This window comes from Podarcis muralis, chromosome 5, assembly GCF_964188315.1.
Source record: "Podarcis muralis chromosome 5, rPodMur119.hap1.1, whole genome shotgun sequence".
NCBI lineage: Eukaryota > Metazoa > Chordata > Lepidosauria > Squamata > Lacertidae > Podarcis > Podarcis muralis.
In genome coordinates, this window is record NC_135659.1 from 28,916,954 (window position 1) to 28,989,042 (window position 72,089).

Below are 72,089 nucleotides of genomic sequence, written 5' to 3' on the forward strand. Positions count from 1 at the left end.
TGATTGCGATATTTCAGATATGACAGGCCTATAAGAACTGCTGCTGCGGCTACCACCCAGTCCTGCCACTCAACACCTGGCCCAGGGCGGGGCCTGATGGGCTCTATAAAAGACTGCTGCTGCTGCTGCTGGGCAGAGAGGTCTCCGTTTTGTTTTGTTTTTGTTCAAATTGCTGTTATTTTTTACCTATGTCATTTTAAACGGATATTAATGCTGTATTCTTAGTTTTAGATTTTGATTTATGTGGAAATTGTTTCCCATTTGGTTGTGTATTTTTTTGATGTGGTTTCTTTATTGTTTATGACTTTTGTAATTATGGAAATCTTGTTGTGCTGTAAGCTGCCTTGGGCATTGTTTTTTAAGTGTGGAAGGGCGGCATACAAATAAAAAATGATGATGATGATGATTATACATTTATGTATATAGAAGTGAGGTGTATGGGATTAGGGGAGGGATTGTACCTCTGGTGGTGGACAAGTCATGCTCCTTCTGGGGTGGTTTGTCCACCTTTGGTCCCCACTCTGCACTCAGCCCTCATCTGCAGCTCCTAGAAACTGTCAGCATGAGACAGCAGGGACACCCCACCAAATGGCTTTCATTGGCCGGCTAAACCAGGTGAGGGTAGCTGATGGGTCTCAAGTCCTCTTCGAGTTAGGGACTTCCCCTGCAGGCAAAGACAGGCTCCGGCAGATTGAGCGGAGGAGACCAATAGTAGGTCCAACAGTTAAAAATGATGTTGTAGAGGGAAGTGAGGGGCAGATGGGGCTCGTCAACTTAGTATGGTAGCCCATCTAGAAGGAAACCTCTGATCCTAAATCACAGCTGTCTTGTGGGACGTCTTTGCGGGAAGAGAAGGCTAAGGAGGAAACTCTTCACAAATCTGGAGTGGGGTCCCTAAGATGGCTGGATGGCGCCTTGCATGCCTCCTTCTGTCAACTCTTGCAGCCAAGTTGGTGCCAAACATATTGCTCCGATTTCCTTTAGACCACATCATTGAGGCTGAGAAGGGGGTCTTGTTGTCTGGGCAGCCCAGGATCACCATAAGCACTGCCCAGGCTTGCGTCCCAATCCTAAGGACATTACCAGGATTTCAAAGGTGGAATTGATATCTGGGGGGAATTTCCAAAAGGTGACCTGGATCTTCGGCAAGTCAATTGATAAATTTTGGGGTATTTTTGCAAAAGAAGCTCAACAATATCGGAGTCTTTCTAAAATCAGCTCAACAACTTTCAGGGTGTCCTTTTTGAAATATGGCAACCCTACAATCCTGATAGTTTCCCCCTACCCCTGAGCACGGAACTTACTCTTTAAGAGGATTATACAAATTCAGGAAGGATAAGGCTAGCAGTGGCTAGCAACCTCAATGGTTATGTTCTCCCTCTACTACAGGAGGCAATATTTTTTCTGAATAACAGTTGTTGGGGAATCACAACTAGGGAAAGCGCTGCGACTGCCCTTGGCTCCTGCTTGCAAGCTTCCCACAGCCATCTGGTCTGTCACTGTGAGAACTAGCAGTGCTGGAGCACAAGCTAGGTAGGTTACAGTTTGAGCCTCATATTGTGATAGAACTGTAGAGTCGGAAGAGACCACGAGGACCATCTAGTCCAATCCCCCGGAATGCCTTTTGCCCAATGTGGGGCTCACCCCCACAACCCTGATACTAAGGGTCTCAGGCTCTTCCGACTGAGCTGTTAGGAGGGGCCTCAATGCACAAAAAGCAAAACTAATTCTCACATTATACAGCAAATATATTAAACATACAGAAATACAGGCATCATTGCTCTGCTACAGCAAAAAGATGCTTAAGGGCTACTCCATTATTCTTGGCCCCATTTCTAAATCTGTGCCGAAACAGCTTTATTTATTATTTATTTATTTATTTATTTATATTATTATTATTACATGGGTGTAGGGGGGGAGGGGCAGGTGCCCCCCAATCAATAAAGATCAATACAAATCTGAGGTTCTGCCCCAACAAAAGCCTGCCCCCTTTAACAAAAATCCTGGCCCATCCTGCAATCCAAATTCCCTTAGGCCAGGTGTCCAGCAGCACCTGAGCCAGGTGAGCTCCCGTCTGGCCTCTCCAACTGGACGCCCTTGTGTACTCCTGGACCCCGATCTAGCATGGCCCTTCCCCGCATCCTCCCGGATGGCGCGTTCCGCGTCTCCCGGACGCGTGTGGGCGCCTGTGCGCGCGCGCCGGAGAGGCCACGTGTTCCGTCCGAGGCGTCCCATAGGAGGCGCCCGCCCGCCCACGCCGCGAACGTGTGAAGGGGGCCTTCCTTCGCTCGCTCGCGCGTCCACCCACCCACCCTCCCCGGGCGACCTACATTCTCGCGCAGCTGCCTTCAACCCCCGACGCCACCCCACCCTGCCGTCGCCGAGGAGGATGATGATGCTGCGTCGGGGCTCGGCGGCGAAGAGGTTAAGGCGGCCGCCTCCCCGTGCCCGCGCCCCTCCCTCCTCCTCTTCCCGCTCCACCACCATGTAGGCAAGCGGGCCCCCTTCCCCTTTTCGCATGGAGCAGCTTCCTTGACGTCAGACCTATGAATATTGCACGAAGAAGCCGGCTGGCGAGAGCGACGGCTGGCGGCAGCGCTCGATGTAGGCAAGGCGGGCCCTTCGCCGGAGGGGAGTGCGCCGGGCACGAGGAGGCGCTGATCGCCGCCGCCGCTTTGGAGAAGGAGGCCGCCCGGCGCCTGCTGGCCGACAGGGGAGCCGGAGGACTAGCGGCAGGCCGGCCGGCCAGCGCCGGTGGCGGCTTTGCCGGTGGCGGTGGCGCCGACGGCCAAGCGGGCTTCTTGCTGCTGCTGCCGCCCCGAGAGGAGGAGGTTGTGGGCTGCGCGCTGCTCCCGCACCGGGAGGTGGTCCCGGGGGGATGTGACATCAGCGCCGCCGCCAGGCAGTGGGGCAGGAGAGGGGGACGGCTGCCCGGCAGCGCCGCCGCCGCGGTCGCGCACTCGCTGCCGCCCGCTCCGGCTGCGCGTCTCCTGCCCGCGCCGTCCAGCATGTCTTCGAAAGAGAGGCAGAAGAGCAAAGTGGTCAAGGAGAGCGTCACGCTGTTGCCTTGTTTTTATTTCGTCGAGGTGAGTGGGGCAGACGATGGGGGGGGGCGCCATCCTCTCTTTTTTTGGTGGGGGTGGTGATGATGATGAGGGGGAGAGATGATGTAAGGGGGCAGGATCTGTCGCCTGCCCCACCTGGCACGCGCCAGGATCAGCTTCCCAAAAGCAAAGAGCAGTTGTGCATTAGTGGCGCGCACGTGTGTGTGTGTGTGTGTGTGTGTGTGTGTAAGGTTGAGGTGGGTTGCCTGTCAACATTTAGCATGTATGCTTTACATGGGTGGGGAGAGCCTGCTTGGCATTCCTGCCCAGAAACTGGATCTCCTCCTGATCTCATCTTTAATCAAGGACTGGTGGGAGGGAAGAGAGGCAATGTATTTCCCTTTGGATCACCTTAAAGAGCTGTTTCCTGAAAAGCAAAAAAAAATCAAAAAAAAAAAATCAGGATGATGCATCAGGAAGCATCGGTCTATAGGAGTGTAAACCTAGCTTGAAATTGGGGGAAGGGGCGAAACACATACACAGAGAGACTTCTTCCGCTGTTTGGGAGAAATCATTCCTTTAAAGATTGAAGGAGGGTTGCAAATGAAGGGGAGATCACTTCACGTGCTCAGGATCATTCCAATAGGAGAGCAAGGTTGGGGGGAGGAAGAGGGTTGTTCTACGCGTACATGTAGCGGGCATGCATTATTTGAGAAAATTAAAATTAAGGTTGGGAACAAACGTTTTTAGATTGCTAAACAATTGGTGTTGCATTATTGTTGGCATGCAATTTACATGGTGAACGTTCAGGTACATGGGAGGTGCTTGGATGGTTCCTGTTTCCATACGTGGTCCGAGGTGTGATGTGTGTGTTCGCAGAAGCAAAGCGGTTGTGTGAATGCATTTGCCTGCCACCCTTCCCCCACTGATGGCTTCAGAAGTGTTATGGCTGTTCTGTGTTGTACCTTGTTAGTGTTCCACCAGCACTCATTTTGGTTCTTTTCTGACAGCGTGATGTATAGGCACTTGTGAACTGCTTCTTTTGCAACTGGGGCACAAAAAGGAATTTCGTATTTGTACGTTTCGTTGATAGCTCAGGAAATGAGCAAGCGTATCCTTGGAAGACCTGAGGATATGCTGAGGAAAGAAGTGTTGGACTGAGTCCGTCTGTGTTTGCTTTAGAGATGATTGACAAGAAGACTCAGAAAAAGTTGTAGAAGTCAGTCGCCTCCCACCATCACCTGGAGAAAAGAAGCTCAGCCCAGCCCATCTAGACTCCCAGTGATGGGCTCTGTGTTGACATAATAGGAAGTCTCTGGTCCAGGATAGCCAGTAGCTGCTTCACAAAGCCTAGCTGTTGTGTCCCATTTGCAATAATCACATGGCATATAGCAAGGTTGGCTCGCCAAATATATTGTTGGACTCCAAATCCCATCGGCCCCAGCCAATATGGCCAGTGGTCAGGAATGATGGGACTTGTAGTCTAACAAATCTGAAGGTCCACAGATGTTCCACCTTAGTCATATAGAGTGGTTAAGTTTTAGATATCTGGAATTCAAGGACTGTAGAAATTATTACACTAAAGGTGTAAGGATGCAGAGACACTGAAAACTGATGCAGGCAAATGAGTGTTTTTAAAATGTTCCTTGGGTGCATTGTTTTATTGATCACTCAGAAAAGCATTTATTATTTTGTTACGGGAAATGCCCTATATACTGAAGCATAAATATATTCAGGGAAGAGTCTTCCTCAAGTTCTGAAAGGGGAAGGAGGGAATGTGTGAGTTATCCCATGTAAGAAAAGTTTTAGGGAAAAGTTTTAGGGAAAGAAAAGTCTTTCCCTAAATGCCCTCCACCTCCTTAGTCTCCATAAACAAGAAATAAAAATGGAGTCATTAGCATCTGTGCCAGAGTGCTCAGATGATATTAAATGTAGAAATCAGAAGCTTGGGGTCCTTGCTCCCTCCTGGGCACATAGAAGAGTGGGAGGAGATAGGATAATGGATGGAATGTTCTTCGTAGGCCCTTTCTGACTCTTGCAAAGTTTGACCTATATTGGGAGAGAGCAGCTATGACTTTGAAAGGTATGGTCCTTCTGACACCGTAGGGTAGAGTAAGGGCTGAAGCTCAGTGGTAAAACATCTGCTTTGCATTCAAAAGTTCCCAGGTTCAATTCCTAGCATCTTCAAGTAGGGCTGGATATGTCCCCAATCTGAAACCCTCGAGAGCATCTGCCAGTCAGTGTAGACAATGCTGAGGTAGCTGGACCAATCTAGATGGACCGACTTGGTATGAGTCTACTTCCTATATTTCTTTGAAAATGCTCCATTGTTGATAGGCGCTCAAAGGACAAGATGCTTAATTTTTGAATTACTAGATCACTGCTTCCACTTGGGCCTTCTTTCACTCAGTCACCTAAGCATCATCCATGGTCTTGGTTCAGTCCATAATGACAAAGTCAAGGGAGTCCAAGACTGGTTGGCTGCTTTGCCAAAGGAAAGTACTCAGAGGTTTCATATTAGTTTTGCTTAGGTAAGTGTAGCTGTTTCCTGATTTCAAACACAACACCCTCCGAAACAGGCTGCAGAGAGCTGAGCAACATTGATTAGAAGAATCTAATGAATATGTAGGGAATGGAATATTATTTATTTCATTGGAGCCACTTCGAGCCTGGCCTTTTCAAAATCAATCCCAAAGCAGGTTACAACAGGGAAAATTCATATTACATGCTCAACAATTAAAAATTTTTTAAAACACATCAAAAGCCATTACAACAAATCAGAATCAACTCTACTGACCAATTTAGCCAAATGCTTGTGTGAATAAATGTCTCTTTAAAGCAGATTTGGTGGACCTTTGACCCTCCAGGTGTTGCTTGAACTAAAACTTCCATCATCATTGGCCGTTGGTCCTGCTTGTTGTGGAGTTGTAGTTCAGCAACATCTGGAAGGTCAAAGGTCCACCACCGCTTTCGAAGGTGCCCACAGGCTGTCAGCATTGGTGCCAACTGAGTCTGTGAATGGAGGACATTCCATAATCAAGGTGGCGCGATTGAGAGCATCCTCTAACAGGTTTCTACATACCATTCATTGGCACATGTCACATTGTTAAGGGGGTGTCTCTGCAATGTCTTAAAGTCTGGGCTGGTGTATAGGGGAGTAACCGATCCAATGAGTATGTGGGCCCTAAGCCATGGAGGGCTTTAAATGTCAACCCAAGCACCTTTGAACTTGGCTCAGCAGCCGACTGGTAGCAAATGATGTCATTGCACTTCAAGCCCCCCACACGTGGCAGCAGGGGAATGGGAAGCATGATGGTGTCACGTTAATGCATTTTGTTTCTCTGTCCAGGGGAGGGAGGAGGATATGTGGGCTGGCTCTCTCCCTCTTAAATCAGAGAGTATGTGGAGGCCGCCATCGCTCCAGAAGAACCCACACAGAATCAGTCTAAAAATGGCTTTTAAAAGTCATCACTTCATTTTGTCGCCCAGGGAATAGCTCTCAGAATTGTATACAGTACAGGGAAACCAACCATTAAGACTTCACTGCACTGAACAATGAAAGAAATAAAACACACTGCTGGCTGTTATTTCTCCAAAGCCAGCAGGAGAGGGCAAGGCAGCCCAGGGGTGTGGAGAGTGGGAGGTAAAGAATAAAATGTAAACTTGCGTGGTTTTAGGTAGCCACAGACCATGAGGGCAACAGTGAAGAGCATGTAATAGAAATATACTTGCATGCAGAAGAGAGAACATTTTCTCGGGGGGGGGGGCGTTTGAGAAGGGGAATGTTACTCATTTTGGAATGTGGTGTGTTCAATGAGGATTCTCATGATTGGATTTCCATGGTCTGGATGGCTCCAGATTACATATCGCCCTCAGAACTGCACTGAGGTGATTTACAGTTCATGAAGTGTACAGTCTATCAGGGCTCTCACTCATGTGGACGATCTTTGAGTGCATAGGCCTCCCTCACAATAGCACCAAATGTGAGGTAAGCAGAGGGCATGGCCCAGGGTGACTATATACCCAACTTTACAAAGGACAGTCCTCTGTTTGATAGTGTCCTCTATTTGAGGGTCATCCAGTCCAGGGTTGCATTCACATTCAGAGTTGCATACATTTAAAGCACTATGATACCACTTTCAACAATCATGGCTTCCACTCAAAGAATTCTTGAGCCTCTGGTTTTAAAATGACCATAGAAAGAGAGAGCAAAAGCTTTGAAAATGCCCATCAACAAGTTTTTATCACTTGATCTGCAAACTAAGCAGGCAGACAAATCATCTCTGGTGTCTTCTCCACTACGGTTAGATGTGTCGCATTTCTGTTTCAGTTATAGTAAATATTACCGCATGAGAATCTTATGAAAATTGGTGTCCTCTTTTTGGATCAGACACACACTTGAGCCTAAGTCTGTTGCTACCACCCATCTTCACATTCTGTTTCTGAACTAATAATAATAATAATAATAATAATAATAATAATAATAATAATAATTTATTTATACCCCGCCCATCTGGCTGAGTTTCCCCAGCCACTCTGGGCGGCTCCCAATCAGTGTTAAAAACAGTACAGCGTTACATATTAAAAACTTCCCTGAACAGGGCTGCCTTAAGATGTCTTCTGAATGTCAGGTAATTATTTATCTTTTTGACATCTGATGGGAGGGCGTTCCACAGGGCGGGCGCCACTACCGAGAAGGCCCTCTGTCTGGTTCCCTGTAGCCTCACTTCTCGCAATGAGGGAACCGCCAGAAGGCCCTCGGCGCTGGATCTCACCACATACTGGTGGATGGGGTTTCCTGAGGACCTACAGACAGAAAGGATTTAGTAAACCTGAGTTATATGTGGAGCCCTTTTAAAAAAAGAAAGAAAAGGCAACTTTCAAAACTCATACATGAATATTACATCAAACATAACACATTTAAACATCAGGCAAGGCTTTGTGGATTTATCAGGGCAAACAAAGAACTGTTAGATGGAGGTAAGATTAATTTAGCAAAGCATAGCATCGTTTCAAGTGTGGGAAAAGGAGAGTGGCATTTTCTGCTTATCTGCTGGGAATCTTTTTGTACAAAGAAGGCATACATACAGTGATATGAGCCCCTGAGGTGGCTACCAGCTCGAGGAGAGCAAGGCCAAAGCAGGGAAATTAGACTTCTTTTCTTAAAGGTCATTGATTATTCCTAGAAAGCAAAAGCAAGCCAATCGTCCAGCCTGCCAGAGGTTGTTAACAGCCAGCGTCACAGCCAGGCAAGCACTAGAGGTGTTCACATGTGACATTCAATGATCGTATTATCTGTGACCCTGTGTACACCATACCTGAGCTGTGCAAAGCAACAGGTGTACACTCTTTCACACAAACACAGTGTAGAACTGGTGCTGTTCTGGGTGCCAAATAATACCACGTTTCTAAGAAATCCATCTTTTAGTGTGGCAGCACCTATACATTGGAACTTTCTTTCTGTTGACAACCTCAGTGTTTAAAGCTTAAATGGAGTTAGGCTTGTGTCCCAAAATCAGATGCAGAGAATCCTTAACCTCAAACAGAAAAGCCGGGCCTTCTGGCCCCCAGGGTCAGAAAATTAGGTGCTCTGGCAGAGATGTGAGTTGCTTGGTGAAAGATCCAAATAGGATGTTACAGTGGTACCTCAGGTTAAGAAGTTAATTCATTCTGGAGGTCCGTTCTTAACCTGAAACTGTTCTTAACCTGAGGTTCCACTTTAGCTAATGAGGCCTCCCACTGCTGCTGTGCGATTTCTGTTCTCATCCTGAAGCAAAGTTCTTAACCTGAGGTACTATTTCTGAGTTAGCCGAGTCTGTAACCTGAAGCGTCTGTAACCTGAAGCATCTGTAACCCAAGGTACCACTGTATTTGTAGATCCTACAAGGTATACAACACTTAAGTTGAATCCTGACCCCATTTAAGGCTTAAACACTGAGGTTGTCCTGGGAAAGGGGAAATAGAAATTTAGGAGACTTGCCAGTGTGATTATCCAGTGTCGCCACCCACATGGTCTTGACAACAAGGCTCAGAATAAATTCAAAGGGAAGGCAAAGATAAGGGGAGAGAAGTGTTGGGTTTATAATCATGGACAAAGGATAGCATAAATTGTCTGGAAGACACAACCCTTTGCCTCTGTGCGGCTCTTACAGTTGAGATGGTTTCAGAATTAATACAAAGGCAGACATGTTTGTGACATGAATTTAACTATGGATGGATTCAGCCCACCAGCTTTCGCTCATGTTATAATATTCTGAAGCTGCTACGTTTGGAAGCCTGTTGGGAGCTCACTTTTATAAGTCTGTCAAAAATGCAACCAACCCAAGGACCACCTCATTTTATTTTATTTTAAAGCCCAAGAACATGTGACTGGCTCAAAATGTGGTGCTGGAATCAGTTTGCCAGTACTGGGGAAACTGGTGCCTAGATATACGAATATACCTTCTATTGCTTTAGTATACCCATGAGTCAGTGGCATTTTTCATGGTATTCCCACGAACCTTGGCGGCAGGGGGAATACACACACACACAACTACTTGCCAGGTTGCTTGGGAGAAATGCCTCTGGCCTTCTGCTGGCAGTTTCATAGCTCTAGTGTGTCCTTGTTCCCAGAGGCAGCTAGCATATTGGCAGCCACTAGAGAAAGGGACTCAAATATATGGAACATATACATTTGGCCCCAATTCACTTTCAAACAAGATTTGAAAACTCATTTACTTCAAGCAGCCTTGAGCCGAGGTGTTGCACTGACCATTTCAAACCATTTACATTGTTGCTGGTTTTAAAGGAATGTTGTTTTTTTCCTTAATTGCTTACGTTGATTTTATATGAGAGTTGTCCTGGTGCATTCTGATGTCCACCACTGAGAAGAGATGATGGCCCATATATCCTCAGATATGGGCTAGAAACGAAAGCAAGTTCAGGACCATGTACAAGGACTTTAGTGTAGGTGCAGGATCATAGCTGGAAGTTGAGCGGCTGAAGTAGATGGAGAAAATTGTCCTGGATCTACTTGCAGAGCTTTGTAATCTGGGCTAGGTGGTCAAGATCAAATGCTGCAATTGGTCAGTCAAAGGCTCAGTGCAATTTTCTGCAGCCATTGACTTCTAGGGAACAGGATTTCAAGTTGCTAAGAGTTCTTTTCAGATCCCCCTGGTAGACCGGGGGTGGATCTCTCTTCTCAGGGCAATGAGAAGTTTTCATTTGCAGATCCTTCATTCATGGCCCTAACAAGTATAAATGGCTCGTGTGAGACATAAGTTGCTGCTGGATTCTCTCTGATGTTAGTCATTTTATTATATTGATTTTTGTTCTATTTATATTGTTTGTGTTACGAGGTTTGTAATGATGTATTTTTATGAATTGCCATATACCAAACCACCCTGGGAGCCTTCAGGTTTAAGGGAAGGATATTAAGTAATAAATAGACAAATGTTGTGCTTAGGATGAAATAAGAGCATAAGAATAGCCTGCTGGATCAGACCACTGGCTCTTATTTCATACTAAGCACAACATTTGATAACCCTCTCCTCCATGAACTGGTCTAATCCTTTTTTTTAAATGCTGCTGTTTTAATTGTTTAGTTTTACTGTAATGAGATGCTTCAGTTTTTATGTCTTGTTTGCAAAGTTGCCTTGGGAGGGCTTTGCCCTGCACACAGACAAACTGGTGACCTATATTACAGAGAGCCGGCCTTTATTTGACATGTCCAAGTCTAATCTAAGGACAGATAATCCTAAAAAGGGCTAGCAGGGACCTTAAATTTGTCCACCAGCGTTTAGCAACTGAGGTCACCTGGTCACACTCTTCCCCCATTATTGTAGTTTGTACTGTGTTTTGTTTTTCAAATCGTAGTAATTATTTCTAAATTTTGGATTTTTACTATCAAGCTCTCTCTCACCTGATCCATCCCTATGTTGAGATCATTTGCTCTTTCTGCCTCCGCAGCTGCACTTCTGCCTATGGTGCTGAACCAGCACTATGGTCCTTGTCCATGGTGCTGAATGAACTTGCTTTTGATTGCAGCCTAGGCTCATCTAGACTTCTCCTTGTCCTGCCTCTTTCCACTGGGATAACCCAATATTTACAGCTGAATTGGAGCAAACTTCTATCAGGTTTTCTGTGGATTGATGTTTGCTCCAATTCAACCCTAAAGAGCGGATTTTCCCAGTGAAAGCAATGGGGAAAGCGGAAAACCACTCAGACCCGTGCTTTCTAGGCAAGTGGAAGCTGCCTGTTTCAGAGCACTGGGCCTGTTATAATTAGTCATTAAATTTGTATAGCCAGAGGTTAACAGAAGTTAGGCTATTCCTTTCCCAAATTAGGGGCACAGCTGGGTCACCAGCCAAAAGTGATGGAAGGCAACTCTGTGCCACCTGAGCCTCAAGCAACCACAAAGGATCCAGGAATACTCCCAAGCTACATAACCACCACTTCAGAGGGAGGGTAACCGCCTCAAGAGCAGGCAACCTCCCATCTGTCCAGTCTAGGGAACCACCCACTAACAATGCCTCAATCTTATCTGGATTGAGCTTCCGTTTATTGGCTCCCATCAAGCCTGTTACCGAGGCAAGACAACGGTCTAACACATCCACTGCCACACCCACAGATATAAAGTGAACTGTGGGAGGGAACTGATTTTCTATATCTGATTTCAGTGGGGGTTTAGGCCCAGTTTTGGCACAGAAACTGCTTGGGTCACCCTATATAAGAGAGAGGCATGGGAAACGTAAGCTTGTTAATTCTCCTCAACCTCTTAGTGACTTTTGATACCATTGACCACGGTATCCTTCTGGAGAGGCTGTCTGAGTTGGGGGTAGGTGGCACTGCTTTGTGGATGCTCCAGTCCTCCTTGGATGGTGTCTCCCAGAGGGTGATGCTTGGGGAGTGCTTTTCAGCCCCATGGAGCTAATAATAATAATAATTTATTTATACCCCACCCTCCCCAGCCAGAGCCGGGCTCAGGGCAGCTAACACCAGTAAAATTACAGTAAAAACATAATAGGGGGGAAAGCCAATTTAAAATACAGGTTAAAATGCAATTTAAAATCAGCCTCATTTTAAAAGTAGCCCATAGATCAAAACCATAAGGGGAGGGAAAAATAAGGGTCAGATTGAGTCCAAACCAAGGGGTAGGTGGAGCAGCTCTGTCTTGCAGGCCCTGCAGAAAGATGTCAAGTCCCGCAGGGCCCTAGTCTCTTGTGACAGAGCGTTCCACCAAGTTGGGGCCAGTACTGAAAAGGCCCTGGCCCTAGTTGAGACCAATCTAACCCAACTTGGGACCTCCAAAGTGTTGTCATTTGTGGACCTTAAGGTCCTCTGCAGGGCATACCAGGAGAGGCAGTCCCATAGGAGTGGAGTTCTTCAGAGTTCAGTTTTATTCCCTATGCTATTTAACATCTGCATGAAACCGCTGAGCAGCGTTCAAAACTCCCATTGTTCTAGGTACATTTTGCGATGGGGAGTTTCATTAATGCATGCAGTTTCTGAGCTGTGGGCACAGTACTGAGCCCAAGATTTCAGTTTAAAACTGCCACTGCTGGAAGAAAAGGACGACCTTTTTCTGCCTCCTCACTTCCATCCACTCTCTGAAGACTGGAGAAGGGACCCTCATAAGAATATTAGGGGGGGGGGCAGGCAGGGGAAGTGTGGCTTTGTTTTTTGCAGTCTTCGGATGAGGACTAAGCCATGTGAAAAACAAACATAAGATTTTAGCTGCAGTTCATTCATTTTCAGCTTTGCATTCTTGTTATAAAAGGGCTCACCTAAACACTCCATTGTGGCGCCTATAACCTCGGTTTAATGTGCCACTCAGCTCCTAGCTTTCATATCTCAGTTTCTAACACTGCCGCTGAGTGGGGTCATCCGGAGTTTTGAGTACGTTGTCAGCAGTATGCTGATGACACACAGTTCTGCTTCTCCTGCACACCAGTGTGGACCAAGGAAATGTGCTCTCTGAAGGACATGAAGTAACTTAGTTGTGTACATTTTGCAGAAGGAAGACGATAGCTTTGTGTGTGTAGCAATGGATTACAGTGGGCCTGCCACTTAAATGAGGGTTCGGGTCCATGTATCCACATGCAAAGGCAAAATTGCATTAAGTCAGGAACCCCCAGAGCAGCACACCTGGTTCATAAACATCCCTACCTGTCTGGAGCTGGCCTTGCTCTCTGCGTTGCTTAGAGTTGGGAAGGAGGAATGATGTAACTGAGCAGAGTGGAGATCATCAGGATTCATAGTGAGGAACAGTTGGGCTAGGTGGGTTTAAGGTAATCTCCCATGTTGTGATCATAAAGTGGAAAAACATGTCACTCGTCAAAGAACAAGCTAAGTCAAATTGTGGTTGTCAGTACAATAGTACCGGTATTTAAAACAAACTGGCCTGTCCAACCGTGTATTGTTTAAGAAGCTGTACTAGCACGTTCTGCAATATATTCCTGGAGAATAAAAGCTGCATCGTCTGGAAAAAGTAGTAGCAGGATTTGGGAAACCCTCAACCTCGTGAAAATAGATTAACGTCTCACTTCACGAATTCCAAGGCTGAGTCATGGCAGCGAAAATAAATGTGTCTGGACTTATGCCCAACTCAGGCCATGCCCTGCCGCATCACTCTCTGTCTTGCAAACTGAGCCTCCAAGCCAGCTTCATTAAATTTACTGAGAAGCTTCCAATGAAATCAATGGGGAGTGAAGTACACCTAGCCTTGTGCAGGATTGTGACCAATGATTTTATACCCTTGGCCCGGAAACTCTCACTAGAGGGTCATGCAGTGCCTCTTGGCACTGGGATACAGTGGTACCTCGGGTTAAGTACTTAATTCGTTCCGGAGGTCTGTACGTAACCTGAAACTCTTAACGTGAAGCACCACTTTAGCTAATGGGGCCTCCTGCTGCTGCCACACTGCTGGAGCACAATTTCTGTTCTCATCCTGAAGCAAAGTTCTTAACCTGAAGCACTATTTCTGGGTTAGCAGAGTCTGTAACCTGAAGCGTATGTAACCCGAGGTACCACTGTACAGTCTTAGGACACCCCCACACTATAGATCTATATTGGCCAGTTTAATGGACATAACAAGAATTTTGGGGATCCTAGGTTACTCACGAGGCAAATGATTCTGTACCAGATCCCGGGGACCCTTCAGGGAACGATGGTTCGAAGGGTTCCTTGAGAAAAGGGAAATGCTATTCAACCATAAAGAAGATGCCTACGGGATCAGACCAAAGGCTAATCTAGCACAACGTCTTGATTCCTACAATGGGATGTCTCTTGGGAAGGCCACAAGCAGGGCATGATAGCAACTGTCCTCTCCTGCTGTGGTTCCACAGGAATTGGGATTCAGAGTTATTCTATCCCTGATAGGATAGCTCAGTTGGTTAGAGCATTGTGCTGGTAATGCCAAGGTTGCAGGTTTGATCCCCATATGGGACAGCTGCATATTCCTGCATTGCAGTGGTTTGGACTAGATGATCCTCAGGGTCCCTTCCAACTCTACCATTCTATGATTCTTTGATCCTGGACTAGTACTAGCCCATGATAGCCTTACACACCTTGCATTTGTCAACCGCCCCCCATTGAAAGCCATCTGACTGAGAGGCTCTCTTCATTAGTCTCTGACATACGGTAGTTATGCCCCTGAGAGTACCACCATAACACTTTATACTGACAGGTCTAGAGAAAAATGGCAAATATTGAAACCTATCCAATCATATAAACAAGGCAAACACTTGAATATATGCCACTGATAAGTATGAGTTTCCTTTTTTCTTTCTTTTACTTCCTGTGCACAGGATCAGATGTGAAAACCCATTGAATGTCAGGAAACCCATTGAAGTTATAGGAAAGTGCCCCGAGCCTATTAATTATCAGAGTCCCATGGACACCATTTGTAAACTCTTCTATAGGCGGTGCTATTCGTCTGCTCCATTGCTTCCCACTGAAATATTTGGCTCATCGATGCATGCGCACCCCATTAATGAATGTGGGCTGCGCATGCACATATATGCAAAGCTGTGGCGACTGTGCTTTGGTGTGCGTGTGTGCATCAAAAAGAAAAAGAACGTGATTCCTTTGTTTTAAAATGCCAGCGTGGATACAGCGTTAAGGGAACAAACCCTGTTTCGATCATTCATTATCCTGCAAATAGCAAGTTGTTCCTTTGTTATTGCATTATGTCATATTAGAAAGGGGGGGGGGGAGGAATTATGCAGAAGTCTGTTTTTTTTATCCTCCAGATGGAGTGGGATTTAGTCCTCACATGTTGCAGGGAAAGTTACAAGGACACAGATTATTTGATGAGATACAAAGGGGGAGGTGGAAAGCAAGGAGATAAATTATATAATTAACTCTTGCAGTGCCAATATCACACGTGAGCAGCATTGCGTTCCTCTACGCTTAACACCACAGGACACGGGGGAATTCCAGAAGCAAATGTGAAGGTTGTGGTTGCTACCATACCTGCATCAACTCTACTTGTGAGTTTTAAATTGCGGTGTTTCAAAGCTTCTAAAGCAGTGGACATTTAAAAGCCTATCTAAGCAACATCTTCCTCTTTTAAAAGCTGTATGCGGCAGTCCCCAAAATGCTTGACCAGTGAGTAAGACTGACTGACAGACATGCTGTTTCAAGTGTCTCTGAGCATGCAAAGAGTGCCTTATTCCCCAAACTGGCTTTTCCATAGCATGCTATCCATAATATAAAACACATAAGTTAAACTTCAGTGTGTGCAATTGGTATGATGGTGGAATTGTGCCTTATTTTTTATTCATTCCTACCTCCACTTTCCTCTCCCTATCTTCCTCTCTTTCTCCTGTGTCAGATGGTAAACTTTAGGGGCTGGAGTCTGCTCTCTTGTACTGTGTAAAGCACCGTGTCACTATATAAGTAATAAATAAGAATGTAGCATAGAAGCCCAAAGATGAGTTCTTACCCATCTATGGAACGTACTTGCTCAGAGACACTTTGCATCTGGAGTTGCTGGTGGAAGAGGCAGGGAACAGACAGGGAACAGGCGACAAGGGAAGGAGGTATCTCTGTAACTGCAGCTTACAGACCTGCAACTGACTGAATTGGACAGGAGCTTCCTGTCAACTGTTAGGTTACATGTGGATTTGACTCATTTCATTTCATTTAGAGAAGATGTGTGTTCTGGAGTGCCCTTTGCTATGTTCAAAAAAATTCCCTTTATCAGAACAGCATCTGATGGCTGCTGTACAAGATCTGGGCCTAAATTGGCTACATGTTTGGCAGTTATACTCTCTTCTTCTAAGTATGTCCAATATGGGAGAAGCAGCCACCAGGAATTTTAGTTCGTTGAGGCTTCGGTTAGATCCAGAACACACACAACACTTACACTCTTTGCTGTTAGACCTTCAATTTTCTCCCCTCCCTCCCTGGGCAGGTTCCAACCCCTCTCTGTTGTTTAGGACAATCCAGCAGCCTCAGATCAGGTTAGCAAACCCTCCAAGTGTCCCTATTTTCCAGAGACAGTTGCGGATTTACACAAGTCGCCCCAGTTTCTGATTTGATCTTGGAATGTCCTGCTTTCCCTTAAAGGTAAAAGTAAAGGGACCCTTGACCATGAGGTCCAGTCATGACCGACTGTGGGGTTGCGGCGCTCATCTCACTTTATTGACCGAGGGAGCCAGCGTTCAGCTTCCAGGTCATGTGACCAGCATGACTAAGCCGCTTCTGGTGAACCAGAGCAGCACACGTCATTGGAGAAGTGTTGGAGGGTATAGAGTTCTGAGATCTCTGAGTCAAGGAGATAAGTAACTATGCAAACTTTAGAAGACATCTGAAGGCAACCCTGTACAGGGAAGTTGTTTAATGCATTCCTGCACCATCAGAATGGTTTTGAGCATGCTCAGAGCTCTTTCTTTGAAGGCCAGATTTCCTTGTAGCTTTCAGCATGTTCTGATAACCAGAGAAGCAACAGGTAGCGTTTCCTACATTGGAGAGCTTTTGTTTGTTTCTTTTGCATTTCCTTTATGGCCTTCTGAGAGAGAGAGAGAAAGAGAGAGACAGGGAGAGAGCACAAGCAAGCAATGCAATACAAACGCATGCAGAGACAGAAAAAATAAAACAATGATGCAATAGGGAGGAAAACCTGAAAGCAACTGAGACTACAATACAGCATTCAACTATCTCATATTTAAAATGGGTGTATTGGTTAAACTTATTACTTTTACTGTATTTTGTATGTATTTATATCGATAATTTTTTATTTTTAAAAAAAGCAATGCAGCACAAGTGTGTTTCTGAAATAAATATCTTTTACTTAATCATTTTGCATGTATTTTTGTCAATCAAACTGGGAGGAGAAATGGTGGGTGGCTTGTGTATGTGTTGCAACAAACTCTATTAATTAGTTCGCTGCACTCACTATTAAGAACTGCAGCATCAGCTGGGTAAGACAGGGCAGGTTGAACAGAACCATGAGCAATTCCAGAGTATTTTTCAGGGCATTTCCGCAAAAGGTGTGTGTATTCGCTTCTAACAAGTCCTTCCCCTCCTGTAACTTCAGGATATTAATTCTTGCTTACTTTTTTCCCCTCAGAGAATTTCTAAAAGTTTGGGCTCTGTGCCTGTTTCGATATCTTAATGCTCACTTCTGCTTCTCCTGCAGCGTGGCTGCTAGGAGATCAAGTAAGCACATTTTAGTGTTGCCCCCAAACACTAACCTAAATTATGATTTGTTGAAATAAGGCAGCATCATAAATCATAGTCGGAAGCTGGCTAGTTTAAAATAAACCATAGTTATGCTTAACCACTCCTTCATGGATCACTGCCTTGTCGTGGCGAAGGGGCTTGAATAACTCAGAGAGCTGGACCATAAAGAAGGCTTATCACCGAAGAATTGATGCTTTTGAATTATGGTGCTGGAGGAGATTCTTGAGAGTCCCATGGACTGCAAGAAGATCAAACCTATCCATTCTGAAGGAAATCAGCCCTGAGTGCTCACTGGAAGGACAGATCCTGAAGCTGAGGCTCCAATACTTTGGCCACCTCATGAGAAGAGAAGACTCCCTGGAAAAGACCCTGATGTTGGGAAAGATGGAGGGCACAAGGAGAAGGGGATGACAGAGCACGAGATGGTTGGACAGTGTTCTTGAAGCTACCAGCATGAGTTTGACCAAACTGTGGAAGGCAGTGGAAGACCGGAGTGCCTGGCGTGCTCTGGTCCATGGGGTCATGAAGAGTTGGACACGACTAAACAACTAAACAACAACAACAACAACAACGCTTAACCACAGTTTGTTAGATTTGAACAATGCAACAAACTGCAATCAATTACAAAACAGAAGCAAGTGTTTCTGAACTCCCTGGGCCAGAAGAGGATGGGGGTAGATTTTGTACATTCATGTGAGGCTAGCTTTGTTCCCGTGGTGATAAACCATGGGTAGGCAAACTAAGGCTTGGGTGCTGGATACAGCCCAATCGCCTTCTAAATCTGGCCCACAGACGGTCCAAGAATCAGCGTGCTTTTACATGAGTCGATGTGTCCTTTTATTTAAAATGCATCTCTGGGTTATTTGTGGGGCCTGCCTGGTGTTTTTACATGAGTAGAATGTGTGCTTTTATTTAAAATGTTATCTGTGAGGCATAGGAATTTGTTCATTTTCCCCCAAAAAATATAGTCCAGCCCTCCACAAGGTCTGAGGGACAGTGGACTTGGCCCCCTGCTGAAAAAGTTTGCTGACCCCTGTGATAAACCATGGAAGCAAGTAGTAAGTGTGTGCTCTTGATCACATTCTGCTTCTGGCTGAACCACATAAATTGCCAGGTTCACTGCACATCCATGGAGCCTTGAACTCTTGTTTCCAACAGCAGACAGACAGATTGGCCAATGAAAGTCAGAAGCACGCAGTCACAACCCCCCTGGTGACTCCAGGTATGGAATAATCAGATGTGTACTGCTTTAAAACATGGAGCCGTCAATCCTACTTTCAGAACTCACTACTGTTCATTGACCTGTCCTTGGATTTCTTTAAACCATTTAGAAAGCTACATCTATGTGAGTGGTCATCTTAAATTCCACAGACAAAAGTATGCATTTTGTGAAGTAAATCCTCTTTTCGGTCCTCAGTCCATTGCCAATCAATTTCATTGTGTTGGGAGAGTGATTAATACCTGACAGCAGCATCTGAGGAGGTCGTAGAATAATTCCTCATGTTGAATACTTTTGATTTGGGGGTTATCTTTTCACTATGTTTTCCTAAGGATTACCATATCGATGTTTGTCCTTTTTATTATTACGGCACTTGTGCGATACTAAAAAGAACTCAAGCAATTTTGAGGTTAAACAAGCTTATTAATTATACTGATCATCTTCACCTCCTATTCTCCTGAAATCAAGAGCTACTGTTTCCTGCGCAATGCATTTTCAGAAAATTAGGATCCCAAACTTATAGTTTTGTCACTGAATACTTAGATGCATCTCCCATAAACCCACTGTACTAAAGCTTCACTTATTTCTTCCCCACTGTAAATTTCAAACAGGAGCAAGGGTTAATTGCAGAAGCTAGCTCTCCATCAACCAGCTAAAGTTGCCAATATTAGGCCCCTTCTCTCTTTTGTATCTGTTTGCCTTTAAAATTCCAATTTGAGTCCAGAAGTTAAGGCAATGAGCATTATGCCATCTAATTACATCGGACATGCTCAAGGTGTTTGAAGTTAATACCTGTAATTGCAATGCTCCTGCTGTTCAAAGCAGCACACTCAATAAATATTCATAAGTTCAAATAGCCACCTGCAACTTCTCCTTTGAAAACATACATGGTTTTCCCTTGGCTTTTTTCTTTTTAAAAAGTCTATTACATACAAGTGGTGGCAAAACTCTTTTGGCACTCGGGTCAAGCCTCTGAGACCACATGACAGCAGTGAGTGTGGCACATAGGCATTATGCACCTTTAAGCGCCAGGCAAAAACATTCCTTTCTGACCAGGCCTTTGGTTGATTGTCATCCGATGCCCTTTTAAAATGTGTTGGGGAGGAGGGGGATAATTGGGTTGTCCTTGTTTTTGTTTTTATTATGTATCTTATGTTTCTGTATTGGGATTTTATGTTGCGAACCTCCCTGAGGCGTGCGGGTATAGGACAGTATACAAATTTAATAAATAATCAAAATAAGAATAGGCATGCAGCCCCCAGCTGCTACAACTGATCTGTGCTGAAGAGCTGGAGAGGGGGGGTTATCACCTGGGCTGTGGAAGGTACCCCCAATTCTGTTTGGGGTCCAGTTTGATGATCCAGATTAGGCCACAGTCCAACCTGGACCAATCAGGACCCAACTCAGGACTCAGACCAAATGGGAGGGACATATATAGATAAAAGGTAAAGGGACCCCTGACCATTAGGTCCAGTCATGGCCGACTCTGGGGTTGCGGCGCTCATCTCGCCGAGGGAGCCGGGTCACGTGGCCAGCATGACTAAGCCGCTTCTGGTGAAGTGGAGCAGCGCACGGAAACGCCGTTTACCTTCCTGCCGGAGCGGTACCTATTTATCTACTTGCCCTTTGACGTGCTTTCGAACTGCTAGGTTGGCAGGAGCAGGGACCGAGCAACGGGAGCTCACCCCGTCACGGGGATTCGAACCGCCGGCCTTCGGATCGGCAAGCCCTAGGCTCTGTGGTTTAACCCACAGCGCCACCCGCGTACCTCAGGGACATATATAGCCCCTATTTAAAAATCAAGGCTTTAAACCCCGATTAAATGTGTCCTGTGGCATCATTGGGAGACTATACAGGCAGAGACTCTTACCTGCATAATCTCCTCTCTCCCCCTTCTGACCAAAGTGAATCAGTGCTTTAAACTCTAATTTAAGATGTGGTTGGTGGCAAGGAGAGAAAGGAAGAAAGAGATGGTGCAGACAACATCTCTGCCTGTATTGTATCCCCTTCACTACCTTACTACCACCACCCTCCACCTTTTGACAGCCCCAGATCACTGCAGGTGGACCTGAACTGCCTCAGAGTGATCTAGTGCTGCTTCGACCCACTCTGGACATATCTCAGAGTGACCCATATCAGCCCGATTTGGTTTGGGATCTGAGATTTGTAAGGACTGGATGCAGAGACTTAAGTTATCAGCCTCTTCCCAGGCATCAAATGGCCGGCCTGATGAGCAGAGAGGGAGCAAATTGCATCTCTACCAGGGCACTGTGCTGAGAGGTGAAGGTGAAACCTCTCTGACCACCTCAGTGCTGTGTTTACTGAAGAGCTTGGAGGGTTGATCTGACCTGCAGTCTAGGGGTTAGCTGCTCCAGATAGGTACCAAGAGGAAGGCGTGAAAAAAGCAATCAGGGTGCTACATCGCAGATTTGTGCAAGAGAAAGTCTGCTAACCCAGCGTGAACTTTCCCACTTCCTTCTCCTCCCCATGCAAGATACTGCAGCCTCTCCTCAGGAAAAGGCACATGATGTGCCCCTGGGGCTGCAGTAGCAGCAGCTAGGCCTCTGCTTGGCTGCTGTGAGTGTACATACAATCAGACACATTTAAGAGATGTAAACTGATATATGATCAGGTTTCTGTGCTTAAAAAAATTAAAGATGCTTCATTTATCATTTATACTAATCGCAAACTCAGTCTCTGAGTGGCAGGGCTTTTATGTTTCAGAAGTACACAAATCCCGGATGTGGCTAGGCATCCGGGATCCTTAGTGATCCAACCAGAGGGTGGAGGGATGCTGCGCATGTCATGCTGATGCCCGGCCATGTCACACCCCCAGCTGGCCAATCAGTGCAGCTGGGGGCGTGGCCACTGGCCGTTTAAGAAGAAGAAGATGCAGAAGAGTTTGGACTTGATATCCCACCTTTCACTCCCCTTAAGGAGTCTCAAAGCGGCTAACAATCTCCTTTCCCTTCCTCCCCCACAACAAACACTCTGTGAGGTGAGTGGGGCTGAGAGACTTCAGAGAAGTGTGACTGGCCCAAGGTCACCTAGCAGCTGCATGTGGAGGAGCGGGGAAGCGAACCCGGTTCCCCAGATTACGAGTCCACTGCTCTTAACCACTATACCACACTGGCTCAATTGTGATGCAGCCGGGGGGCAGTAAGGGTATTCTGTTAAAGGGATCTGGGGGTGTGAATCCTGTCTGAAGCCTGGATGTGGGCTAGGGCCATGCCATGACCCCAACGGGGATTCCGCAGGGTGCCCCGATTTGACGTATGTCATAGGGCTCCCCCTACTGGTGGTTTACCCTTAGTGAGACTCCTTGCAGACAGGCAGGAGTCAGGATATAGCCTGGTTTCACCCAATGCCTAAGCCAAACTGCTCACATCTGTAACCAATAAAGTTGTGGCCTAATTTATTCCATAAACCTAAAATATCCATTTCTGTGTGTTTATTATCTAAGGGAACTGTGGGGCCCAAGGCCTTGGCACGCAGCTCTCTCTGATTAGCCCCGTTTCGGCTGCAAAGCCATCACAACTCTGCGTTTGCTCGTGTTGCTATATAGGCTTGCAGATGAGACCCCAAAAATGTATGCATTGCTTTTAACAAGTCTTCCTCCTCCTTCCTTCCCAGTTGCCCATACTGGCCTCCTCTGTGGTTAGCCTCTATTTCCTTGAGCTGACGGATGTCTTCAAGCCGGTTCACTCTGGATTCAGTTGCTATGACAGGAGTCTCAGTATGCCATACATCGAACCTTCACAAGAGGCTGTTCCTTTCCTGATGTTGCTCAGCTTGGCTTTTGCGGCACCAGCCATTACGGTGAGTTGCAGAACATCCCACTTAGCCCTCTTAACACCCTTTCATGTTGGCGCATCGGCAGTAGAGCAGAGTTCACGTTTTCATCAGGGAATGCATGAATAAATCAACAAATGTTTGAATCGCACAGTTACATCTGCATACAAGAGTGATGTAGTGGTGGGCAGGGAGAGTGGTTGTTTTGTTTTTGTATTTATTATGTATTTTGTGTTTTTGTCTTGTATTTTTATGCTGTGACTAGCTCTGAGATCTATGGGTGAAGGGTGGTATAATAATAATAATAATAATAATAATAATAATAATAATAATAGATAGATGATAGATGATAGATAGATAGATAGATAGATAGATAGATAGATAGAGGAAACTGCTCCCCTCTTTCTTCAGGAAGAGTGCAACCCCATCCAGATTAGGTGATCCACCTAATTAGAGGAGCAGCGTGGTGCAGTAGTTATAGTGTCAGACTAGGACCTGGGAGACCAGGGTTCAAATCCCCACTGGGTGATCTTGAGCCCGCCACTCACTCTCAGCTTCACCTACCTCACAGACTTGTTGTGGGAATTAAATGAGGAGGACCATGCAAGCCACCTTGAGCCCCATGAAGAAAAAGGGAGGATATAAATTATTTAATGACTAAATAATTTAGAAACTACTCACCCAGGGCTTATCCACACTTGCTTTTTGCCTCACTCCTTCAAGTCAGAGGCCTGCACTTCAGTGTTCTGTGTCTGAGTGTGGTGGTTTGTCTGTTTGTTGCCCCCAGCTTTCCCTGTGAAAACCCACTCTTTAAACTGGAATCGGAGCAAATATCAGTGTGGGTTTCCCACAGGTTGCCATTTGCTCTGATGGAGCTTTAAAGAGCAATGTTAAACAAAACGGAAATTTAAGAATCCCCATCAGTTGCTATTGGTCGAAGTGACACCTTCATAATGGCTGTGTGGAGACAGATCATGTTTTCGGAGGCTGTTTTTGACAGTAGCTCTCAGTTTATAGAATCCCTTGGGTCCCTTTCGCCATCTACATTCTTGAGGAATTATACAACCACCGCTGCCCTTATTTTGCTGTAGGGGAAATAAGAAAAGCCCATTAAAATACACAGTGCAGCAGGGAGAAGGTTATTGGGCTAGCAACAACGTCAGACCACTGAACTATCCGCTCACCACGCAGCAGGAAGTCTACTGCATCAGCAGTCATGGGTTTCCACAGCTTTTAATTAAAGCTTCAACATGAAGTAAATAAATAACACCTCGCCCGCGTTGCTTCATACTTAAAATACATAGGGGTCACCCTGATTATTGGTAATTAGAATCCATTTCTTTATGGTTATACCTCCTCCCACAGCAACAAAAGAGTGAGCATTAAATGTATATTCATGCATGTACATTCCTTGACTACAGGCAAGTAAACGTGTGGAAAGGTTCTGCATTTTGAATGCCATCGTGTGTCTGCGCTGCTAAATCTCCGATAGCTCAATTTACACCTTGGATGAATTTGCTTTCATCAAGGGTTGAACAGGCAAATGCGTACCAACCCTAAGGTTGTGGGTTTGTGAGTGGTGGTTGTTGTTTTTAACAGTCCATGAAGAACTGAAGAGAACGATTACATTCCAGTAGGTGCAAGAGAGATTAAGAACAAACATAGGTTCCTGTGCATTGATCTTGTGGTCGTTTCAGGTTTTGGGTAGGATATAATCTAAAAGAGCACTACTGAATTCTTCCCTCAGTGCATGAACAGCTTGTTGCAATTTTTGTTTAACAGGGACAACTGTAGAGTGTTGTTAATTTTTATACTCACAAGCCATTCAGTCAGCTTAAAGCAGGCATGGCCAAACTCGGCCCTCCAGCTGTTTTGGGACTACAACTCCCATCATCCCTAGCTAACAGGACCAGTGGTCAGGGATGATGGGAATTGTAGTCCCAAAACAGCTGGAGGGCCATCTTTGGCCATGCCTGGCTTAAAGGATGTTAAATCTAGAATGGCCCCGAAACCATGCCTTCTATTGCCAGTGTTTATGTGAGTGCTGTTGCTTATATAGGCAAAATGATGTCCCACACACAGCCCCAGTGTTGGGGATAGGGCCAATGCAGGGCTATTTAGGCCTGGCCTGGCTTCAGCATGTTCATTCTACCCATCCTCCCATCCTTTATTCAGTACAGGCATTGCTGGTCACCATTTAGGGCCAAATTGGGAGGGGAGTCAACAGTTGATTGGCCTTGGTGGTTTTATTTTTCACTATTCTGTACTGATTTGCTGGCAGGTGTAATGAACAAAGATTAACCAATAAATAGGTTAAACTGGTGGTTAAATGGGTTAAACATTGGCGGGTAGGTCTCCAGAGGTTATCAGGCAGTTAAGGTTGTAATTCTGAGACTCACCTTCAGGGCTGTGGAACTCACTGGCATGGTAAGGGACACCTTTGGGGCCAACGTGTAACATCAACCTATAATTCTGGGGGCCTCTTTATTCACCTTAAAGGTGGGGCTTAAGGGACAGCTCAAATGAAGTGGTACCCCTCACCTTTGGCAGGTTGGCTCACCCGCAGTTTGTTATGAGTAGGGAGTATGTCTCACCATTATTCCCCTCTGCAAGTTGGTTGCGTTAAAATAACTGTGGCCCAATTCACCCAGCCTTGTGTTTTTGTCTCCTTCCTTCCATGTTTGGTCACTGAGCAGGGCAAGTTATTACAGATCAGCCCTGATGGCAGTGTCAAAACAAGGCATTTCAAAATGTGAATTCTCCATCCAGCGATGAGTTTAATTTAGTGTCCTTGGGCATCACATTGTATCTCAGTATCTTAAGCTAACTACCTGGGAGTGTTGATGTGAAACAAAAATACAGATATCGGGGCTCTTTTGAAGAGGACGGTGTGGGTGCAGATGTTCTAATTGTGTTTATTAATATAGTCATATAATCAATCCAAGAAGCCCTAAAGCATGCCATTGTTAGAGAGATGGAACATATCCAAGATCAACCACTGTCCCCATCCCAACAGATCAAAATATCTCCCTTGCAAAACAATGAGTTTTCAAGACAGTGAAAATGCATTACATCTAACCTTGCCATGTTCTTGGAACAATGTTAACAGGCACAAATGAAGTTTGGTCTCTTATGACTATATGTGAGTCCTTCTAAACAAATCATGCTCTGGTTACATAATTGCTAGCGTTGCCTTGAACCCTTCCTTTGTCATAACAGATCATGGTGGGCGAAGGAATTCTCTACTGCTGCCTTTCAAAACGTCGGAATGGCATAGGAGCCGAGGCCAATATCAATGCGGGAGGCTGCAACTTCAACTCTTTCCTTAGGAGAGCCGTCCGATTTGTTGGTGGGTTTTGGCTCATGCCTTTGTTGAGGAATTTCTGGTTTTTGATTCATAAGAATCTTGCTGCTTTTAGTCTCTTTAAAAAAAATAATTGAAGGACATGTCAGATTTCAGATCTACAAGAATGTACCATGAGGGCTGGGTCAGACATTTTCATAAGTGAAATACAGAGATGAAAAGAGACCACAAACATGCTCACAATCTAATAGGCATGACACAAAAGGGAGAAAGGGATGAGAAGGGAAGAGGAAAGTAAGATATTATTTCTGAGGTTATATAATCTCATCAGTATCATCCAATCTGGACAGGTAGGAATCCCTGCCTTTGCTTATGTTCAAAAATGCAAATATTTCTGCAGTATAAAATAGTACAGTCTAGGAAGGATATCTGAATTGGCCCTGACATCTGGAAATGTTAGCCTAAAAATAAATAAATCAGGAGGTTGCTTGATGGGCAGTAAATACAACACATCATAAGGAAAAGTAAACATTTTGATTGTAAAAAAAAGAAGACTTATTATAGAACCCCTTTTACAAGAGAAAATGAGAAATAAATACACAGCTGCCAGTGATATTAATTTGGCATGGCTCTGTTTGAAATAAAGAATGAAAGTCTAGAGCTAAAATCATTGGGGGGACCCACACACATTGAGCAACTTCTTAGCTTCACACCACAAAGTGCTCAGTATCCATTTTCCACAGTGCATAATGTGTTCCTTTTCATTATAATATTGAACCATTGCACAGTCCATTTACAAAGTTCCCACCCACTTTTCTCAGCACAGCTCATCCCATTGCTGCTTAAGTGGTGTAACAACAAGAGTATAGAACTAGACATGTAGAGCTCCAGGTTCAAATCCCCACTCAGCCAAGAAGTTCATTTGATGACAAACATCATCTCTCAACCTTACCCTCCTCACAGAGTTGTTGTGGAGAAAGGTGGGGGGGGAGCACCATCTATCCTACTGTAAGATGGTTGAAGAGATGTAAATATACTTTATTTTTTTAAATTAAAAAACCAACTAATTATGATACAACATCAGTCATGCTCTCCTGGGTATATGACTTTTATTACCAATAAAAATATAATGCATTCAAAAACAACAAATGGAAAGTAAAAATAATACTTGGTGGAAGCAGGCCCTGTTAAAACCATTGCGGCTTGTGTCTAAATTACATGCTTAGAATTAGTTGTGCTACAAGGCCAGAACTTTGGGGAGAAGTCCAGACTGAGGAGAAGAGCCCCCAAACACAGCAGGTCTTGTTTATCACATTTTGAAGTAAGTGAAATATTACACATGCCAGCCTGGTTTGCATACTGCACTAAACCATGGTTTACTGAACTGGGGCTTAGCTTGTATATGTGAACCCCACTCAGCAGCTGCACTGTGGTTTGCTTACTACCAACAAACCACAGTCTGAAGCCATACTTTTTGTTGACTTAAGAACCTTGCTTTGTTTTCATTATAATAAAACAATGACCAGGGTGGTGATACAATGACTACTGCAATCGACAGAAGATAATACCACCAAGGCAACTATCTGTAAACAAACAATAAATGTCCATAAAAATGGCAAAAGTAGTTTATTTCCTAAATAGGTTTTATATTAAACAATTGCAAATGCTGTAAATAAAGAGTCCACTTGTGATATACCAGTGGTTGAGCGCTCGGACGTCATTCCGGTAATCAGACGTTTTGTCGCTAAAGAGTTCAGTCATCAGCCTCCTTTAGGTTTAACAAACTGAAAGAAACCGTCCCCTTTTTTCTGTGCTCCTCCCAGTGGAAACATGCAGATAGGGACAGATATATCTCTGCTTTAAGTCATTTATATACTGTCTTCTCTTGTGTATTATTTACTACAAAGCTTGATGACTAAGCTCTTTAGCAACAAAACGTCTGAGTCATGTCCAAGCACTGAACCACTGTTATATCAGAAGTGGACTCTTCATTACTGCGTTCACAATTGTTCAAAATAACATCTATTTTGGAAAGAGAAGAAATGAGCACCGAACCACTGGTATATTACAAGTGAACTCTTTCTTTACTGTGTCTGCTGTTGTTTAAGATAAAACCTATTTGGGAAGGAAACTACTTTTGCCATTTTTATGGATGTTTATTGTTTATTTACAGATAGTTGTCTTGGTGATATTATCTTGTTTTCATTATGGCTTGGTGTTACATGTGAATCCAGCACCTTTCCATGCTCGTGGTTTGTATGACACTCACCTGACTACAAAGGCGTTATACAAGAGCCACAGGAAAACAAACCAGACTTCTGAGAAACAAGCCATAGCTTGTTGGATCATCTATGGCACAACTTGAGGCTAGCCCATGGTTTGTTAAACAAACCATGCCTTAAACAAACCATGGTGTGAACCAGGCCACTCTAATGAAGGGAGGCTCCCTTAAAACCATTAAATCCTGATTACAGAATTACCTAACTGCACCAATGACCTTATCCATTTTTCACTGTTAATTGGGCATTGTTCTATTGATTCCAAGGGAGGCAAAGCACTCTATTATCCAGATTATGATCCCAAGGCTAGAAGCATGTTTTATTACACAAGCAAACTCCAACTGGGAAGCAAGCCTTAATGATGAAGCATCATTTAACTATGAGAACTTTACAGTTGTGGAGTGTGCATGTGAAGATATAGCTGAGCTGTTATATACTAAATCTAAAGAGAGGTTTAGCTTTAAGCCATGACACGTTGCTCTCTGTGAAAACACATATTGATTAAAATACGATAACCAAATGAAATTGGTCGGTGGAGACAGATTTGGGCCACAGGCCACCAGTTTGCCATCCCTTGACCTAGGATGAAGCGCTGTATCTATTTGGCCAAAGATGTTAAGACTTCTCCTGCTTCACTTCTAGGTGTCCATGTCTTTGGCCTTTGTGCCACAGCTCTCATCACTGACATCATACAGCTGTCAACTGGGTATCAAACGCCATATTTCCTGACTGTATGCAAGCCTAACTATACATCACTCAACGTATCCTGCTCAGAAAATTCTTACATCGTGGAGGATATTTGCTCAGGAACCGATCCCATCATCATCAACGATGGAAGGTTAGACACAGAAAGATGGGGGAGGGGGAAAATATGGTCTTTCATTGTTTATTATGTCTTGGTTTGGGGGGGTAGCTCAGTGGTAGAACATATGTCTTGCATACAGAAGGTCCCAAATTCAACCCCGGCATCTCCAGGGAGGGCTGAAAGAGATCCATGCCTGAAACTCTGGAGAGCCAGTGTAGGTAAACAATCCTGAGCTAGATGGATTAATGGTCTGGCTCAGTTTAAGGCCACTTAGTACATCCAAGTCAAAAATGTGCTGCCGTCTATTTTCATCCATAACTGTGAACCAAAATCTGCTGACAATATCTGCAAGCTTTCCTAAGACTTGGTCATGCATACATGCATTTCATTCTCATGATTTAGATATATCATACCCAACTCCATTATGCATTAATATAGCCAAGAAGCAGCATTCAAGGGGGGAGGAGCAAGATGAAGGGGCAGAGCTCTGCAGATAAGAGCAGACTTTGTTTTCATTGACTCTCATGAAGCCATATGGCACAAATGGCAAGATGGCAGGGGGGAGGAGCAAGATCTGCTCCTCCAACCAAAGCTAGCATCACATTGACCAAGAAACGAGATATGGCTACTTCGTTATTTCCTTCACGATCCCAGAGCTGCCAGTGGTTGCACACATTGTAGTTATTTGAGAGAGTCGTGCATCTGGGATTTGCAAAGGAGATGTGGGCACCTCTCTGCATTGTTTATTAGAAACTTCAAGGGGGACGATGGCTACATAAAAACATAATGACTAATAATAATAATAATAATAATAATTTATTTATATCCTGCCCTCCCCAGCCAAAGCCAGGCTCAGAGCGGCTAATAACAGTAAAAATAGCACAGTTTACATAAAATCACAGTCAATTAATTGAAATACATTCTAAAATCAGTTCAGAATCAAATTAATGGCAACCATTGGGCTAGAGTTCTATGAAGATTACAGAAGGAGAGAGGGGGTCAGACTGTGCCTTGGCCAAAGGCCTGGTGGAACAGCTGTGACTTTGCAGGCCCTGCGAAAAGATGTCAGGTCCTGCAGGGCCCTAGTCTTCTGTGACAGAGCGTTCCACCAGATCAGGGCCATGGCCAAAGAAGCCCTGGCTCTGGTTGAGGCCAGCCTAACCTCCCTGTGGCCCGGGACCTCCAAGATGTTTTTGTTTGAAGACCGTAAGGTCCTCCGTGGGACATACCAGGAGAGGCGGTCCCATAGGTACAAGGGTCCTAGGCCGTATAGGGCTTTAAAGGTTAAAACCAGCACCTTAAACCTGATCCTGTACTCCACCGGGAGCCAGTGCAGCTGGTATAGCACCGGGTGAATATGATCCTGTGGCGAGGACCCCGTAAGGAGTCTCGCCGCGGCATTCTGCACTCACTGGAGTTTCTGGGTCAGTCTCAAGGGCAGCCCCACGTAGAGTGAATTGCAACACACATACGTAGGAGAGGACTGAAATTTGGGGCAGGGATTGCATGAATTATTCAGAGAAGACGAACACAGAAAGGCTAGCATCAAATATGTGGCTAGACTTTTTATTCTGAAATTCATCAAAAACCTCTTAGCTCCCCAGAGCCTCCTCAATAATGCAGGAAACCGGTGCACGGAAGAGTGTTCTTGCGTCCATGTGCTACTTGTGGGTTTCTGATTGGCCACTGTGAGAACAGGGTGCTGGACTAGATAGGCCATTGCCTTGCCTTACTTCCTCATGTGTTTAACAGTGACTTCCCATCACTTTGGCATACAAAGCTGGCCCAGGCATTAGGCAGGGTGAGGCTGCTGCCTCAGGCAGCGGAAGCCCACACATTGGCATCCCTAAACACATCCTTCCTGCCCTGCCACTTCCAGCGCCGATTTTGGGAAAGATTGTATCCATTTTGGCACGACCTTGCCTGAAATTGATGACAGCAGCGCTCCTCCAACAGCGGATTGGCCTACAGGAGAATCCCAGAATTAGCCAATCACGTGGGGCCCATTGTGTAAATAATGTATATAAAGCAGACATTCCGAGGGAACTTCCATTCCTCCTCACCACTATGAGCTGAATAAAGAGCATGAAATCCACTCTCGACTCTGAGTATATTTCACCTATAGTGCCTCCCCTGGACACATCACATACCATGTGTTGCCATCTATTTATATTCCCCAAGTGCAAAAAGTCAGTACAAATTCTGCCGCTTTTCCACTCTGCCGCTTTTCTGCCAATCATAGTAGTACCATTTTTCTTTACAGAGTTGTTGTACATTTTTTTGGCAGAAGTTCTTAAAACCTGCCCATGGCGGGGGATCTTTATAACAATTGCCTTTTTTTCCCTTACTTCCTTCCTTCCTTTTTTTGGGGGGGGACATTCTTTTAAGAGGAAGCAGGTGTTAAAACGTGGCTTCAAGAGACAAAAGTTCAAAACAAAAAAGTGACATTAAGCATCATTCCCAGCCACTTGCTCCCTAAAATTTTCCTGCCTCACTTTGCAGTTGTTTTATCACCCAAAACAGTTCTGTGCTTCTGAACATTTAGTGCAAAATGCACATAAAAATGTTTGCATTTGTGAAAATATACAAAAATGTGCTCTTTGATGAAAAAATGTTTTGCAAAATGGAACTATTGGGGAAAATTGCATACACACACACACACACACATATGCAAATAGATGTGCAAATGTGGAGAATTGAACTTAAGACTGGAAAACTGAAAAAGCAAAAGAAGCTGAAATCGGCAGATCCACCTATATCTATGTTCAAATGATAGGCATCAACATCATTTAATTATGCAGTTCTGATCACATGATAACGATCAAGTGATGCCTTGCATGTGTGAAAGGGCCATTACAGCTCCGACAGACAAGACATTCATTTTCATTCACATCATGCTTCTCAATTTAGCTGCAAATCATCCCATACGGAGCAATGAAGGATAGAGAAATCAAGTGATACACATGTATGTATGAGCCTGGCCTTAAGTGGGGAGAGGGATCTCTCCACTGTTGAAATTAATGGATTTCACCCAACCTTAGTCATTGAGTATGTCCATTTGAAGTAATGGGGATGCCTAACTTAAATCCATTATATATCTATATCGATAGATAGATAGATAGATAGATAGATAGATAGATAGATAGATATAGGGACCTAATAAGTTTGTTCTGGGTATGAGCTTTCGTGTGCATGCACACTTCTTCAGATACTTCAGATGCATGCACACGAAAGCTTATACCCGGAACAAATTTAGTTGGTCTCTTAAGGTGCTGCTGGACATTTTAATTTTTTTTATATATATTTCGACTGCGTCAGACCAACCCAGATGCCTACCTGAATTAAGTCCATTAATTCAAGAAGTCTATTCTGAGCAGAATTTATTTGGATGCAACCCAATGGCGATAATTACTCAACCTTTTTTTCCTAGATTGTTGTGCATTACAGATTCTTCTGTGTAATTGTAGAATCTGTCCATTGCAATACATAAATCAAAACCCACATTATTTGAGACCAGAAGTTTACTCTGTTAATGGTGCCTAAATTCCACATTCTCTTCAGTACACTGAACTTTTTTTCTTTTTTTTTTAAGCCCTATAGTGTGATGATATTACAGTTTGTAAGTTAAATATGATTACAATACTGGACCACCCAGTGCTTTGGTTATTTTTAAATCAGCCCTTGCGGAATGTATTTTTAAGTGAGAAATTTAATTTGGGTGTCCTTCCTTTGCAGAAAGTCATTCCCTTCACAACACGCCACCCTGGCAGCATTTGCAGCTGTGTACGTTTCGGTGAGTAATTAAGCCTCTTTGCAATAACGTGGACAAAAGGGTAAAGTCAGAATGTCATTTCATGTCTTGTTTAAAGCAGGAAGGTTGAGACTGCAGATGCCAAGTGTCCCCCCACAAAAGAAGGAGGGGAAAAAACTTTTTCTCTGCTCCCCCATTTATTTATTTAGGGAGGCCTGAAATAGAAAAATCGGAAATCAGGGCTGAAATTAGCGGGTAAAATTTTATGAAATTGGTTTTTTATTTCAGAATAAGTCAAGTACTTCTTAAAATGCCACCAATTCAGTGGCGTAGCATGGGTTGTCAGCACCCGGGGCAAGGCAAGTAATTTGCACCCCCTAACCCGTGGATTTGCGCCCCCTAACCCGTGGATTTGCCCTAACCCCAGATGTTGCGCCCGGTGCGGCCAGCCCCCCCTGCACCCCCCATGCTACGCCACTGCACCAATTCACATTAATGCAGATCAGATGCCTCCAATCCCCGCATCGAATGAATGAAACTGAAAAGAGTTGAGACGTTTGTGTTAATTTCTACAAACTTTCCATGTTCTGAAGCCCATGGAGTTCAAAGTGAAAGCTCAGGATGAGAAGCTATGGACCTTTCAGGCTTAAGGAGAGGCACATTACTAGCTCATTAAGGAAACAAGAAAGCAAACCACCCCACCTGGGAGATTTAACTAAATTGCTTTTTTAAATGTTTTGTTTTGTTTTAAAGATGTACTTCAATTCCACGTTAACTGACTCCTCTAAACTTCTGAAACCGCTCCTAGTATTTGCATTTATCATCTGTGGGATTATATGTGGACTGACTCGCATCACCCAGTACAAAAACCACCCAGTTGATGTTTACTGTGGCTTTTTAATTGGAGGTGGAATTGCCCTGTATTTGGTAAGTAGACTGGAAGTGCGCAGAGATGCCTGCGTTTTGGTAGCTAAATGCCCTACAAATAAGATATATTTTGTTTCACTTTTATTTGTAGTAGATTCTGTTCTGCACGATACTGTAGAACGGAGGTTTTCAACCTTTTTGAGTCCATGGCTCCCTTCTTTTTTGCAGCTGTGGGGCATTGTGCTCTAAGCCTTAGAAGCCCAGTTATGTCACCCTTGCTAGTGTGGTGTAGTGGTTAAAGGCGGTGGACTCATAATCTAGTGAACCGGGTTCGCGTCTCCGCTCCTCTACATGCAGCTGCTGGGTGACCTTGGACTAGTCACACTTCTCTGAAGTCTCTCAGCCCCACTCACCTCACAGAGTGTTTGTTGTGGGGGAGGAAGGGAAAAGGAGATAGCTGCTTTGAGACTCCTTAGGGTAGTGATAAAGTGGGATATCAAATCCAAACTCCTCCTCCTCCTCCTCCTCCTCCTCCTCCTCCTCCTCCTCTTCTTCTTCTTAGTTGAAACTAAGTTGAAACCAATCTAACCTCCTTGAGGCTCGGGACCTCCAAAGTGTTGTTATTTGTGGACCTTAAGGTCCTCCGCGGGGCATACCAGGAGAGGCGGTATGAAGGCACCAAGTTGGGGAAAGTCAGCCTAAAATCACCACCCAGCACGCATTGCCTGAACACTGAAACCATTAAAATGGATAAGGCCAGCTGTAGCCAGCTGATCAAAAACAAAAAACTCCTGGCACAGAAAAGAGAATGGAAATGCCTAATAGATGCATCCAGAGAGAGAGATTCGGCCACCTTCTGGAGACTGGTAGCAAATGGAGTGCGATCTACTTCCTCAGAAGTGGAGTATACTATACCTGCAGGGACTTGGGAGGCATTTTTCCAATCTTCATATTCAGCTCTGCCTTTGACACAGCCACTAATACAGTGTGCGGCAGGTGATGAGTGGCCCCCGGTGTCGGTTGCGGAGATTAGGAGGCTTATTCAGGCACTCAAACACAGAAAAGCCCCGGGAGCAGATAATATCTCTCCTGAGCTTCTCAAAGCCAATATTGACTGGTGGGCCCCAGTCCTTGCCACCCTTTTCACCAGCATAGATCAAACAGCAATAATACCAGAGGACTGGGGATTGGCAATCATCGTTCCCATATTCAAGAAAGGCTGTAAACTTGATCCAGCCAATTACAGACCAATCAGTCTCTTAAGCATCATTAGCAAACTTTATGCAACTCACTTACGTGAAAAGTTTGCGGACTGGCTGGAACAGGAGCACATCCTAAAGGAAGCCCAGGCTGGTTTCAGGGCACATAGATCAACTCTAGACCAAGGACTGGTATTGCAACATCTAGTGGAGAAATACACCTCAAAGAAAGGAGGCTCTCTCTATGTAGCCTTTATAGATTTCAAATCAGCTTTCGATTTGATACCCCGGCACAGACTTTGGGAGAAATTAAATGCCACAAACATCGATAGACGTCTTTTGCTTCTTATCCGTAGACTACATGAAAATACTCGGATCCGTGTTAGATGCGACCGTTATGGGAACCTATCAAAGGAAATCCAAAGTTTCCATGGTGTCAAGCAAGGCTGTGTTCTTGCCCCTATTCTATTTAACTACTATATAAACTCCTTAGTCGGAAAGATGGAGGAAGCAAGTACTCATTCCCCAAACTTAAATAATACACCAATCCCAGTCCTTTTGTACGCAGATGATGCGGCACTTATTTCCTTCTCTTGTGTGGGTCTAAGAAAACTTTTACGAGCTCTTACAGAGTATTGCGAAGCTGAACACCTAATAATAAATTACACTAAATCAAAAATTATGGTGTTCTCCAAGAGAAAACTCCGACATAAATGGAAAATTAATAACCAACCTATTGAGCAAGTAACATCTTTTAGATATCTTGGAATAATTTTCGATGAGAAGGGATCTTGGTGCCATCAGATTAAGAATTCCATTGTAAATGCGCAAAGATCTTTCAGAGCTATCATAAGATTCTTTTACAGAAAAGGAGGTCAATATGTTCCTGCTGCCTCCCAGGTCTTTGTTGCAAAAATACTTCCACAATTGATGTATGGCACCCAGATATTTAATTCTCAAAAACTCAAGTCCCTGGAATCTGTACAAACTAAATTTTACCGCTCCCTACTAGGGTTACCTACCTGTGTCTCCAACACTGCCATTAGGCTGGAGGTAGGTCAACTCCCTATTAATGCCAGGATATGGATCCTGAAGATTCACTTCTGGCTAAAACTCATATTTTTCCCAGTGGGAGTGGCTCCATTGACTCTACTAGACCCGTTCCAGTCTAAATGGAGATTGTCGCTTTATGAAAAATTGAAGGGCCTGGGGCTTTCCCCACAAGAACTTATAGCCTCAGGTTTTGAAAAGGCTAAAATGATGGTGAGCCAGCGAATAGGAGATGTAGAGCTTCAGGACCATATGAGCAAGATAGATAAATACCCAGCTATCCAAGATTATGGAAAAGGGTTTAATCTAACCCCATATTTGCTGGATCTACAAATCGCAAAATATAGGCGGGCGTTTACCCTTACCAGATTTGATGTACTGCCATCTGCCTTATTAAAGGGCAGATACGAGGGCACACCCTATGCTGAACGAGTTTGCCCATGTGGTCTGAAGGAGGTGGAAACGGCTTCACATGTGTTGTTACACTGCGACCTTTACGGGGATATCAGGTCACTGTTTATCTCCCCTATCGTTCAGAAATTTCCAGGTCGATCTGAATCTCAGCGGCTGAAAATCCTACTAGGAGATAAAAACCCAGAAGTAACACAGAAAGTGGCCAAGTTTTCTGCGGCCGCGATCAAGCGGAGGGCATTAGTTGTAAAAAAGTAAAAGATCTGACCCCTGGACAAGCCCCCCCCTTTTTTAAGTCTATACATATACTGTAGTGCATATATGAGTATATATGTGTGTGTGTGTGGGTGTGTGTGCATATGTGTATTGTTTTTATGTATAATTTTACAACTTTTAATTGACACCATCATTCCCTCGTAAACTACTGTTGCCTTTTATGTTTTTTTCTTTTCTTCTGGTCTATGACCGTAATAAATTTATTCATTCATTCATTCATTCATTCATTCATTCATTCATTAGAGAGTGCAATGCATTTTCTTTTTAATGGACCACTGAATGTGTAAATAGAGTGAAGCTCAAGCTCCTGCTGAGGTTCTGCACAAATTGATTTGAAACTGATGAATTTGTCTCTCGCCAAGATATTGCATTACATGGCTATTAAGCAACAGAAAGGGCATAACCTTTGAGCAGAAAACTAATCAGGTGGAGGCCACGATCTGTAAATCAGGCTGGTGTGACTGTAAAATTGAGTGTGAGGGACAGGTGTTATCCCAAAGCTGAAAATGAATATGAAATAGCAGTATTTACATTAAGAAAAATAATCTTTTGAGAATTCTTTGAAATTTATGTTCAGCAACATTGATAACTTGCCTCGGATTGATTTTTGTCCTAACTCATTTACTGGTGAATTATGATGAGAAATCATCACCTTATCACAAACTTAAATGGTAAATGATAGCATTTCTAGTAGGTTATTGCTTTTATTGCCATTCTTTCTCATTTTAAGCCACATTGTTTAGTAAATGATGCACTCAAAATGGTTTTTGATTTGGAGGTAAGCTCTGTTGAAACATCAGTGGATGCTTCCCACAGTGGTCGAGATCCAGAGGACTGTTTGGCTTAACCCAAGCACCCAGCAAGGGCTTTGAAAAGCCGATGTTTCTTGCCCAGAAGTAGCCCATCTGGCACGCAACTTTTGAAATTTAAATTGTGGGATGTTTCAAAACAATTGGTGAAGCCTGTTGCTTGGAGCAAGGCGGGGAACATAATCCCACTGGGCATGCTCAAGATATTAAAATATGTCAAGGCGACATTTCCAGAAATGTCCTGCAATTTGCTGGCCTGTCTGTGTTGGTCTCTCAAGACATATTAGAACCAAGACTTCATAAAGTGGATTCTCATTCTAACTCAGTCACTGAATGTCAATAACGTCCAAATATTTATTTTTCATAATGGGATCCTGTGTTTTGTTTTCTTCTCCCAACACCAGGGCCTGTATGCTGTGGGGAACTTCCTGCCGAGCGAAGACAATATGTTCAACCAGAACCCACACAGAGAACCGTTAAGGTCTTTGACTGACCTGAGCCAAGATCCCAGTCGAATTTTACCCGGGAAAAATGGAAGCGGCAACGACGTCATCCCCCCTCACCACGCCGAGAGTATGTTAAACAGGAACCACAGGGACACTGGCTCCCTGACCAACCTCAAAAGGGCAAATGCCGACGTAGAAATTATAACGCCGCGAAGTCCAATGGGGAAGGAGAACATGGTGACTTTCAGCAACACACTGCCGAGAGCCAACACGCCTGCGATGGAAGAGTCGGCTCGTCGGAACGCAACCATCCATGCATCTATGGATTCTGCCCGCTCCAAACAGCTTCTGTCCCAGTGGAAGAACAAGAATGAAAGCCGGAAGTTGTCCCTGCAGGTGATCGAGACGGATTCTGGGCAGTCGCCACCTCGAGCCATTGAAATGAGGTCTAGCTCTGAGCCATCCAGGGTTGGCGTTAATGGCGATCACCATGGGCCTCCCAGTCAGTACCTGAAAATCCAGCCCGGCAGCATGCCAGGCTGCAATAGCGTTGGCCTTTCTGGTGGGCCAAGAGTTTCTATTCAGTCCCGGCCGGGTTCTTCACAGCTTGTCCACATCCCCGAAGAGACGCAGGAGAATGTGAACACGTCTCCCAAAACGAGCTCCGCCCGAGCTAAGTGGCTGAAGGCCGCCGAGAAGACTGTCGGGTGCAGAAGCAACAGCCAGCCAAGGATCATGCAGGTCATTGCCATGTCAAAGCAGCAAGGCGTCCTTCAGGGCAGCCCAAAAAGCTCCGATGGCAGCACAGTCACCTGCACGGGCTCCATCCGATACAAAACCTTGACGGATCACGAGCCGAGCAGCATCGTGCGAGTCGAAGCCCACCCCGAAAACAACAGGCCCATCATTCAGATGCCGTCGGAAGGCGAAGGAAGCGGTTCCTGGAAATGGAAAGCTCCCGAGAAAGGAAGCCTTCGCCAGACGTACGAGCTCAATGATCTCAACAGAGACTCGGAGAGCTGCGAATCTTTGAAAGACAGTTATGGATCCGGGGACAGAAAAAGAAGCAACATCGACAACAGTGAGCACCACCATCACGGGATGACGACGATCAGGGTCACGCCAGTAGAAGGCAGCGAGATTGGCTCAGAGACCCTGTCTGTTTCCTCCAGCCGTGATTCTACGCTTCGAAGGAAAGGTAATATCATTTTGATTCCTGAAAGAGGAAGCAGCCCGGAGAATACCAGGAACATCTTCTACAAGGGAACATCCCCCACAAGAGCTTACAAAGAATGAGGCTTGGTGCTTCCGCCCAGCCATGCCACTGACAATCGACACCGTTTGGTACTAGCTTTGTGCTCTCTCTACTTTTGAGCTGATGCCGAAATATTCTTGATGTGCCAAAATATCGACCATCAGCCTGACCATTTTTGGATGTTGCTGATGTGTAGTGATTGTGCATGAATTTGTGGGTTTCATGTTGCAGTGGAGGGGGAGGGGGAAGCACAAATGCGAGAACCTATCGAACGGGATGTTTCCTAACAGGTTTTTCTTTCCCCCAGACTCAAAATGTTTTTCCAATGGGAACAATGTCAACAAAAACAGCAATCTTAAATACAGACACCTTATTTCCTGAATGTGCCAACTTTTTGATTTATATATGTCTAAGGACAATGGGCAAAAGGTGTACTATCAGTGTTGTACTTCACCTTTGCGGGTTTTGCACCAAAATTTAATACAAGTCGGTGCTGATTCTAACTTTACTTTTACTTTTACTTTTTTAGTAAACTTACATACCTGTTCATTGCTACAGACACATGACGTTTTGATGTGTAATTCCTTTCCAAGTGATATTGCTGAAAATATGATGCTGGCTGCATTCATTTAGAGTAGAAAAATATTGACAGCTTTGTTATAGTGGGTATTTCACATTAAAAGATTGCAAAGGTTTTGTGTAGTTCTTTGAAATGTTTACTGGAACAAAACAAAAAAAAAACAATGTGAATGATACTCCATGAAAATGGAAACATTTTCTCTTCTGGTTAATTTTTCTGTTTCTTTTCAAAATTTGTTTAGTTTCAGGTGCTACAAAGAGGTCACTTCTCAGTGAGCTAATCTGGGACTAGTTGAAATAGCATGGGATTTTTTTCAAAACAAACAAACAGGGATCTCTTAGAGCACTGATTAACACTTCATTTTTAACAGTTTCTCGATTTGTCTCATTGCTTATCTTTCCTAATTTTTATTCATTATTGACTATCTAGTGTTTCACTCTGATAATTGCTACTATGTTGTAAAGATGGGTGGGAATTATAATTCAGGCATCCGAATCAATTAGCTGGATTGGCCATAGGTATCGGGGCCTCCTAGACAAGATTTGGGCCTGTTTGTACCCTCCTCCAGAACCTGAGCCACATTCTCTGCCTTCGGAGATGACCTGAACTTAATTAAGAATGCCAAGCAATCCTAATGCGCTTACCTTAACCTCCTTTTAGCTAGTAAAACCGTCATGGGGTTGACCTGAAACAGCAGCAGTGAAATTACCGGGTGTTTAAGTTGCGAGGTCCTATCCCAGATGGGTTTTTGCCATCATAAAAACTCAAAGTAAGGCGACATTAAGCAGGTACAGTATTTTATCCTGTATCCCTGCACCACTGTGGCAGTTTAGCCTTCCTCTGAGTTATTTAAGACCCATAAGGCAAACCTGATGAGGGTAGTGTCAGGGAACGAGACATCTGGTAATCTCTCTGGGCATAATACCATAGACAAAAGTCCCAATCCAATGGATGGGCTAACCCTGTCGTTTGTGGGAAACTGCTGATGAAACACGTATTTGAGCTCACTCCAAGACGTTGTTCCATCACTTGTTTGGCTTGGCACATAATGCCCATTAAGCTACTCCTTGAATGTTCATTTGGGTTGTCGTTTTTTTTGAGATTTGGAATGGCCCGCAACAGCCAAATTAATACACAAGTGCTGTATTGTACCACAGATTAGATTCAGTGGATATTCTCATTAAACATACTTTTCAGTTAGGGATTTGAAAAGCCTTTCCTTGCTGTGAACTCATCCTGAGGAGATGAGATGATGCCGAGATTATTTTCTAAGGAGAAAATTGACTGGTTTGGAATTGGGATGACAATCGCAGCCTGCTTGGCTGGTGATCAGGGATGATGGCAGTTGTAAACTGAAGTCATACAGAATGTAGCTAATGGAGATATCTAGGGATAGACAAACCACACTATTTTTTATCTGAGACATATATTTTTTTCACTCCGTCCCTTCCATGTTTCTGCATAAGTTTGCTATTTTATAAAAATCTGATATGAAAATTCACATTTAAATGTGACTTTTAAAACCTATTTCTCTCAAAATATGATTTTTTAAAAGAAAAGATACAAATGTTAAAGTGTATTTTAAAACACATTTTTAAACATACGGTGTTTTGATACTTTCAGTTTTGCCAAGAACTGCATCAGAATATTCAAGAAGTGCAAAATTTGTAGTGAAACAAAATTCCAATCTCCACATTAATCTGGAGACATGGATAAGATCAATTCATATCAGAAATTCGCAAAGATTAAATTCTGTGAATGCCTCTTGCAGTAGTCAGCTAGAAATGTTGAAAATCACAGGAGCATCTACCATTTGGAAAACCTGCAGGCCTATCCAGAATCCAATGACCGCAAAATACTTGGAGTTGTACCCAACTAAGTCCTGCTCAGAGTGGATTGATTGAAAATAATGGACCTAAATTAGTTGTGTCCATTATTTTCAGTGAGTCTATTCCAAGCAAAACTAGCACTGGATACAACCTTTGGATGCTAATGATTTTCCTCCTCCTTACTTTTTTATTTTGTTTAAAATATTTGTAGGCCACCTTTCTGAGTAAAACCCACTCAGTGCTATAAAATAGCAGACAAAAATACAGTGGGTATAAAGATACAAAGTTAATCTAATTATGCAATCACATACATGTGTTCTTGGAAGTACCAACCTCACTGGGTTCAGTGGGATTTATTCCCAGGTATCTGTGTATAGGATTGCAGTCGTTTCCCTTGCCAAGGAGCCCAGTGGCATTTTCCCCTCACCACAGCTGTGCAGTAAATTAGACGGAGATATCAATTTGCCCAAGATCACCCAGTTTCACAGCTGAGCTATTCATTCTCACCTTGCCCCCCTCGAAAGCTAGTCTCTGGGGTCCTAAAACAGAGGTCATTCCCAGTTTTCCGACCCGAGAGCCTTTCACACTAGCCCGGACAGTGACAGAACTGAGGTTTCATACCTGCAAAACGCGCTCTCCTGCGCTATCTTCAGATAACGGCTCGAAAACCCCATGTCGGTCCCATGCAACAGTATTTAGCAGGCAATGACTTGTGGAGAAACAAAAGCCCTATGTGCAGTGACTTCAGAGAGCAGGTTGGGTTTAGCATTTCTCATCTGGATTAGATTCAAAGGCACCATTAATCTTCATACCATTTTGCGCCAATGAGTGCGCCACGCTGAGAACTGGGGTGGATATCCAGTTGTATCTCCACATCCCATTTCAACAGACCCTGTGTCAGTTGCCATCCATGCAAATTCCCAATCCAGCTCAGGAACTAAGCATGCCGCCCTGATCGCTGGATGCAGGCATCCGGCCAGCAGATTTTCATATCCAGCACTTTCTTGCACCCAAAGATCCCAACGTTTTTAGAAAATCTGCATACAGATCTACCTAGCTGGGTTGGGGGTGACTGTTTTCCATACACAGTATTTATAAGCATTTTTTTAAAAACTATAAAACAACCCAAGCAGATCTGCTTGGTATTGACCTTTCCCTCCCACTTTTTTTTACAAAAAATATTGCAAACACTTGGCTTGATGAGGGATTGTAGTTTAGTTTAGATACACCAAGTAGGGAAGACCTTGAAACGAAGAGGTAGGACGCAATCAAGGCTGACCTAGAAATATAGTGAGAGAACGCAGAGTTGTTAATAACTTGATAATCTAAGAAGGGGAAATGACAATTTAAGCAACTGCAATAATACAAGGACTAAAAAAATAGCCCTTCTAGGAAAGCAGCTTATTCTGTCAACAGTAGGTAGAGTGGAGTGAGCTTTAGTGGGAGCAATGGTTTGTAGTTTGCTTTGTTTTAGTTAGTTTACCATAGATAAAGGCATCACAAGTTGCTTTTAAGTCTCTGAAATTCACTGCATCCTTTCAAGTGCAGTGTGCTATTTTTCCTACCTAAACTTTTCCTACTTAATAGCAGACAATTTTAAAAGCACTTACAGAATCATTGTAATTGCATTCTTTACTTAAAATATTGAAAATACTCTTTTTTTACTCGGAAGTGCCAAAGGCTACTCTTTTTAATACTGGCTTCTCAGAAACATAATTACATTAAAGAACAAAATAACAATAAGATATACATTGGAACTCTTGACTCCGGCATGTATATCATTTATGGAGCCTTTTATAAAATTAACCTTTGTTTACATTCCACTGATACCTTAATTTCAAACAAATCAGATAAATTGACAGGTGGCATCTTCTAGTTTTTTCTTACTCGCTAAAAACGGGCACCAATTTCTTTGTTAGGCTGTGCTTTACTAAGAAAAACAAATAAATTGGGTAAAATACAAGATATGTTTTTAAATGAGAATTCTATATAAAGTATTGTGTTCTAATAAAATGTTATGCACTGTTTTAAAATGAAAACAAAAAAAACTATTTGTAAATTGCTATAAATGTATTTTGTTAAATAATTACAGAATCAATGCTACTGTGTGAGTTTATTGTGCTAATATCATTAAAATAAATATGAAATTCCTCATTGAAGCAGAGGTATCTCGTCTATGTCCCACAAGAGTTACAGTTGTCAATTTGTCCTCTGGTTGGTTCTGTGTAATAGAATATGCATGTGCATTTCTGAAGATTAAGGGTGTGACTCTATGGTCTCTGGGAGGGCATCTCAAGGACTATAGAATGCTATGGACCATGTTGTCTTTGGATGGAGGAGGTGATCCACAGTGGAGGTCTTCCCTTGGCCAGCACTGGATAACTCTGCCTGCAGATCTGGGAGGGAGGCTTTGAGCTTCATTCCTTAGTCACCCCCCCTCCCAGAACAGGAAAATTAATTGCATAAAGAAGTATTTGCAGGCATTAATCAACAAAGTGTATGCTATTCCCATTTGTTCAGGATTCAAGGCCAGCTGTAGACCAAGGTCCCAATGGTGAGAAGCCAGATTGTGCTATAATGATTAAACAACAAAACTATACAGAGCCATTCATGCACAATTCATGAGCTGAGAACATTTCAAAGCATTAACAAAGATTCACATGCTGAACAAGGTCAGGGGGGACAGCCCTGTTCATGTGTTGCAGCAAAAGCAACCAAGATCTTGTAGGTCTTTCAAGACTCACAAATTTATTATGGCACAAGCTTTGAAGGGACACAGTCTGCTTCATCATTTCCCTGAGTTAAATCAGGTACAACGGCATGTGGGAATTAATTTTTTTAAAGCAATATGGAGAAATGAAGCCATGGCATCAAAAATATAAAGAAATAAAGTGATACAGAGGGGGGAAGGGGGAAGTGAGGCGGGGGAGAACAAAAATGTGTGTAAGAAAAATATAGATACAAAAATGCAATGTAGAATTGAAATTCTTTCAATCAAATATTAATATTAAGGAGCAGTTTCCTAAGTGTCAACATTTTTCTGGGTACAAAAACAAATATAAACAGGAGAATTGCAGACTCTATAACGAGTGGTGCTTAAAGGTCTTCAGCATAACACCTCTGTGTACTTGGATATTTGTGAATAATTGCCATCAATTTAAAGCATTCCTGGGTTCGAATGCCATGTGTCGGATCTTGTATCTTGAGAAGGACCCTTTCCTAATGCTCTTTTGCTACGTGTTGTGCTTGGCAACACAAAATCTAAAATAGGCACAGAAAATACCAGGGGTTGTATCCAAAGTAGCACTGAGTAACACATCCCATCAGTGCAAGGATTTGCACTTGAGAAACAAGGCTCTTCCCCCCTCCCTGTTTGCCCCCTGAATTTGTTTCTAGGGGCTCCCACAACCCTACAGAGATTTGGCAAAAGTGTGGGGCACAGAGGGGAGGGGGTAAAGCCCCGTTGTGGCAGTGGAAATTCTTGTGTTGACAGGCTAACACCAGGTATAAAACAATTGATTAAAATACAACTTAAAAACAAGATTAAAATACAACATTAAAATGCAGCCTCATTTCAGTAGAATCTCAAATCAAAAACTTTTTGGGGATGAAAACGTCAAACCTAGGCTGGAGTTATGCAAATGAGCAGGTTGCCTTGACTTCACGTTCTTTGAAAGTGATATTATAAAGCTCTTACTAGTGTCGCACTGCTGTCATTGAGATCTATACAGTGGTACCTCGGATTAAGAACTTAATTCATTCTGGAGGTCCATTCTTAACCTGAGGTACCACTTTAGCTAATGGGGCCTCCTGCTGCCACCACATGATTTCTGTTCTCATCCTGAAGCAAAGTTCTTAACCTGAGGTACTATTTCTGGGTTAGCGGAGTCTGTAACCTGAAGTGTCTGTAACCCGAGGTCCCACTGTACTCACCGAAATGTTTAAATGTACTCATTTATAATATTTCTCCTAAATCACACTGGATAAATAAGTAGCTATGCTATGGCTCAGCTTTCCATGGGAGAATCTTCCTTACACCATCCCTGATGTACCCAGGAGGTGTTGTGCAGTTTTGTTGTGCTTTAAAAAGGAGGTTCCTATTGCTAGCTGTCACCTCTCTCATGACCTGGGAAAATGGATTTCAATTCACTGCATCTGCTGGGTTGCCGTGAGGTATTCATTTCATTCAACAAGGGGGAAAGAAGCTCCATTTTTAAAAATAAAACTCAGTATTTAATTAGTAAAAACATAAACACGTTGAGAACAAAATTAAAACCAGTACCTCTTCAACAGTTCTGTAAGAATTGCTTGCAAATCTTTTTATAGCTTGGAATACAAAGGGTGCAACTGATTCAGTTAGATGAGATTGTATATCCATGATCAGGCAAGCTGTGGACCGCACCATCTGTAAAATTAAAAAATGACTGACCTCTCACAGGACTTCCCAAAACATAGAATGAACATTTCGTATTAAATAAAAAACAAAGAGCCCTTAACAATGTTGACTGCAGAAGAACCCAGAAGATTAAAGGATATAATGACAGAATTTGATATTCTCAAAGTTTTAGCATTAGTTTGTTCGTTTATCTGGGAGAAAGCCTCACCAAATTCAGCAGTACTGAGTTCACAGCAGGCATGGATAGAATTGCTGTTATAGGTTGCATCCGTGCTACACAGTTAAAGAGCTGTTATATCACGTCTTGGCTTCCCTCAAAGAGTCCTGGGAACTATAGTCTGTTAAGCGTGTTGAGAGTTGTTAAAAGGTAAAGGTAAAGGGACCCTTGACCATTAGGTCCAGTCGTGACCGACTGGGGTTGCGGCGCTCATCTCGCTTTATTGGCCGAGGGAGCCAGCGTACAGCTTCTGGGTCATGTGGCCAGCATGACTAAGCTGCTTCTGGCGAACCAGAGCAGCACACAGAAACGCTGTTTACCTTCCCGCCGGAGTGGTACCTATTTATCTACTTGCACTTTGACGTGCTTTCAAACTGCTAGGTGGGCAGGAGCTGGGACCGAACAATAGGAGCTCACCCCGTCGTGGGAATTCGAACCACAGACCTTCTGATCAGCAAGTCCTAGGCTCTGTGGTTTAACCCACAGCGCCAACCGCATCCCGCGTTGTTAGGAGGCCTCTATTCCCCTCACAGAGCTATAATTTCCAGACTGGTTTAACAATCAATTCCTCTTCCCAGAGAACTCTGGGAACTGCAGCTCTGTGAGGTCTCCCTAACAGCTCTCAGCGCCCTTAGCAAACTAGGGGTTCCCAGGACTTGGTGTAGCCATGACAGTTAAAGTGGTATAATAGTGCTTTAAATGTACAGTGTGTCATCAGATATGGCCCAGGTATACCTCATCCTGAAGCAAAGTTCTTAACCCGAGGTATTATTTCTGGGTTAGCGGAGTCTGTAACCTGAAGCGTATGTAACCTGAAGCGTATGTAACCCGAGGTACCACCTTACTAAAATCCCCATGTTATAAGGCCAAAGCACATACTCAGGATTTCTGAACAGGTCAGGCAAAACTAATGTCTGGTAAATTATTTTAAGTAATCACTCTTGCTTAAAAGCTCAAGTGCCCTAATGGATTTGTTTTAAGACCTACCTAGTCTAGCATTCTTTGTCAGTATTCCAGCAATCAGCAAGCTCTGGGTGGTCCACATGAAATTACTTTCGAACCAACTTTAAGCAATTCATTGATAAAAATTTGCAATGAGATAAGAAAATGTTTATTGAGTTCCTCTTATACCGAATGGTGGCCAAGCCGGATAGCAAGGGCTCTTTCTGTTGGCCCTGATTAGCAGCGCTGGAGAGCAGAAAATTGTGAGCCAGCAAAAAGGATACAATTACAATACTGTTGCAGATTTTCAGACTGGCTGCCAAAGGGATCAGGCACCTGTTGCTACAGTGATGAGGCAAGAGGCCCGTTGCCATAGAAACATACCAGCATCACAGGAGCCTGATGTGCACACGGCAAGCATTGCCATCTTTGTATATCAACATGGCTCAGCTTCTTTTGATAGTTTTATTGACGGCACATCGGCATTCAGAATCGCAAAGTGGTGATTATGGTATGGTTCACTTGAAATGAATTAGTCCCCACAGTTTCATGGACCGGAACAAAAAACCAAATTCTGAAGCTCAATTCTAAAAAAGAGAGAGAGAGAGACAGCAAAATTTGCAGGCCTCCTCCTAGTTCCACAGTATAGTTTTCTCGTTCTACCCCCCCCCCCCCCCCCACACACACACACACCCCACTTCGACCACCAATGCATAAGGGGATGTGGGGGCCGTGATGGGATTTCTACAGCCATGGCTGGGAGCAGAGAAGAAGATGAATAGAGGAGTAAGAGGGTGCCGCACCTGAACAGAAGTGATCCTTTCTAGATTATGCTGATTCGATTTCGGCACGATATTTTCTGTTTCCATAGCAACTAATCCAGTTATCTGCTTATAAATAGCCGTTTATAGTGCAGCATTATGGAAATTCAATTTTTAATCATCTTTCTGCATTAACAAGGAAAAGGAAGACCGGAATCAAAAGAGGCATATTCTCTATGGGGATTTGGCAGCATCGTCAATTAAGCTGCTGCCTTGCTGAGGTCCTTGTTGACGTGGACACAGGGGTAAAGAACTTACATGCAAAAATGGGTATGAGAAACACTAACGGTTTTGATCACGGATGAAATATACATGGGTCTTCAATGAAGAATTTATAAGCCCTGTTTGTGCTATGTTCAAGAACAAATTAAGCAGGGCAGAAGTCACCATATCTTCCTACTCTCTTGCATAGGGCCACTTCGCATGTTATAACGGGGGGGGGGGTTGATCCATTAGTGCTAATGGAGCACCACTCTGCCAACCTCCATCTGCCCTCATCCAGCCCCCCACCTGCTTGCCTTCTTGCTTATGCCAAGTCCAGGGGTTGGCACCACTTGCCAGCTTTCTCCTTTTCAAACTGAGTGTTGCCCTTGCAGAATTCCCAGGGAGGGGGACAAACTTAGAACGAGTTGGCTCCTTCTGTCATTGGCTCTGGCGCCACCTGCTGTTGGCCTCCTTGCCTTCCACCCCACTAGCCCCAATGGGCACCAGCCACCACTGGGTGTAGCAAATACAGCGAGGCAACTCAAAAGTGCCTACACTTTGCAACCATGCAACCAACAGTTTCATGTGTACTGGCTCGTCACACAGATTGTGCTCACCCATGAGATTGTCTCCATGCTACAGCCAAAAAATATCTGTAGGCAGCAGTCCTTGCAGAGGCAGACCACTGAAAACTCAGTGGCATCTCCATGTAGGGCTAGGAATATGCCCTGCTTAAATCCTGAAGAGACAGTGCCAGTGAGTGTAGACAATATTGGGTGAGTGCCAGGAGCAGAAGCCAGGAGCAGGTCAGCAATAAATCACACGGCGTCAGTGAAGTTGACTCTTTATTCATGGAAACAAGGTCGACTTGGGAGCCCAGGCCTAGTATGCACAGCAACTCATCCCAGCATGACTTGCCGCTGTGCAGCAGCTGTGGGGACTGAAGGTCCCCACAGTTCCCTACATCTCTTCCTCCCCTGGGTCCTTTCCAAGCAATCTGAGACTTGATCGCCGTGCCTGCCTTTGCTCCTCCCTCTTCATACCTCTTCTGGTTCTGGGAGGGGGGAGCTAGTCGTAGCAGGAGAGGGAGGCCTCCCTGGCTTCTTCAGCAGCCTGCCTCATCTCCACCTCTTGGTCCTCCTTCTCTCCAGCCTCTGCTTTTGTCTCTGATTCTGGACTGCTCTCTGCCACAGACTCCTCCTGCTCACTAAACCCTGTTACTTCTTCGGCTTCCGACACTTACCCCTCCCAGTCTGCTCCCTCTTCTCCCTCTGACCACTCATCGTCATCTCACTACCACTCCCCGGACTCTTAGCCTTCTTCCCATGGGGATTCCCTTGGGGGTTCCCCAGCTAGGTGCCTCCCACCACTCCTATGCAGCCAGTTCACGACAGCTAGAAATCTCTATGCTCTGACTTGCTGTAAGTCAGCTGCCTATTTTCCACACAGCGAGAGCCCATCCCCCATGGAATGTATCAACTGAAGCAGTAGTTAACCCTGAATTAAAGGTGACAAATGCTGGCCGAAACACATATCCACCTAAGCGTTTCACTCGGCTGCTTTCTTTTGCCACGTGTACCATTCCATCAATATTTCTGACCCCATCTGGAAAACCAAAATTGAATTGCTCAAGCCATATTGAGGAAGCTTGAAAACAAATTTGGCGACCTATCTGCCATTAGGCAGGACCACGTGTGGAGGAGCAGAGTGTTTACATTTTAAATATTTATATTTCATATTTAAATATTGAAACTGGCATGCTCTTTTTCATTCTGTATGGTAATGAGTACTAATGTGAAAGTTTTGGTGCTCCGGCTAAAATGACGATTTTCTTCAAGCATTCACATTACAGGCTTAATTCCTTTAAGAGTCATTCCCTCACAACCCTGGGAACTGTGGCTCATTTTAAACACACACACACACACACCATTTCAAAGTTAACAAGTTAAAAATACAGGCAACAAAAAGAACACATATAACAATACGTACAACATACTTGCTAATTAAGGGGAAGATGAAACATTGATTACAGCCCTTGATGTAACGTAAGTAGTAGGTTTCTGGGACAACTAGAAGAAGATTGCTTCCAGATGACCTGTTTATTGAGCACGTATCCTGATTTGTTTGAACAAAGTTTAAGGGGAGGTTAGGCAATATTAGTAGTTTATTGAGCATTCCATTGTTTGTGGGAAAGTTAGGCAATGTTGCTATCCGCATTATATATTTGAAGCAGCACCATGCACTTTAAACAGTCACGGCTTGCCCCAAAGAATCCTGGGAACTCCATTTTGTTAAGAAGGTTGTGAGTTGTTGTTTTAAAAAAATAATTTTTATTAAAAAAAAATATTAGAAAGAGAGTTGTGAGTTGTGACGAGACCCCTATGAGCTATGATTATCAGAGTGGCTTAACAACCAGTCCCTCTTCCCAAGGAACTCTGGGAATTGCAGCTCTATGAAAGGAATAGGGGTCTCCCTACAACTCTCTGCACCCCTAACAAACTACAGTTCATAGGATTCTTTGATGGAATCCACGACTGTTTATCACTCCCTTAAGGAGTCTCAAAGTGGCTAACATTCTCCTTTCCCTTCCTCCCCCACAACAAACACTCTATGAGGTGAGTGAGACTGAGAGACTTCAGAGATGTGTGACTGGCCCAAGGTCACCCAGCAGCTGCATGTGGAGGAGCGGAGACTCAAACCCGGTTCCCCAGATTACGAGACTACCGCTCCTAACCACTACACCACACTGGCTCTCAAATGCTACTAACTACTGAGAGACTTTGGGTGTGTAAGTATCAAAGCCAACTTACTATTTGATCATAATGTAGTTGCAAGCTTGACGGGCTCCCACACAAGAGAAATGGAAATTTTGATGCCACAGTGTGTGTGTGTGTGTGTGTGTGTGTGTGTGTGTGTGTGTTCCTTCCTTGTCACATCTGCTGAGGAAGCAGATTTTGCATATAATCATAGTCTCCCAAGTTTTCCCAATTCACTGCTATTTCTGCAAGTGACTCTAGGAACCTCTAACAGAGAATTCTCACCACAACTACCATTCCCAAGATTCTTTGAAGGAAGGCATGACAGTTAAACTGATATAAAACTAATACTGCGTTTGTATATTTCAATCAAACAGAACTATCTTTGGCAGATGTTTTCTTGTTGCATGCTTAAAAAATCATCAGAGACAAATTAAAAAACCCCAGCTTAACAAAGGAGCCCCCCCCCCCCCAGCTACCCCTCTGCTGGGAACTTTTATGTAATATCTGCCCTAAATTAGTAAGCCAAAAAGTACCCAGGGAATTTAGAAAAGCAGTGTTATGGCTTCAAGGTAAACTCCTTCATATATCTTGGCATTCTCTTTGCAATCGCAGCATAATGTTGGTTGTAACCGCAAGGTATTAAGAGTTTTAAATAGAAACGTTAGTAAGATAGTGTTATGAAGTCAATCAAGTAGGTCAACAGGAGTCCAGTTTCATAAATGAAGGCAGCAAATTAGGCCTGCGGGGAGCCTGTTTTAATAAGCGAAGGCACCAGGTAGCAGTACATTACAAAGGAAGGGTTTAGCTTAGCATTTGTAAGAAATAAGCATGCAGCTGATGGAACTGTGATGCTCACCAGCTACACCTTTCCCCTGAAATCTCCTTAAACACACACACACATTCAAGCATCATGGAAATTTTTTACAATTACACTGAGAAATGTGTATTTTTCCCCTACATATGCTTCCAATTTAGAAGACAAATGTAAAGTACAAGTTGGAGAGATCTATAAAGAACATAAAGAGAGGAAGGTTGTCGTTTGTAAATATATTTATTGTTCGCTTTTTATTGTAACTCAAAGTGACTTACAATATAGAAACAAACAAACACATACATTAAAGCAGGCATAAAAGAAAAACATATAAAAGTCTGTCTTTTAGATTAAAACGTCCCACCCACTCAAACAGGTCACAGATAATGGCTACTTACCCAGTCCAGGGGTGGGCAGCTGTTACAACCTGTTGCAGCAGACTCCATCCCTTGAGGAGCGACATTGGGGCTAGTTGGCCAGCAGTTGGGAAATTCCCAGGCCAGCCACTTGGATTGGCAGGCTGTCCCGCCTCCCGATATTTTGAATTCTGGCCAATCCAGCCAGGCTGGGTGGGTGGAGCTTGGGAGCAGACCAAAGTGGAGCAGGCTTCACTGTGGTCTGCCCCCAGCCTATATATGCCAACAGCACCCTTAACCCTAGGCTTGACCTTGTCATGTGTTGGCCCTGCACCAGGGGAGCTGAGAGGGATATACACCCAATGCCTAAGCCAAAATCTGGAATCAATAAAGTTGTGGCCTATTTTTAAATCCCAGAATGTTGTCCTGTCCAGTTTGTTCACCTTCAAAGGTTAGGCCTTGCTCCCTGTGAAGGGGTCACTGTGAGTGGGTCCGCACTTAAGAGCCAAAGGTGGAAATGTAAGGTAATAAAAGGATTTTGGGAAATGATATATAATGAGTTGAAAAAAATGTTTAAAATAACCTTTGCTATTAAAAAAACCTGAAGCCTTCCTTTTAGGTATTTTAGGTGCCAAAATCCCAAGGGAGCAGAAAAGACTATTTATGTATGTGACCACGGCTGCACAGGTGTTAACTGGCCTAGAGATGGAAAGAAGATAAAGTCCCTACCAGAAAAAAATGGCAGATGAAGTTGACGGACTATGCCGAAATGGCTAAAATGACAGGAAGAATCAGAAATCAGGAAGACCAAAATTTTAATAAGGAATGGGAAAAATTTATAAATTATCTTAAAGACCATTGTAAACATTGTAAACATTGTAAATCATTAGTAGGATTGGAATATCACTTGTAGTTTAATGGTGAATTTTGGACACAATGGAGATGTAAAAGATTAGGATCATTATAAAAGATGCAGGAGGAAATGATTAATAATAGGACCCACAAAGGGGAGGAGGGAAGTCCAAGAGATTCCTCAGAATCTTGTTTTTATGTTCTGTGTTCGATATAAGACTGTAAAATCTTAATCTGAAAAACCAAATAAATATTTTTTTTAAAAAAAGAAGAGAGAGCCAAAGGTCTGGCCAAAAAGAAATGTTTTTGTCTGGCACCTAAAGCTAAGTATTGGAAAGGGAATCAGTTACCCACTAGGGGAGAATGGTTATGTAAGCTTTCAGAATATTTAGAATTAGCCAAATTGACAGATATAATAAGACAAAAACCAAAAAGTGAAGTGAAAAAGGAATGGGAGTGCCTAAATGAATACCTTAAAAGCCAAGGTTCAAGGACAGCAATCTGGCTGAGTCTGGAATAACCTTGTGAAATGAAAGGATAAGAAAGAGGGATTTATAGCTAGATGCTAGGATAGAGATGATAAGGAAAACGGGAAGATACACTGAGAGGTAAAGGAGGTGCTGTGGGACTGGTGGAAGTCAATGTTTGTTTTCCTTTTATATTATTAATTTGTAAGATTTGGATTTGTTTTTTTATATGCTTGTTTTTGTGTTTTGTGTATTGTTATTTTTCGTTTTGTTGTTGTTGTTGTGTGGAAAATACTAATAAAATTTACTATTTTTTAAAAAAAAGCTATGTAATGGTGGCACCAGGCAAGCTTCTGCAGGGAGAGCACTCCACAAGTAGAAAGATACAGTGGTGGCTGGCGGACTTTGGGAGACCAAAAGTAAGCGAACCCAGAGCCAAGAACAGGAAGAGCCAACTCATCCTAGTTTTGCCCCCCTCCTTCTCCCTCCTGAGTTCTACAAGGGGCAACACTGAGACTAAGGAGAAGGAAGCTGACAGCAGATACCACCTTCTGGGTTGGTCGTAAGTGAGAAGACAGGCAGCAGGGGGCTGGCCGAACTTAGTGGGACATTGCTCATGCACCTGATAAACCAGCCTTCAAAGAGATGTCTTTGAAAACCAATCAATGTACTTTATAGGAACATTAAGGTAAAGGTAAAGGGACCCCTTGACCATTAGGTCCAGTCGTGGACGACTCTGGGGTTGCGGCGCTCATCTCGCTTTACTGGCCGAGGGAGCTGGCGCACAGCTTCCGGGTTATGTGGCCAGCATGATTAAATCGCTTCTGGCGAACCAGAGCAGCACACGGAAATGCCGTTTACCTTCCCACTGGAGCGGTACCTATTTATCTACTTGCAGTTTGACGTGCTTTCGAACTGCTAGGTTGGCAGGAGCAGGGACAGAGCAACAGGAGCTCAGCCCATCGCGAGGATTCGAACCGCTGACCTTCTCATCGGCAAGTCCTAGGCTCTGTGGTTTAACCCACAGCGCCACCCGCGTCCCTATAGGAACTGTATAAGTGGCCTAATACAGAGTCAGATCATCGGTCCCTGAAGCATGGTATTGTCTACATTGAGTGGCAGCTGCTCTCCAGGGTCATAGGCAGTGGATGCAGATACTCTACCACTGAGATACACTATGACACTTCACCATATGGAAGATGCTATGTTTGTCATCCACCACCCTACTTCTTATCCAAAGGTCCTTGTAAGAAGCATCTAGAAGGTGAACAATCCATTGAGCAATTCTCTTGCACAAACTCAGTCGAGGTGAGTGGATGCTGGGCGATATCACAGCAGTGCTCTGGCATACTGCTCATTCCTTAAAATCAGCGGTTCTCAACCTGTGGGTCCCCAGATGTTGTTGGACTACAACTCCCATCATCCCTGACCACTGGTCATGCTGGCTAGGAACGATGGGAGTTGTAGTCCAACAACATCTGGGGACCCACAGGTTGAGAAACACTGCGTTTAAATGGTCATAGGTGGATTGTGTAGTAGCAGATAGATGCCTTCCATAATACCCAGCACATGCTTAAGACTGCAGTGCTTTTACACAGCTCCCGTACATTTCAGTGAGCATTGCACCAGGGAACATCCCATTGCTGTTGCAACATTACACCTTCCTGAAATATGTTTCTACAATGGGTTCCAAAATATTGCTTGGACAGAGTTGCTAAAATGTCCTCGAGAAAAGCTTGCCTGAATAGCCAAGCAGTCTTTCTGTGCAAAGAACAGGAGGGAGCCTGAGTTGCTTAAACACACTTTGTCCTCAGGAAGTGTGAGAGCCTCTTCATCATCACCTCCCTTTGTGCAGAAATCTCAGGAGATGCATTTGAGGTTTGGGGACTGAGCGGATAACACAGAAACACTTCCTCTCGTCTCAAAGCAAGAATTGACCTTATCACTTTCTCACAAACTGCAGATTGCTTCCCCTACATTAATGAAAAGGCCTTCTGTCTTTCCAGAATATGAGGATTCAATTACATTAAGAAGCTATTAATTCAGAAGTTCAGCTGTTTGCTGGGTTTGCGAAGTCTCTCTCTGCTGCCAAGGATACAACACTATTTCTGCAAACAGCTGTCTCTTTCTATGAATTGCAGATCAATCATGCTCTAAAGAAATAAAGACTTCAGCGAGATGCCTCATTTTGTCTTGTAAGCTAAGGAAAACAAAACCAGGACTCTAATCCTTTATTCTTCCAATACGGAAAATAATTCAAAAGAATGCCATATACATCTCTGAGTCTTTCTCTCTTCGAATATCTAATTGAGAGCTCTGATCTTTTCATTGGGATTATTAGTTTCCAAGAGACTTTATTAACTCATCTGTTGGTGTACAAATTAGGTTCATATGTTTAAGGACGGAGAATGAAGTAAAGGTCTTTGTTTCTGCTTTCAACAGACCTTTTTGCATATAAGGTATCCCTGGAGGACTATTTCAAGCTGATCCATAGGTGGTATCTGACTCCCCACATCCTTATCAGAGTCACAGAAACTACCAGTCCTACATTGGAGAGGGTGTTAGGAGATAGGTACCTTCTATCATATGTGGTGGCCCTGCCCAATAGTCCAGGATTTATGTGCATGGATATTTCACAAAGTCAGCCTAATAACATCTAACCTTTTGAGAGCATTCCAGTCAATATTTGACAGAGAAGATTCTGGTGCACATGAATGGGACCTATTGGCTTAATTTTTCATGGCAACCAGAATCATAAATGCAAAACGCTGGAAAACTGCAAGCTTGGACATGAGTAATGAGTGGTATAGCCAGGTTTGGTCCACAGCCCTAATGGAAAAAAAATTACCAATTACACATTTCATTGGTTCAGTCAGGTCAGGTAGAAGCAGTGCTTTTTCCCCCTTTAAAAATGTTTAGGGGTACTCTCTTTTTGACTCAAGAAAATCACCATTTTATAGTTCAAATCGAGAAAAATAAAGTAAATAGACAAAAGTACAAAGATTCACAAAATGTTTAGGGGTACACAAGAGCACACCTGCGTACCCCCAGAAAAAAGCACTGCCAATAATGATATAAAATAAATAAAGTAGGTATAGGCTCATGATATAATAAATATGGTTTACTATTTACCCAAGGAGATTCCTCCATGATGCTCTGTGCATCGAGGGTGAATTGCAATCTTGTTCTTGCTGGGGTAAGTAAGGAATAAAGCTAAGCCAATGTCTCAATGTCTAAACATTTCTGTCCCCTCCCCATCTCTCTAACCTGTTATCATATTTTGTACTGTTATTTAATGTTATTAAACCAATTAAAAACATTTGTTTAAAAAGAAACCTCTGCACTTCTCAAGAACTCTGAGTGCATTGCGGAGGATTCTGGGTCCAGTTCTAGGGCATACAGGATTCAAATGGGGTAGTAGAGGGACCCTCTGCTGTGCATTTACCCCATCTGGTCCAAGTATGACCAAGAGCACACCAAATACTCCCCTGTAGCTATGTGCTACAAGTCAACCCAGGACTAGCCTATCAGAACCGGCATGAGTGGGTTCTGTTACATACAGTCGCATCCTTTGGATACGACTGGCCACAGTCGCATCCTTTGGATACTCTTTTCCTCATCAGCTGTATTTAATAGCAGTGAATACAGACAGGCAGTCAATGAGAAACCACCCTCTCTGGCCTACTGGCCTTAAGTCTCCAAACAAGCTGATCTGCGACTGGATAACTGCAGCCCTGGAAAAGTCAGCAGAGTCAGCTCAAGAGATCTGAGATTGTTCCTATCAGGAGCTAGTTCAGATCTCCAGTTCTACCCCTCTTGAGGAGCAAATTCTGTGAGGCTTGGAGAAAGGAGCTGCTGTTGTCACCATAAGCAAACTACAGACAACTGACAAGGGACAAAGAAGAAAGCAATGGACATTGCCTCTCAGTTCTGATTGTGCTCTGGTGTGGTACAAATAAGCACAATGGCCTAGAATTGCAAAGTTTTCTCCTCCCTCGTTCATCCCTAGCCCTTCATACTTTTAGTTGATGCTAGATAAAAAGGTGAGAAGAGAAGACTCCCTGGAAAAGACCCTGAAGTTGGGAAAGACTGAGGGCCCAAGGAGAAGGGGATGACAGAGGATGAGATGGTTGGACAGTGTTCTCGAAGCTACCAGCATGAGTTTGACCAAACTGCGGGAGGCAGTGGAAGACAGGAGTGCCTGGCGTGCTCTGGTCCAGGGGTCACGAGGAGTCGGACACGACTTAACGACTAAACAACAAAAACATAAAAATGAAATGGCAGGATGTAAAATAGAGAAGCTTGTTGGCACCCCTATCAGCACCCGACATAATATCCAACTGACCACTTAGAAGAAGCAAATCCTACCAAACTCTTTTAAATCAGAGAATGTTCACCAGCCTGTGAAATCTGGAAAACATATTTCCTCTGCAACTTGGATAAAAGATGTTAGCAAGCCTGTAATCTGTTAATGGACAGATGCTGACCTGAATTTAAACTGCATACTGAGATCATCATCAACAACAGAGATTTGTATCCAGAGCTCACTCAGTTTGAAGCAAAAATAATAATAATAAAGCACTCTACCTTGCAAACACACAAAGGCAATATCCGTTTTCTTTTCCTGTCACACAAGTTATCTGCAAGTCGTCTCCCCAATCCTTGGTACCGATGGAAACTATATATTAATATATGAAATGCTTATTTAATAACAGATGAACTCCAGAATTAGATACAGTGACCTGCAGTTAATGACTGACAGGGACTCAGTCCATATTTATCAGTAGCAGCAGTAACAGCAATAGTTAAGATCAGCAGAGGAGGCTCTCTTCCATCACTCTCCAGGGTTTTTCCAGGGTGCCACAGAATCTGTTTTTAATATTTTCTTAGCAAGAGGCAACAAGATTATTTCGTTTTTTAAAGTGAACACATTTAGTCTTCACTGGTATTACTGAGGACTGACTGTGTGGGACACAATTCATGTACCAGCTTTAGTTAGTTTCATCACTGATGAAAAATTACCCTCCTTGCCGCTTGCTACAATTGTTTACCCTTTCATAAATTCAATTGTAGTCTCTGATCTGATGAAAACCAGGAAGATAAAATGTTAGAAAGACCATTTGTTTGTAATAATCCATTAACACGGCAATTGCTGGAGTGTCAAGCTTACCATTTTCACAGAACTTGGACTCCCTGAAAGCACTGCAGACATTACAAGGGTTATCATTTATATGTCATTTTCTGAAGTCTTGAAATCGGGAGGGGGGAGTATCATTTTCACAGCAGTGATACACTTTTGTCTGTAAGACACAGAAAATGGTGAGGTGATTGGTAGAAGATGAATAGAGGAACATCTTTACTTCTTCCATCCGGCTTCTCCCGATGCCGCAGTGAGCGATCTGGAGGGTGTTTCCTGCCCACAGCTACATGGGGGGCGGGGGAGAAACTGCACACTGCCAGCCAGAGTCGGACATGACTAAACGACTAAACAACAACAACAGACCTCAGTCAATCAAGTAGACCTTGGCTGGATCTTCACACAGAAAAAAACCCGCAATAAAGAAGTCATAAATTTAATCGGTATAACAAAAATAAACCTCTATGTAAAATTGTATAGACAAAGTTTTGTGCCAGTGTGGTATAGTGGTTAAGAGCGGTGGACTCGTAATCTGGGGAACCGGGTTCGCGTCTCCACTCCACATGCAGCTGCTGGGTGACCTTGGGCCAGTCACACTTCTCTGAAGTCTCCCAGCCCCACTTACCTCACAGAGTGTTTGTTGTGGGGGAGGAAGGGAAAGGAGAATGTTAGCCGCTTTGAGACTCCTTCGGGTAGTGATAAAGCAGGATATCAAATCCAAACTCTTCTTCTTCTTCTCTACAGCGACATCTGGTAATAGCATTGTAACATGGCTAATGTAGCTGACTCCACTTATTATTAACAGTCAGAAGGAATCATGGAAAAGAATCTTGTTTACTCAGGCACTCGATGACTGAAAGATACTGTTCCTGACAACCTTTGAAATTATCAGCTGTGAGGGTACATGGTTATTTTTTTTAAAAGCTTTTAGATTTTCTGAATTGTTTTAAAATATGAATTGTCTTATCACTTTGTTGTTTGCTGCCCTAGGGAGGAAGGGCGGGATAGGAGCCTAAAAAATAGATAAAACTTGCTTGCTACAAAAGGGGGATGTGTACGTGGATAGATTTCCTGAGCTTCCCGTGCAGAGTTCAGAAGCATCGTGCCCATTTCACAGCTCTCTCCTACTAAACTTGTTCCTACATACCTGGCCATTTCATCTGGATGTCAGGTGGTTATTAGTCCTACCTGACAGAGAATAGCTCTCTGTTTCAGTGGCTGCCTGGTTCCAGATCATTTTACAGAGCAAGGAATCCTAAGAACAGAGAGAAGGAGCCTTGAAGCTCCCCACCCGGTGCCGGATTTACGTATAAGCTAAACAAGCTATAGCTTAGGGCCCCACTCTTTTGGAGGGCCCCCAAAAAATTAAAGGGGGGAAAAACCTGGATTTACATTTCCAAAATATAAGATAAAAAACAAATAAAATAAAACCTACATACAGCAACAGTGTTTTGTGTTGTGTAGGCTCCTATGATGTAAGTCAGGCTTCCTCAACCTTGCCCCTCCAGATGTTTTTGGCCTACAACTCCCATGATCCCCAGCTAGCAGAACTAGTGGTCAGGGATGATGGGAATTGTAGTCTCAAAACATCTGTCGGGCCGAGGTTGAGGAAACCTGATGTAAGTAATGGGCCCCGCCTGCTAGCCTGCTCCCTAAAATATCACTGGTTTGCTCATTTCTGTATATAGGGTGCCTACATTCTGCATGTGCAAATGGACTTTAGATACCTATTAGGCCCATAAATTGCCAGATAGCACATATTCAACACACAAAAACAGCGACAATTTGTTGTTGACAAAGGACAGCTGGACACATAAAAGGCCCCATTACCTTCAGTAGCTTAGGGCCTCATCAAACCTAAATCTGGCCCTGTCCTCAGTTACTACCTTCACAACAGGCTCAGCAAACACAGTTCACTGGGTCACAGTCTTCCCCACTATAATGAAATTATTACATTTCTATTTAAATTATAGTAATTATTTCCAAAATTATTGCACATACAAATCTTGACACATAGTCATATAAATTAACCTACACCGATGTTATGCAAACCAGCACGCTCTTTTTCAGTGATGCAGAAGTGACCAGCCTGCCTGGTTGCATAGATTTGGACCCCACATGCAACCTATTGCATGTGACATGGAAAATGTCCTGTTCACAGATTGCCCCCCACTGACTGGGGTCTTTGGTTTTAATCTCCTCTTCTTTGCATCTGGTATTATGCTTAGTTTTCAGTCTGCTTTGTGGATTATACTGTTTTGTCAGGGGAGGAGGAAGATTAAAATATACCAGGTCAGATTTATGCTGTGAAAAGTTCTACAAAATATGAATGGATGTCACAGATGTCTAAGAGCATAATATTGGACACTACCGAAAAAGATCTTCATGATTCTTGCCTCTGTTCTGTATTAAGCAGCAGACAAACGTGTACAAATTATTTGCAAACTGCTGAACCTTTTTAGAAAGTTCTACGCACTAGGTATTGTGATGGTTTTAAATGGATTGCATTATTCCTTATAAGAGGGTCTCAGCAAGAATATTTTGACATTGCTATTTTATCTCTATGTGTTGCCATTTACACTAAGGACACATATTGCACTAATAAGCATAACTTCTGGAGAAAATATCACAGCCAAGCTATATTTGAATCCCGTGTTCTACTTAGGAGGAACAGAAGAATAAATGAATCAACCGTCTCATTTTCAGGCTATGGCTTTGGAGCTTCAAAATGAAAAATACAGTTTTCTGAAACGACTTCTGTATATGTCTATGCTGCAAATTCAAATAAATTTTGAAGGAGCACTGAGAATTGTAGTTTTGTTGAAGTGCTAGAATAGTTTAGTGCAGGGGTAGGGGTCAGCTGATTGAAGCAGGGAGCACTTCTGCAAAAAGAATATCAGGAAGGGATTTCTGTAGCCAAAAAGGAGAAGAAACAATTGTTCTCTGATTATCAAAAGTCACTGTAGTGTTCAATGAGTTCCAAACTCAACATACACACACCTGAAAAGGTGATTTCCTTGGGCCAACCTGCAAAACATTATTTACCAACTCCAATTTGCTCAATTGACAGCTGCTATTAACTAATGAAGTAGCTGGCTGAAGACTGCTGTTTGCTTCTGGGTTCCATAAGCCATAACATTTGGAAAGACAGAATGTGGGTGGGGAACAGAGAAAGCCATAATAAGTGAATTTTCAAGGCAAGAGAGCCTGAGAAGGCCAAGAAAGAATCAGCATGAAAATTTCAGAACAAAATTTCAGTGCTGTGATTTCCGCTCCAAAAATCAATGCCTGGTAGCCACAATGCACTAGAAATCTATCTTGTGCATTTGGAACAAATTCCACCCTGGGCTGCAGTCTTGGATCCTGCTTCCCACCGGAGAAAAGGGCACCCAGCACCCAACTGCAAACAGGGTTTCATGGGAAACAAGAGATGCATATGGCATCACAAGGATCAGAATGCATCTATCCATGATCACTCATTGCTATGAACTCAGGAATGTGCATTTTATCAACTACAAAGTGCCTGCAAACTTGAACCCTAGATCTTGGCAACAGGACTCAAGTGCCTTACTCTCTGGGCCACCAGCATAGCTTATAGGTGGAGGGTTGGATCAGTGGCACAGGGTGCACTTTGGGGATGTTGTTTAGTCGTTTAGTTGTGTCCAACTCTTCGTGACCCCATGGACCAGAGCACGCCAAGCATTCCTGTTTTCCACTGCCTCCCGCAGTTTTGTCAAACTCATGCTGGTAGCTTCGAGAACACTGTCCAACCATCTTGTCCTCTGTCGTCCCCTTCTCCTTGTGCCCTCCATCTTTCCCAGCATCAGTGTCTTCTCCAGGGAGTCTTCTCTTCTCATGAGGTGGCCAAAGTATTGGAGCCTCAGCTTCAGGATCTGTCCTTCCAGTGAGCACTCAGGGCTGATTTCCTTAAGAATGGATAGGTTTGATCTTCTTGCACTCCATGGGACTCTCAAGAGTCTCCTCCAGCACCATAATTCAAAAGCATCAATTCTTCAGTGATCAGCCTTCTTTATGGTCCAGCTCTCACTTCCATACATCACTACTGGGAAAACCATGGCTTTAACTATACGGACCTTTGTAATGGGGTTTTACGTTTCACTATAAGAAGAAGAAGAAGAGTTTGGATTTGATATCCCACCTTTCACTCCCTTTAAGGAGTCTCAAAGCGGCTAACATTCTCCTTTCCCTTCCTCCCCCACAACAAACACTCTGTGAGGTGAGTGGGGCTGGGAGACTTCAGAGAAGTGTGACTAGCTCAATGTCACCCAGCATCTGCATGTGGAGGAGCAGAGAAGCGAACCCGGTTCACCAGATTATGAGTCTATCGCTCATAACCACTACACCACACTGGCTCTCATTCACCCAAATGGCCCAGCTTCTAGTGGTCTTCCTATGTCACAGCACTCACCTGACCATTCTTAGAAGGGAAACAACACCCAGTCAGCCCAGAAGAAATGGGACTTGGAGAACAAAAAGGACTCCTGCTGACCTTTTATAAGGATTCCCTTGAGATTTGTTGCAGTTTCAAAGACTTGCCATTCCTCTTCCTGAACCTGACCACCTACCCAGTTTAGATCACACCCATCTGCCTCTGGCCTTTTGTATCTTTATCTGCCTGCTCCAGAACCACTGGCCTGCTTGGACCACGGTGTCTGCCTGGGATACAACTGGGCACTGACAGTAGCAAGCAGAGTAATGTGCGTGAGGATTCTGTAGAACTCTGTAGTTCTGACACTAAGTAGCTAGCATCAGTCGCAGTCAACTCCAGCATCATTGGGAGACAGAATGAGCCGCCTAGCATATAACAAGCACCCAGCTATCAAATTATAAATTAAAGTATGCAGCACTATAAAAACCCAGGTGCACAAAACACACACACACAAAATCATGCACATCAGGAGATCAATCTAAATTTGAAAGAAGGAAATGCATCATGGTGGATGCAATTGTAACAATAATAAACAAGAAAACATGCCAGTCCATAATAACCCCATTAATTATACCTGTAAATGTGGGATGTTTGGAATTATAGGCCCTCTCGTACTGTATCATCATACTTATTATTCACTTCAGCCATGAACTTTAATTCATTATGATTTATTTCTGTATCTGTGGTATGACTGTTGTCCACAATTTTTTCATAACTTTGCTTCTTGTGAATTAAATAAGTCAAACACTAATCAGCTTCTCAAGACAAATATTAAGTGGCTAATTTTGAAAATCTGAGTCATGTTCACATAATACTGTACCAATTCAAACTAGATTTTCTTTCTGTTACTAGCGAACTGAGCATGACTCAGCTGTCTACGGCTTCCAGAAGAATTCAAACGATTTAGTTTCTGTAAAATACGCAGGGATTTATAATATGCAAATGAACCAAGGAAAGAGGAGAAGGGAGTCCACTGATATTTTAAGGATGTTTAAATGAGTATTCTAAATTGTAAAACAGAATACACACACACACACACACACACACACAAATTATATATATATATATATATATATATATATATATATATATATATGAATGCATTCATTAAATGGAAAAGAAAAACACATCACCCTTAAAAAAATAAAGCTCTGTAGCTGCAGTTGCCATGGCCCCACCACCTCCAGAACCACAACTTGCGACAATTGGCTCACACCTTTCACTTAATAAAGGCTGTAGCGGGTTGCAATATATACTAGTGTTGTGACATAATCCAAGGAACTCTGCATCAAATCGTTGGCTTCAAATGCAGCTTCATAACTACCCTTGCGAATTAATTCAGGTCGGGCAACATCCACCTTGAGGCAGGTCATGGCCCAAATTGGACACTGAACGACAGGCAGCTCTGTGGATGTTGTGTCCTCCTTTCCCTTCCCCCTAGGAAGCATCACTTTTGTGCTCCAGGATCACTGCCTAACTTCTGGCCTACTTCTGTGACCTAAGCATCGAGAGGCGAATCAAGGTTGGAAACAGGCCATTTATGAGCCATGTTTGTCCGTGTCGTGGAGTGTACTGAACTGAAGAAGAAGGATAATTGGCATGTTTCTGGGGCATTTATGCTTGGCTGGGAGCACATTGATAGCCTTAAGTGCAGCTGACGTACCTGAACGGCTCCAGTGAACGATTAATGAATTCCTTTAGATTACTCTTCATCCGAGCTTGGGGGTGCAAGCAAGTCATTTACAATAAACCTCAACTGGAAGGGTCACTTGGATGGATGATTTATTCTTGGCTGACACTGGCGGGGGGGGGGGTGCAGTGAAGCAGCAGTTGCTACAGAGCAATCATCTTAATGATGCTGGAAACGGTTGTCAGGTGTTAAGCCACAGGGTCTGGGTCAAAGCCAGCCCTCACGCAGTCATCTGGGCAAAAGGGTCAAATACGCCCAGAGTCAAAGACGCATCGATGCCAAAAAATCAGGCAAGGAACATGGTCAGGAAAAGACCGAGGTTAAGAGGCCGGGAGAATACTGACTGGTGGGAGGAAGTGGACTCAAAGCCAAGGACAATCGGGAATTAAATAGACAGGGCGAAAGCAGAACTGGAAGCCAAAGAAAAACAATAAGGTGGTATAAAATGAATACACAATTGATTCAATTTCATTCCGTTAAAGAAGGCTTCTCCAGTCCAGAGCTCCCCAGAAGCTGTAGGATGCCAACTCACATCAGCACTAGCCATCGTAGCTAAGGGTCATAGATGATGGGAGTTATTGTTTTTATTTACTTATTTATTTATATCCTGCGTTTCCCAAGAACCAGGACTCAAGGCGGCTCACAGAAATCAAAACAAAAATGGGAAAAGGGAAGCTAAAAACATATGAAAGATAATAGTTTACAAGGTAATTAGACTATAGTGGAATTAAAATGATATCCAAAAATATATCTTTAAAAATTCAGACAGCATTTAAGACTACATTTACGAGCCCTTTCCTTAAAATCACTTAGTTCCCCAAAGCCTGCTGAAATAACAACAACAACAGTCTTCACCTGCTGGCAGAAAGACAAGGGGGGAACCAGTCTAACCTCTCTAGGAAATGAGTTTCAAAGTCTGGGGGCAGCAAAAATGAACGCCCTCTCCTGTGCTCCCACCAGAAGTGCCCATGAGAGTGGCAGGATTGAGAGAAGGGTCTGCTCCAAACATCTGAGAACCCAGGCAGATTTGTATGGGAAGATATGGTTCTTCTGATAGCCTGGGCCTAAGCCAGGGGTCAGCAAACCTTTTCAGCAGGGGACCGGTCCACTGTCCCTCAGACCTTGTGGTGGGCTGGACTATATTTTGGGGGGAAATATGAACGAATTCGTATGCCCCACAAATAACCCAGAGATGCATTTTAATACGTGAAACTGCCTACATGGAAAAGTATTGTCTATGAACTAACATAAAACCACATATGGAGTTCATTGTTTGATGCTTCCCTGCAAACCTGCAAACAAGACCTATTCATATTTCTCCATATGGACCTAGAACAATGGTGTGCCCACAGAGATGCTCTGTGCCAGGGGTCAGCAACCTTTTTCAGCCATGGGCTGGTCCACCGTCCTTCAGATCATGTGGTGGGCCGGACTATATTTTGGGGGGGAAATGAATGAATTTGTATACCCCACAAATAACCCAGAGATGCATTTTAAATAAAAGCACACATTCTGCTCATGTAAAAACACACTAATTCCTGGACCGTCCACGGGCTGGATTTAGAAGGTGATTGGGCCGGATCCAGCCCCTGGGCTTTAGTTTGCCTACCCATGGCCTAAGTCATATAGGACTTTACAAGTCATAACCAGCACTGTAAACAGTAGTTATACACGCTTTGATCATAGAATCATAGAATTGGAATAGACCACAAGGGCCATCGAGTCCAACCTCCTGCCAAGCAGGAAACACCATCAGAGCACTCCTGACATATGGTTGTCAAGCCTCTGCTTAAAGACCTCCAAAGAAGGAGACTCCACCACACTCCTTGGCAGCAAATTCCACTGTCGAACAGCTCTTACTGTCAGGAAGTTCTTCCTAATGTTTAGGTGGAATCTTCTTTCTTGTAGTTTGGATCCATTGCTCCGTGTCCGCTTCTCTGGAGCAGCAGAAAACAGCCTTTCTCCCTCCTCTATGTGACATCCTTTTATATATTTGAACATGGCTATCATATCACCCCTTAACCTCCTCTTCTCCAGGCTAAACATGCCCAGCTCCCTTAGCTGTTCCTCATAAGGCATCGTTTCCAGGCCTTTGACCATTTTGGTTGCCCTCCTCTGGACACGTTCCAGTTTGTCAGTGTCCTTCTTGAACTGTGGTGCCCAGAACTGGACACAGTACTCCAGGTGAGGTCTGACCAGAGCAGAATACAGTGGCACTATTACTTCCCTTGATCTAGATGCTATAGCCTTGCCGCAGTTGCCATCCTGCTGATTGGAGTCCACAAAAAGACTTCTGCCCACACGTTTCTTTAACACTGTATTTTACCTATCACTGAAATAATTCTCAGCCTTGCAGAACGTACTTTCACTTTCAGGATATGCTATAGGCACAGAGGGGGGTGGGGGAGATAGCTCCACGAAGAGCACATAGCAGACATCCAAAATGAAGTAACTAGAGCGTGTGTCATCGTGGCCAAATCTGATGTCTCAATGAAAGGACACACCTGGCACTTCAGCTGAAATTATGCAAATGGGCTCCTGGCAACAGCCATCACCTGTGTATCCAGCCAAGTCCAGAAATACTCCCAGGCGTCCTATGCCAGTCACTGTAGTGGAAAGCAGTATAGTTTAAAAGTTGCAACTCAATAGAGTTCACTATGGCTATTAGGACTCAAAGAAAGACATAGGTCATGAGTAGGCAAACTAAGGCCTGGGGGCCGGATTCAGCCAAATCGCCTTCTAAATCCAGCCCGCGGACAGTCCAGGAATCAGCATGTTTTTACACGAGTAGAATGTGTTCTTTTATTTAAAATGCATCTCTGGGTTATATGTGGGGCATAGGAATTCGTTCCTTTTTCCCCCCTTCAAAATATAGTCCGTCCACCCACCCAGGTCTGAGGGACAGTGGACCGGCCCCCTGCTAAAAAAGTTTGCTGACCCCTGAGTAGGTGGTATATATTCAGAGGCTGTACACGTGAAAAGTGAAAGTAAGTGTATGGCCATTATTTCATTACATCACAATATGCTCAATTTTTAATTATTAATTTTTGGATATTGCATCCCAGACCCTAGTATAGTTTTAACCTAGGCACTGGGGATACTTTATCTGGGGAATTGTGCTCTGTTTTGGTTTCAGATTCAGCAAATCAACAAAAGATTTTTTAACTGACAATTTGAAATTTTGGAGGACTCACAGCCACTTCCTTACAAATGTGTTCCACTGCCTGTTGTCGAAAAAGTTATCATGCCCCGATGTACAGCTAGGGAGGAAATTAATGTTTCTTTAATATTTCCAGTTATGGAAGGCAGTATCTGTATTGAGTCATGGACAAGAAGAGCAGACTAAACGTCTCAGGTTTAAAGGTAATGACAACTGGCAGATCTTCCCAATTTCACGCCAGCAAGAGCAGTATGAAGACCATATGTTAGCTTTTCCAAATGGTTGGCCTTACGGAGCATCAACAGACTCCAGAATGACTGTGAGGTGAATTGCAGTTTGACCTAAATAATCTGAGGAGATCTTTAACACCTTCAGTTCATGAATGCCTTCCCTCTCCCCCGCCAACAGCATAATTTGATGCTTGTGTTTACTTGGAACGCGGGTGGCGCTGTGGTCTAAACCACTGAGCCCCTTGGGCTTGCCGTTCAGAAGGTCGGTGGTTCGAATCCCTGCGATGGGGTAAGCTCCTGTTGCTCAGTCCCTCCTCCTGCCAACCTAGCAGTTCAAAAGCACGCCAGTGCAAATAGATAAATAGGCGGGAAGGTAAACAGCATTTCTATATGCTCTGGCACTCGTCACAGTCCTCCGTGCGCCAGTAGCGGTTTAGTCATGCTGACCTCATGACCAGTGGCGTCACAATGGGCGGGGGGGGCGTGCACCCTGGGTGCCATGTCTGGGGGGATGACAAGAAGGCAACCCGCAGGGGCTTGCGGCGGCATGAGCAGCCATCGTGCCACCGCAGCCACATGTGGAGGATCCTCCATTCGCGGCTGCAGCCTCAAGCAGAGGATCCCAACGCTGGCGGCAAACCGCTATGTACAGCGCATGTGCGGTGTATGTACCGATGCCGCACATGTGCCATACATAGTGGTTTGCCGCCCCGGGTGTCACGACGCCTTCATTCGCCCCTGCACATGACCCGGAAAACTGTCTGTGGACAAACGCCAGCTCCCTTGGCCTGAAAGCGAGATGAGCGCCGCAACCCCATAGTCACCTTTGACTGGACTTAACCGTCCAGGGGTCCCTTTACCATTACCATTACCTACTTTGAAGGAAGTCCAATTGTATTCACTGGGATGTACCCCTAAGTAAGGAGGTGGCACTGTGGGTTGAACCACAGAGGTTAGGGCTTGCCAATCAGAAAGTTGGCAATTCGAATCCCTGCTACGGGGTGAGCTCCCGTTGCTCAGTCCCTGCTCCTGCCAACCTAGCAGTTCGAAAGCATGTCAAAGTGCAAGTAGATAAATAGGTACCGCTCCGGCGGCATTTCCACGCGCTGCTCTGGTTCTTTTACTTATGAGGAACAGCATAAGGGCCACTTTCTATTCAATCACAGTTCTCAGTGAGAAGTAAATCTGCCCCTGCTTTCTAGTGTTTGTGGGAGTGGGGTTACTGGTTTCTGTTGTTGCTCTTATTATGATATGTATTTTGTTTTTTCATTTTGTATTTTTATGCTGTTAATTGCATTGTGATCTTTGGATGAAGGGTGGCATATGAATCTTAGTAATAATAATAATAATAATAATAATAATAATAATAATAATAATAGTGCTTTGACCAACTAATGGAAAGGCACTTGGATAGCTGGCATACACTATGCCCTTATTTTGAAAATGTATTAATATGAGATGCAGCTAAATAATTTCTAACTTGGGATAATTCCCTGCCCATGTAGCTGTGGCCCATCCACCTCAGGCAGCTAGCAGCCAGCACTTTACCAGCCTGCCTGCCTGCTATCTTACTAAGAACCAGAGAGGCGTGGCTCTGCCTGTCATTTGCTCTGGCTCCACCTGCCATTGGTTCCCTTGCATTCTGCCCACCAATCCCAGTGAGTATCAGTTGCCACTGGGCATTACCCCACCCTGCAACCTTCAACTCATATATATAGATGGAAAATTCCTGGCTGCAACCCTGACTTACTTTGCAAACATTAAAAGCCAAACAGGTAAAACATGATGAAGGATGGTATTGGACCGTCCTGCTCAAAACTAAAAAACACCAATAAGCCAGTCCATTTCCCATTAGACAAATTTAAGGATGGACACAAATATTTGTGCCGTGTTCCATTTCCTAAAGATTTTTACTTTCTTCCCATGGATGTGTCTTTTCCAGTGTAATGAATACTGCATATATTTTGATGTGCCAATTTTTTTTAAAAAAAAGAATGAGCCACTGGAGACGCTGTTTGGACAGGCAGTATAGTGGTACCTCGGGTTAAGTACCATATTTTTCGCTCTATAAGACGCACCAGACCACAAGATGCACCTAGTTTTTGGAGGAGGAAAACAAGAAAAAAAAATATTCTGAATCCCAGAAGCCAGAACAGCAAGAGGGATAGCTGCGCAGTGAAAGCAGCAATCCCTCTTGCTGTTCTGGCTTCTGGGATAGCTGCGCAGCCTGCATTCACTCCATAAGACTCACACACATTTCCCCTTACTTTTTAGGAGGGAAAAAGTGAGTCTTATAGAGCAAAAAATACGGTTCTTAATTTGTTCCGGAGATCCGTTCTTAACCTGAAACTGTTCTTAACCTGAAGCACCACTTTAGCTAATGGGGCCTCCTGCTGCCACCATGCCACCGCTGCATGATTTCTGTTCTTATCCTGAAGCAAAGTTCTTAACCTGAAGCACTATTTCTGGGTTAGCGGAGTGTGTAACCTGAAGCGTATGTAACCCGAGGTACCACTGTACAAGGAACTGTAAGAATCTTACCAGGGCACTCAGGAGTCTCGCTAGATCTTGCCAAGCACATCAAATCTTACTTCTTCCAATGGGTTTCATTTCTTCACAGTTTTAACATTTAGTTTTAAACTCTGCTTCGCGTTCTAAAGGACACTCAAAGCAGCCAACAATAATGTTCAAAGCAATAGTAAAATAGCAGAGGGAGGGGAGGGAATGATATGTTTTAGTTTGCAATCATCTATCAACCAAATTTCAATGTCATACTTAAAGAGGAAAACTAACGGTTCATTTAATAAGCAGAATATATAAGAAGCAATTATTAAATCAATACATCCCTGAAGCACAAACATTTTAATAACAAGGGATTTTTTAAAAAAAAGCAAATGGCACACATATTAATCAAAATAAATACGCTTATAAATATGAATTTTTTGAAATGCTGCAGATATACCGTAAATCATTGTAATTGTTATTTTTAAATGAATGAATTGTTTCCATATATAAATACACGCTTCATGAAGAATCTAAAATATACCACGGCATAGGGAGACGAATGGGAAAGAACCCCTTCATTACTAAACTCAATCCAAACCTGACCAATGCATAGGTGTGAAAATGCTTTTTTTTTTAACAGTTTGAAAAATACATTGAATTTTGCATAGCTCACTGTCGCCATCTAGCGTCACATTCGTATATTGCACTTTACAACACGTTTAATGCGTTATATTTGCAGCTGTGTTGCTGGGTCCAGTGCTGAGCTATGGCATTTACACACACACACACCCCAAGATGTAATGTTCATGGAGGGCAAGACTATCAATGGCCACCAGCAATTGTGGCTGTGCTACCTCAACGTTTGGGAGGTGGCATGCTTCAGACTACCAGTTGCTGGGAATGATAAGTGAGGAGACTTTTGTTGTGCTCAGAGCTGGCTTGCAAGCTTCCCACAGGCTGACCACTGTGACAACCGGATGCTAGACTTGGCAGGCTTGTGGCCTGAATGATCCAGCCCAAGGCTCTCCTTGAGCCAGTGTGGTGTAGTGGTTAAGAGCGGTAGACTCGTAATCTGGGGAACTGGGTTCGCTTCCCCGCTCCTCCACATGCAGCTGCTGGGTGACCTTGGGCTAGTCACGCTTCTCTGAAGTCTCTCAGCCTCACTCACCTCACAGAGTGTTTGTTGTGGGGGAGGAAGGGAAAGGAGAATGTTAGCCGCTTTGAGACTCCTTCGGGTAGTGATAAAGCAGGATATCAAATCCAAACTCTTCTTCTTCTTCTTCTTGTATCCTTAAAAAATTGGGCAATGTTGGGAATGTAAAAAGGTGAAAAACTTCTGGGAAATGATATATAATGAGATGGAAAAAATGTTGAAATATACATTTGTTAAGAAACCAGAAGCATTTTTATTGGGCATTGTAGGAGACGATATAAATAGAAAGGATTGTTTCTATTGTTTTTATATGCAATGACGGCAGCAAGAATATTATTGGCACAAAAATGGAAGCA

General features: G+C 43.7%; 1 protein-coding gene across 1 annotated transcript; it reads left to right on the forward strand.

Annotated features, from left to right (window-relative positions):
* Window positions 1-2,302: 2,302 nt before the first annotated feature.
* Window positions 2,303-39,869, forward strand: PLPPR4 (phospholipid phosphatase related 4). Its single transcript, XM_077928467.1, has 7 exons — window positions 2,303-3,086; window positions 22,564-22,749; window positions 25,942-26,071; window positions 28,948-29,143; window positions 32,846-32,903; window positions 33,615-33,788; window positions 37,878-39,869. The coding sequence occupies exons 1-7, from the start codon at window positions 2,547-2,549 to the stop codon at window positions 39,213-39,215; spliced, it is 2,622 nt and encodes an 873-aa protein (XP_077784593.1). The 5' UTR covers window positions 2,303-2,546; the 3' UTR covers window positions 39,216-39,869.
* Window positions 39,870-72,089: the final 32,220 nt, after the last annotated feature.

Coding starts and splice junctions, on each gene's coding strand:
- PLPPR4 (XM_077928467.1), top strand. CDS start 2,547: ATGAATATTGCACGAAGAAGCCGGCTGGCGAGAGCGACGGCTGGCGGC. Junction 22,750..25,941: donor TTGCGGCACCAGCCATTACG/GTGAGTTGCAGA, acceptor TTGTCATAACAG/ATCATGGTGGGCGAAGGAAT. Junction 29,144..32,845: donor ATCATCATCAACGATGGAAG/GTTAGACACAGA, acceptor CTTCCTTTGCAG/AAAGTCATTCCCTTCACAAC.